The sequence below is a fragment of the Semicossyphus pulcher genome, unplaced genomic scaffold (assembly GCF_022749685.1).
Source record: "Semicossyphus pulcher isolate SPU_LCO1_2020_fin unplaced genomic scaffold, fSemPul1.0.p SCAF_5, whole genome shotgun sequence".
Classification (NCBI taxonomy): domain Eukaryota; kingdom Metazoa; phylum Chordata; class Actinopteri; order Labriformes; family Labridae; genus Semicossyphus; species Semicossyphus pulcher.
In genome coordinates this window covers 10,401,100-10,471,770 of record NW_027211726.1, presented here as the reverse complement: position 1 = coordinate 10,471,770, position 70,671 = coordinate 10,401,100, and the positions used below count along the sequence as shown (strand labels likewise).

The 70,671-nt window shown below is 41.5% G+C and overlaps 4 protein-coding genes across 5 annotated transcripts; 1 reads left to right on the top strand and 3 right to left on the bottom strand.

Moving 5' to 3' along the window:
• Positions 1-16,017: 16,017 nt before the first annotated feature.
• LOC138608780 (ras-related GTP-binding protein C-like) lies at positions 16,018-21,661 on the bottom strand. The gene is made up of 7 exons (XM_069681342.1): positions 21,164-21,661; positions 20,074-20,277; positions 19,770-19,969; positions 19,177-19,291; positions 18,648-18,790; positions 18,412-18,560; positions 16,018-16,946 (listed from the first exon to the last, which is right to left on the bottom strand). Exons 1-7 carry the CDS (start codon positions 21,344-21,346, stop codon positions 16,804-16,806), a joined length of 1,137 nt encoding a protein of 378 aa, XP_069537443.1. The 5' UTR covers positions 21,347-21,661; the 3' UTR covers positions 16,018-16,803.
• A 94-nt stretch (positions 21,662-21,755) lies between these two features.
• ppt1 (palmitoyl-protein thioesterase 1 (ceroid-lipofuscinosis, neuronal 1, infantile)) lies at positions 21,756-27,808 on the top strand. Its single transcript, XM_069680987.1, has 10 exons — positions 21,756-21,780; positions 22,429-22,551; positions 23,266-23,375; positions 23,995-24,122; positions 24,410-24,480; positions 24,997-25,099; positions 25,248-25,338; positions 26,501-26,599; positions 26,733-26,804; positions 27,325-27,808. The coding sequence occupies exons 2-10, from the start codon at positions 22,437-22,439 to the stop codon at positions 27,445-27,447; spliced, it is 912 nt and encodes a 303-aa protein (XP_069537088.1). The 5' UTR covers positions 21,756-21,780; positions 22,429-22,436; the 3' UTR covers positions 27,448-27,808.
• A 2-nt stretch (positions 27,809-27,810) lies between these two features.
• Positions 27,811-42,864, bottom strand: cap1 (CAP, adenylate cyclase-associated protein 1 (yeast)). Of its 2 annotated transcripts, none has more exons than XM_069680985.1 (13): positions 42,748-42,864; positions 37,770-37,874; positions 37,568-37,668; positions 37,405-37,482; positions 35,345-35,488; positions 34,642-34,727; positions 33,493-33,598; positions 31,747-31,933; positions 31,244-31,425; positions 30,986-31,109; positions 29,864-29,946; positions 29,436-29,579; positions 27,811-29,100 (listed from the first exon to the last, which is right to left on the bottom strand). In XM_069680985.1, the coding sequence occupies exons 2-13, from the start codon at positions 37,867-37,869 to the stop codon at positions 29,017-29,019; spliced, it is 1,419 nt and encodes a 472-aa protein (XP_069537086.1). In that variant the 5' UTR covers positions 37,870-37,874; positions 42,748-42,864; the 3' UTR covers positions 27,811-29,016. The 2 variants fall into 2 exon arrangements, with proteins under 2 accessions (XP_069537086.1, XP_069537087.1); XM_069680986.1 differs by having other exon boundaries at positions 37,770-37,871.
• A 1,362-nt stretch (positions 42,865-44,226) lies between these two features.
• On the bottom strand, positions 44,227-68,285 carry kiaa0319l (KIAA0319-like ortholog). The gene is made up of 24 exons (XM_069681314.1): positions 68,092-68,285; positions 65,869-66,061; positions 65,152-65,265; positions 61,964-62,232; positions 60,815-60,901; positions 60,294-60,537; positions 58,054-58,152; positions 57,561-57,658; positions 57,251-57,338; positions 55,408-55,500; positions 55,129-55,261; positions 54,258-54,363; positions 54,042-54,164; positions 53,827-53,950; positions 52,255-52,387; positions 51,956-52,104; positions 50,058-50,209; positions 49,816-49,954; positions 49,314-49,473; positions 49,057-49,199; positions 48,455-48,577; positions 48,237-48,327; positions 47,701-47,792; positions 44,227-47,464 (listed from the first exon to the last, which is right to left on the bottom strand). The coding sequence occupies exons 3-24, from the start codon at positions 65,243-65,245 to the stop codon at positions 47,268-47,270; spliced, it is 2,937 nt and encodes a 978-aa protein (XP_069537415.1). The 5' UTR covers positions 65,246-65,265; positions 65,869-66,061; positions 68,092-68,285; the 3' UTR covers positions 44,227-47,267.
• Positions 68,286-70,671: the final 2,386 nt, after the last annotated feature.

The following is a 70,671-nucleotide window of genomic DNA, read 5'->3' as shown; positions in this document are numbered from 1 at the left end:
ACCTTGAACAAATTCGCCATTCCATTGCAGTCATATAATGTTACAATTATGCAACACTATAAAGATTTCAAAACTCTGAACAAACCTTGTAAGGGAGTGCATCCAGGTAGCTCAATGTAGAAGTCATCCGCCCTGTGTGTCAGATGGTTCGATCCCAACCTCTGCCATGACATCAATCAAACTGTCCAGTATATTCCTTTAATATTAAATTAATTATCAGATGTCTGTTTATAGACATTAATAAGAAGCTAAATCGTCGTCAGATCACGCTGATGGGAGCTGGGATGTCATTACGTCGCATTATGTTCGGCATGCTTTTGCTCTCCTCACAGACTGTTTTTCTTGCATATGCTGCAGCCTGCTGATACGTGATTGGTCAATTATTTGGACTACAAGCGTAGTTCAAACGGAAACCAGAACACTTGCCTTCCTGGAAATCCACGTCCCTGCCTAAAGATTCTACTATGTAGAGGAGTAGTGTCGAGAATAAACTCAGTCTATCCAATAACATACTATTCCCAATTAACTCCAAAGCTCGACAAAGCACAAATACCTTGACCCTTGACCTCCATTTGCAATTTCAAAGCAGTTTAAATACCTTGTTATAAATATTACTCAAGACTTTCTGATTGATGGGCTAATTTTCCAGTTTATTAGTGGGACAAATTAATATTGTTAGAATGAATATTTTACCTACACTTTATTCTTATTTCAGAGCATTCCTATCCTCATCAATAAGGCTTTTTTAAAGAAACTAGAATCCTAAATATCTCATTTTATCTGGAATAAGAAGACCCCAAGAATTAAGAAGGCTTTTTTGCAAAGCCCTAAAGGGGGCTTGGGATTGCCTTGCTTTCATCTCTATTACTGGTCTCTTAACATTCGCTCTCAGTCATTTTGGTGTTACATGCAGGGGGCTGATTGGTCAAGGATGGAAAATCAATGTCACCAATCAGTGATTGACAATGTTGAGATGTTTGGACAATAAAAGAAAGTCATAATGAAGCTCAAGGATAACATGTAAAATCAGACCAATTGTACTGAAACACAGAGGTTTTTTAAATTTGACTGATTAAAAAAACAGCCCTTGCAAATGTTTATAACATTAGTTTTTTAGGTTTTTAAATTTAAAACTTTACTTTCAGTTTTGTCACCTTTATTCTGCATACAAACAATAGTTTAATAATAGTTGTAGGTGAGTTGACTGAATGTCCACAAAGTAAGGAAAGAATGGTCAAATGAGTGAACTCTTAAAACACCTTATGGTCACAGTGCACTTTGCTCTGTTCAATATTACAATGCATTTGAAAACTTTCCAATCAAAGTTAAAACAGTTGATACTCAACAGAGTATTCCATTCTATCATACCATAATACTTTTACTGCATTCAACACTGTGAAAAATACTTGACAACACCTTACAGAAATCCAAATATACATAAAGAAAATAGATTTTAAGAATTGATTTAAGTTTTGACGAATTTATTTTATTTCAAATTTTTTTGGATCCAATTTTTGGTGTGGGATGAAACCGGAGCGCCCGGGGGAAAACCCACAAAGGGATAGTGTGTGTGTGTGTGTGTGTGTGTGTGTGTGTGAAAAGGGGACGGGGGTAGGGGTGGGGGGTGTTTTGGGAGGCTGGGGTGTTATTCCTGGTCCAGCTTCTGCCGCTTGTATTTGCGGCGGCAGTGTGGAGTGACAAACTTCTTAAATCTCCTCCAAAGAGAGATTGTTTCCGCCTCCACTGTTGCCTGGACCACCTCAGGTGTTTCTTGGGCCATTTCCGGTGTCTCCTTGGCTATCTCAGGTGTCTCCTGGGCTATCACAGGTGTTAGATGGACCATTTCTGGAGTTGCCTGGATCATTTCAGGTGTTTCCTGAAATATTTCCGGTCTTTCCATGATGATCACAGGTGTTTCCTGGATGATCTCTGGTGCTTCCTGGACGGTCTCAGAAGATTCCTGGACCAGCTCAGGTATTTCCTGGACCAGCTCAGGTGTTTCCTGGGCCATGCTTGGAGAGTCGTTCTTGCTGGTTACCTCTGTATTGTCCTTTGGGAGGGAGGGCTCTACGATCTGCTTCCGAAGCTCCTCCACCTCCATCTGCAGCACCTGACTGACCTCCTCCTGATCCTTCAGTTTGGAGGCCAGCTCGAGGCCACTGCTCGTCTTTACTTGCAGCTGATTCCTCAAGTTCTCCAGCTGGTCAGTATTTAAAATATCTCTGTTGAAGACCTCTTCCTTGAGGACCTTCATCTCTTGCACAAGGGATTCTTTTTGTCTCTCAACGAGCTCCAGGTCACTTATGCTCTTGAGAAACAGATGCCTTCCTTTCAACAGTTCTTCTTGTAGGTTGTCAGACCTCAACATTTCAGCCTGCAGCTGTCCAGCTTGATCTTCAAGAAGATTTTGGAGCTTGATCTTGTCATTATTATTGGACTTGCATAGGTCCTCCACACTCTTCTGCAGTACCTGGCTGGTGTACTCCTGAGCTTCAAGTTGAGTGGCCAGCCAAAGGCTGCTGCTGGTCTTTTCTTGCAGCCGATTGTTGAAATTCTCCATCTGCAGGGCGGTCATCATTTCTTTGTTTAAGGCCTCTTCCTGCAGGGCCTTAATCTCCTTCTCAAGGGCTGCTTTTTCAGCTGTTAGTGTTTCATCCAGCTTTGGGCCACTTGAGGGTGTTTCATACAGCATTACATTTTGAGCTGCAATAACACCTATGAGCTCATCTTGTAATTTGTCATTATAAAGGGTCATGTCCGTTATCGGTTTGAAGGATGGATTCAGGTGCTTCAGCTGTTCTTTCAGCATCCTGATCTCCTTTTCACACTGAAGTCTCGCTTCACGCTCCACCCGACACTTTTCATGGGCCTTTCCATTCGCCCTGCTCATGATGACGGCATGGTTGTGGTCGGCCCCATTCCTCAAGCACCTCTCCTGCTGCAGACGAAAGCTTAGGTCCCTCAGCTGATTCCTGAGACCTTCTTCCACCTGCCATCGGGGAGGGGGTGGGCGTCTCTGATCAGACTGGGTGGGGGGCTTACGCTGGGTTGTGTGCTCGGAGTGGGTCGGGGGCCTACGCTGGGTGGTGCGCTCACACTGGGTCGGGGGCTTGCGCTGGACGGTGGGCTTGCGCTGCGTCGGGGGCTTACGCTGGGAGGTAGGTGGCTGCCTGTTGTGGTTTTGCTGGCGGCTGCTGCTGCTGGCCACCACATTGGCCCAGGTCTTGGGAGTTAATTCGGCGTGTTGTTCCATTAATGTTCTTAGTAGAATCTTAGAATGACTTAGAATGACTAGTCTGTTTAAGGATCTTACTAAGTCTCAGATTGTAACTGCGAACTGGTGAGTGTTTGTGGCTTGTCAGTATTTATAAACTTCTGGTGAGTGTGTAATGACATGATCTATGACATCATTGTAAATGGCTTTGAAGATTACTACATCAAAGGAATTCCAGAACCCTGGTGTGTGACCAGGGTTCTGGAATTCCTTTGATGTAATTTTTTTTAGAAACAACAATTTAAAAAAAAACAATATCAAAATGGCTGCCCCTGCATCAACATTGAACCCACAGAATTCTACCTTCAAACAACCCAACACTGATCTATAATTCCAAAAGACTACAATAACATGATTATTATAAAACTGAAGTCTGTGATGTTTTCTTCTGTGGTAGTACATCATTTTGAGGGACTAACTTTTCTGTTTTTGTTTTGTGCTACTTCTATTTCATTATTACGGTGGCCGGCAAGGGCAAACGCGCTGCAACAGCCCAAACGATTTCGATTAGAAGAAACAAGCTGCAAATTCAGAAACGATGTAAATTTAAAAACACATGCAAAAGTCCAAAACAAATGCAATGACAACCCTTACCCTGTTTTAGTTTTTAAGGTTTTTTGGAGCCAATCCCTTTAATGGATGGGGTGACGCTATGCATATCATTGAGTGCAACCTACGGCTCGCACTTTGGCGATTTGCGAGCCAGCTGTAACCGTCATCGCAATCTAGGATCCCATCGTCTATAGTGTGGGAATTTTCCAGGGATCATCAAGGGGTTAACTCTTCTAAATTGAAATTTATACGTGGGGGCAATTTAGTTTATGACGTTTACTTGGTGAACCCCGGCTTCCCGCTGGAGAGCAGAGAAGGATCATCTTATCTTGCTGACGAAGGCCAGGTGACTGATTGAAGTACCATGTGGGGATGGGGTAGGGGGTTGTTGATGTTGTATATAAGCTTGAACACTGTAACAGCAAGGCAGAGAACTGCTGTACTTCTCTCCATGCTGCATGTAAAATGTAAGTAAAGAGACTTGATTCATAACATTGAGTTTGCTTGTTCTTCACAGATTATCTTCAGGAGGAGAATTTCCCTCACAATAGTCTGAGGCAATCTAGCCTCTGGGGACACCGATGAACGTGCAGGGCAGTAAGCGATAAATGACTTCCCGTCAAGACTTCCTTTTCCGCGTGCTGCATTGTTACAGAAAGAGAAACCATTTTCTTGTGATTTACTTGTTATTAACTGGTCTTACTTTTGCCGAAATGTTAACCTATAGTATGCTGATCAGTCATTACTTTAATCTGAAGAACAAACAAAACAAAATCCTCGTCTCGTTTCTCAAATATTGTTGGCAAAGATGTTAAGTTGTTAAGTCATGACCATGTTCTGCAAACAGAGAAGCTTGTTGACACTGTGGAGTGTGCTATTCCAATGATTTTACATGGCATTGAATCACATAAAATGTGACTGTAAAACTAATAAAGAAGTACTCTGATAGGAGTAATGTGATTACTTTGGCAAAAGTAATGTGAATATGAGTAATCTGATTACTTTGGCAGGAGTATTCTGATTACTGGTAATCTGACTACAATTCTAAAAATAATATGATTACAAGTAATTTCATTACTTTGGCAGAAGTACTTTGATTACCAGTAATCTGATTACATTACATTAAATTACTAGTGATCTGATTACATTTGTTAAAGTAATGTGATTACAAGTACTCTTATTACTAGTAAGGAATGAGTTACTCTGACTGTCAACATGGGCTACTCTACCGGTCAGAATGGACTACCCTGCCCCCCAGAATGAGCTACAGCTAGTGGCTAGGGCCATTAGATAGCTCAATGGAAAGAGTAACTGACCCGTGTATCAAAGGGTACGTTCGGACCCTGGTTTGAACATTTCCAATTCCCTCACAGTCATTTAACAATATAATTATGCACAACCGTGATGATTTCAAAAATCCAAACGAACCACAGAAGAAGGGCAATCAGATAACTCTATGGAGAGAGTACCAGACCTGTGTATCAACAGACCCTGGTTCAAATCCAGCCTCTGCCAACATTTCCAGCTCCCTCACAGTCAATTAACAATACAATTATGAACAACCAGGATGATTTCAGAACTCCAAATGAGACCCTTAATGCATGGCAATCAGATAGCTCAGTGGATAGAATACCCGACCAGCGTATCAAAGGGTACGATCCGACCCTGGATCAAACTGACCTCTGCCCTAACCTTGAACAAATTCGCCATTCCATTGCAGTCATATAATGTTACAATTATGCAACACTATAAAGATTTCAAAACTCTGAACAAACCTTGTAAGGGAGTGCATCCAGGTAGCTCAATGTAGAAGTCATCCGCCCTGTGTGTCAGATGGTTCGATCCCAACCTCTGCCATGACATCAATCAAACTGTCCAGTATATTCCTTTAATATTAAATTAATTATCAGATGTCTGTTTATAGACATTAATAAGAAGCTAAATCGTCGTCAGATCACGCTGATGGGAGCTGGGATGTCATTACGTCGCATTATGTTCGGCATGCTTTTGCTCTCCTCACAGACTGTTTTTCTTGCATATGCTGCAGCCTGCTGATACGTGATTGGTCAATTATTTGGACTACAAGCGTAGTTCAAACGGAAACCAGAACACTTGCCTTCCTGGAAATCCACGTCCCTGCCTAAAGATTCTACTATGTAGAGGAGTAGTGTCGAGAATAAACTCAGTCTATCCAATAACATACTATTCCCAATTAACTCCAAAGCTCGACAAAGCACAAATACCTTGACCCTTGACCTCCATTTGCAATTTCAAAGCAGTTTAAATACCTTGTTATAAATATTACTCAAGACTTTCTGATTGATGGGCTAATTTTCCAGTTTATTAGTGGGACAAATTAATATTGTTAGAATGAATATTTTACCTACACTTTATTCTTATTTCAGAGCATTCCTATCCTCATCAATAAGGCTTTTTTAAAGAAACTAGAATCCTAAATATCTCATTTTATCTGGAATAAGAAGACCCCAAGAATTAAGAAGGCTTTTTTGCAAAGCCCTAAAGGGGGCTTGGGATTGCCTTGCTTTCATCTCTATTACTGGTCTCTTAACATTCGCTCTCAGTCATTTTGGTGTTACATGCAGGGGGCTGATTGGTCAAGGATGGAAAATCAATGTCACCAATCAGTGATTGACAATGTTGAGATGTTTGGACAATAAAAGAAAGTCATAATGAAGCTCAAGGATAACATGTAAAATCAGACCAATTGTACTGAAACACAGAGGTTTTTTAAATTTGACTGATTAAAAAAACAGCCCTTGCAAATGTTTATAACATTAGTTTTTTAGGTTTTTAAATTTAAAACTTTACTTTCAGTTTTGTCACCTTTATTCTGCATACAAACAATAGTTTAATAATAGTTGTAGGTGAGTTGACTGAATGTCCACAAAGTAAGGAAAGAATGGTCAAATGAGTGAACTCTTAAAACACCTTATGGTCACAGTGCACTTTGCTCTGTTCAATATTACAATGCATTTGAAAACTTTCCAATCAAAGTTAAAACAGTTGATACTCAACAGAGTATTCCATTCTATCATACCATAATACTTTTACTGCATTCAACACTGTGAAAAATACTTGACAACACCTTACAGAAATCCAAATATACATAAAGAAAATAGATTTTAAGAATTGATTTAAGTTTTGCCGAATTTATTTTATTTCAAATTTTTTTGGATCCAATTTTTGGTGTGGGATGAAACCGGAGCGCCCGGGGGAAAACCCACAAAGGGATAGTGTGTGTGTGTGTGTGTGTGTGAAAAGGGGACGGGGGTAGGGGTGGGGGGTGTTTTGGGAGGCTGGGGTGTTATTCCTGGTCCAGCTTCTGCCGCTTGTATTTGCGGCGGCAGTGTGGAGTGACAAACTTCTTAAATCTCCTCCAAAGAGAGATTGTTTCCGCCTCCACTGTTGCCTGGACCACCTCAGGTGTTTCTTGGGCCATTTCCGGTGTCTCCTTGGCTATCTCAGGTGTCTCCTGGGCTATCACAGGTGTTAGATGGACCATTTCCGGAGTTGCCTGGATCATTTCAGGTGTTTCCTGGACAGTCTCAGGAGTTTCCTGGATGATCTCAGGTGCTTCCTGGACGGTCTCAGGAGTTTCCTGGACCAGCTCGGGTACTTCCTGGAACAGCTCAGGTGTTTCCTGGATGATCTCAGGTGCTTCCTGGACGGTCTCAGGAGTTTCCTGGACCAGGTCAGGTACTTCCTGGATTAGCTCAGGTGTTTCCTGGACGGTCTCAGGTGCTTCCTGGACGGTCTCAGGAGTTTCCTGGATGATCTCTGGTGCTTCCTGGACGGTCTCAGGTATTTCCTGGACCAGCTCAGGTATTTCCTGGACCAGCTCAGGTGTTTCCTGGGCCATGCTTGGAGAGTTGTCCTTGCTGGTTACCTCTGTATTGTCCTTTGGGAGGGAGGGCTCTACGATCTGCTTCCGAAGCTCCTCCACCTCCATCTGCAGCACCTGACTGACCTCCTCCTGATCCTTCAGTTTGGAGGCCAGCTCGAGGCCACTGCTCGTCTTTACTTGCAGCTGATTCCTCAAGTTCTCCAGCTGGTCAGTATTTAAAATATCTCTGTTGAAGACCTCTTCCTTGAGGACCTTCATCTCCTGCACAAGGGATTCTTTTTGTCTCTCAACGAGCTCCAGGTCACTTATGCTCTTGAGAAACAGATGCCTTCCTTTCAACAGTTCTTCTTGTAGGTTGTCAGACCTCAACATTTCAGCCTGCAGCTGTCCAGCTTGATCTTCAAGAAGATTTTGGAGCTTGATCTTGTCATTATTATTGGACTTGCGTAGCTCCTCCACACTCTTCTGCAGTACCTGGCTGGTGTACTCCTGAGCTTCAAGTTGAGTGGCCAGCCAAAGGCTGCTGCTGGTCTTTTCCTGCAGCCGATTGTTGAAATTCTCCATCTGCAGGGCGGTCATCATTTCTTTGTTTAAGGCCTCTTCCTGCAGGGCCTTAATCTCCTTCTCAAGGGCTGCTTTTTCAGCTGTTAGTGTTTCATCCAGCTTTGGGCCACTTGAGGGTGTTTCATACAGCATTATATTTTGAGCTGCAATAACACCTATGAGCTCATCTTGTAATTTGTCATTATAAAAGGTCATGTCCGTTATCGGTTTGAAGGATGGATTCAGGTGCTTCAGCTGTTCTTTCAGCATCCTGATCTCCTTTTCACACTGAAGTCTCGCTTCACGCTCCACCCGACACTTTTCATGGGCCTTTCCATTCGCCCTGCTCATGATGACGGCATGGTTGTGGTCGGCCCCATTCCTCAAGCACCTCTCCTGCTGCAGACGAAAGCTTAGGTCCCTCAGCTGATTCCTGAGACCTTCTTCCACCTGCCATCGGGGAGGGGGTGGGCGTCTCTGATCAGACTGGGTGGGGGGCTTACGCTGGGTTGTGTGCTCGGAGTGGGTCGGGGGCCTACGCTGGGTGGTGCGCTCACACTGGATCGGGGGCTTGCGCTGGACGGTGGGCTTGCGCTGCGTCGGGGGCTTACGCTGGGAGGTAGGTGGCTGCCTGTTGTGGTTTTGCTGGCGGCTGCTGCTGCTGGCCACCACATTGGCCCAGGTCTTGGGAGTTAATTCGGCGTGTTGTTCCATTAATGTTCTTAGTAGAATCTTAGAATGACTTAGAATGACTAGTCTGTTTAAGGATCTTACTAACAAGTGTTGTGTCTTAGATTGTAACTGCGAACTGGTGAGTGTTTGTGGCTTGTCAGTATTTATAAACTTCTGGTGAGTGTGTAATGACATGATCTATGACATCATTGTAAATGGCTTTGAAGATTACTACATCAAAGGAATTCCAGAACCCTGGTGTGTGACCAGGGTTCTGGAATTCCTTTGATGTAATTTTTTTTAGAAACAACAATTTAAAAAAAAACAATATCAAAATGGCTGCCCCTGCATCAACATTGAACCCACAGAATTCTACCTTCAAACAACCCAACACTGATCTATAATTCCAAAAGACTACAATAACATGATTATTATAAAACTGAAGTCTGTGATGTTTTCTTCTGTGGTAGTACATCATTTTGAGGGACTAACTTTTCTGTTTTTGTTTTGTGCTACTTCTATTTCATTATTACGGTGGCCGGCAAGGGCAAACGCGCTGCAACAGCCCAAACGATTTCGATTAGAAGAAACAAGCTGCAAATTCAGAAACGATGTAAATTTAAAAACACATGCAAAAGTCCAAAACAAATGCAATGACAACCCTTACCCTGTTTTAGTTTTTAAGGTTTTTTGGAGCCAATCCCTTTAATGGATGGGGTGACGCTATGCATATCATTGAGTGCAACCTACGGCTCGCACTTTGGCGATTTGCGAGCCAGCTGTAACCGTCATCGCAATCTAGGATCCCATCGTCTATAGTGTGGGAATTTTCCAGGGATCATCAAGGGGTTAACTCTTCTAAATTGAAATTTATACGTGGGGGCAATTTAGTTTATGACGTTTACTTGGTGAACCCCGGCTTCCCGCTGGAGAGCAGAGAAGGATCATCTTATCTTGCTGACGAAGGCCAGGTGACTGATTGAAGTACCATGTGGGGATGGGGTAGGGGGTTGTTGATGTTGTATATAAGCTTGAACACTGTAACAGCAAGGCAGAGAACTGCTGTACTTCTCTCCATGCTGCATGTAAAATGTAAGTAAAGAGACTTGATTCATAACATTGAGTTTGCTTGTTCTTCACAGATTATCTTCAGGAGGAGAATTTCCCTCACAATAGTCTGAGGCAATCTAGCCTCTGGGGACACCGATGAACGTGCAGGGCAGTAAGCGATAAATGACTTCCCGTCAAGACTTCCTTTTCCGCGTGCTGCATTGTTACAGAAAGAGAAACCATTTTCTTGTGATTTACTTGTTATTAACTGGTCTTACTTTTGCCGAAATGTTAACCTATAGTATGCTGATCAGTCATTACTTTAATCTGAAGAACAAACAAAACAAAATCCTCGTCTCGTTTCTCAAATATTGTTGGCAAAGATGTTAAGTTGTTAAGTCATGACCATGTTCTGCAAACAGAGAAGCTTGTTGACACTGTGGAGTGTGCTATTCCAATGATTTTACATGGCATTGAATCACATAAAATGTGACTGTAAAACTAATAAAGAAGTACTCTGATAGGAGTAATGTGATTACTTTGGCAAAAGTAATGTGAATATGAGTAATCTGATTACTTTGGCAGGAGTATTCTGATTACTGGTAATCTGACTACAATTCTAAAAATAATATGATTACAAGTAATTTCATTACTTTGGCAGAAGTACTTTGATTACCAGTAATCTGATTACATTACATTAAATTACTAGTGATCTGATTACATTTGTTAAAGTAATGTGATTACAAGTACTCTTATTACTAGTAAGGAATGAGTTACTCTGACTGTCAACATGGGCTACTCTACCGGTCAGAATGGACTACCCTGCCCCCCAGAATGAGCTACAGCTAGTGGCTAGGGCCATTAGATAGCTCAATGGAAAGAGTAACTGACCCGTGTATCAAAGGGTACGTTCGGACCCTGGTTTGAACATTTCCAATTCCCTCACAGTCATTTAACAATATAATTATGCACAACCGTGATGATTTCAAAAATCCAAACGAACCACAGAAGAAGGGCAATCAGATAACTCTATGGAGAGAGTACCAGACCTGTGTATCAACAGACCCTGGTTCAAATCCAGCCTCTGCCAACATTTCCAGCTCCCTCACAGTCAATTAACAATACAATTATGAACAACCAGGATGATTTCAGAACTCCAAATGAGACCCTTAATGCATGGCAATCAGATAGCTCAGTGGATAGAATACCCGACCAGCGTATCAAAGGGTACGATCCGACCCTGGATCAAACTGACCTCTGCCCTAACCTTGAACAAATTCGCCATTCCATTGCAGTCATATAATGTTACAATTATGCAACACTATAAAGATTTCAAAACTCTGAACAAACCTTGTAAGGGAGTGCATCCAGGTAGCTCAATGTAGAAGTCATCCGCCCTGTGTGTCAGATGGTTCGATCCCAACCTCTGCCATGACATCAATCAAACTGTCCAGTATATTCCTTTAATATTAAATTAATTATCAGATGTCTGTTTATAGACATTAATAAGAAGCTAAATCGTCGTCAGATCACGCTGATGGGAGCTGGGATGTCATTACGTCGCATTATGTTCGGCATGCTTTTGCTCTCCTCACAGACTGTTTTTCTTGCATATGCTGCAGCCTGCTGATACGTGATTGGTCAATTATTTGGACTACAAGCGTAGTTCAAACGGAAACCAGAACACTTGCCTTCCTGGAAATCCACGTCCCTGCCTAAAGATTCTACTATGTAGAGGAGTAGTGTCGAGAATAAACTCAGTCTATCCAATAACATACTATTCCCAATTAACTCCAAAGCTCGACAAAGCACAAATACCTTGACCCTTGACCTCCATTTGCAATTTCAAAGCAGTTTAAATACCTTGTTATAAATATTACTCAAGACTTTCTGATTGATGGGCTAATTTTCCAGTTTATTAGTGGGACAAATTAATATTGTTAGAATGAATATTTTACCTACACTTTATTCTTATTTCAGAGCATTCCTATCCTCATCAATAAGGCTTTTTTAAAGAAACTAGAATCCTAAATATCTCATTTTATCTGGAATAAGAAGACCCCAAGAATTAAGAAGGCTTTTTTGCAAAGCCCTAAAGGGGGCTTGGGATTGCCTTGCTTTCATCTCTATTACTGGTCTCTTAACATTCGCTCTCAGTCATTTTGGTGTTACATGCAGGGGGCTGATTGGTCAAGGATGGAAAATCAATGTCACCAATCAGTGATTGACAATGTTGAGATGTTTGGACAATAAAAGAAAGTCATAATGAAGCTCAAGGATAACATGTAAAATCAGACCAATTGTACTGAAACACAGAGGTTTTTTAAATTTGACTGATTAAAAAAACAGCCCTTGCAAATGTTTATAACATTAGTTTTTTAGGTTTTTAAATTTAAAACTTTACTTTCAGTTTTGTCACCTTTATTCTGCATACAAACAATAGTTTAATAATAGTTGTAGGTGAGTTGACTGAATGTCCACAAAGTAAGGAAAGAATGGTCAAATGAGTGAACTCTTAAAACACCTTATGGTCACAGTGCACTTTGCTCTGTTCAATATTACAATGCATTTGAAAACTTTCCAATCAAAGTTAAAACAGTTGATACTCAACAGAGTATTCCATTCTATCATACCATAATACTTTTACTGCATTCAACACTGTGAAAAATACTTGACAACACCTTACAGAAATCCAAATATACATAAAGAAAATAGATTTTAAGAATTGATTTAAGTTTTGACGAATTTATTTTATTTCAAATTTTTTTGGATCCAATTTTTGGTGTGGGATGAAACCGGAGCGCCCGGGGGAAAACCCACAAAGGGATAGTGTGTGTGTGTGTGTGTGTGTGTGTGTGTGTGAAAAGGGGACGGGGGTAGGGGTGGGGGGTGTTTTGGGAGGCTGGGGTGTTATTCCTGGTCCAGCTTCTGCCGCTTGTATTTGCGGCGGCAGTGTGGAGTGACAAACTTCTTAAATCTCCTCCAAAGAGAGATTGTTTCCGCCTCCACTGTTGCCTGGACCACCTCAGGTGTTTCTTGGGCCATTTCCGGTGTCTCCTTGGCTATCTCAGGTGTCTCCTGGGCTATCACAGGTGTTAGATGGACCATTTCTGGAGTTGCCTGGATCATTTCAGGTGTTTCCTGAAATATTTCCGGTCTTTCCATGATGATCACAGGTGTTTCCTGGATGATCTCTGGTGCTTCCTGGACGGTCTCAGAAGATTCCTGGACCAGCTCAGGTATTTCCTGGACCAGCTCAGGTGTTTCCTGGGCCATGCTTGGAGAGTCGTTCTTGCTGGTTACCTCTGTATTGTCCTTTGGGAGGGAGGGCTCTACGATCTGCTTCCGAAGCTCCTCCACCTCCATCTGCAGCACCTGACTGACCTCCTCCTGATCCTTCAGTTTGGAGGCCAGCTCGAGGCCACTGCTCGTCTTTACTTGCAGCTGATTCCTCAAGTTCTCCAGCTGGTCAGTATTTAAAATATCTCTGTTGAAGACCTCTTCCTTGAGGACCTTCATCTCTTGCACAAGGGATTCTTTTTGTCTCTCAACGAGCTCCAGGTCACTTATGCTCTTGAGAAACAGATGCCTTCCTTTCAACAGTTCTTCTTGTAGGTTGTCAGACCTCAACATTTCAGCCTGCAGCTGTCCAGCTTGATCTTCAAGAAGATTTTGGAGCTTGATCTTGTCATTATTATTGGACTTGCATAGGTCCTCCACACTCTTCTGCAGTACCTGGCTGGTGTACTCCTGAGCTTCAAGTTGAGTGGCCAGCCAAAGGCTGCTGCTGGTCTTTTCTTGCAGCCGATTGTTGAAATTCTCCATCTGCAGGGCGGTCATCATTTCTTTGTTTAAGGCCTCTTCCTGCAGGGCCTTAATCTCCTTCTCAAGGGCTGCTTTTTCAGCTGTTAGTGTTTCATCCAGCTTTGGGCCACTTGAGGGTGTTTCATACAGCATTACATTTTGAGCTGCAATAACACCTATGAGCTCATCTTGTAATTTGTCATTATAAAGGGTCATGTCCGTTATCGGTTTGAAGGATGGATTCAGGTGCTTCAGCTGTTCTTTCAGCATCCTGATCTCCTTTTCACACTGAAGTCTCGCTTCACGCTCCACCCGACACTTTTCATGGGCCTTTCCATTCGCCCTGCTCATGATGACGGCATGGTTGTGGTCGGCCCCATTCCTCAAGCACCTCTCCTGCTGCAGACGAAAGCTTAGGTCCCTCAGCTGATTCCTGAGACCTTCTTCCACCTGCCATCGGGGAGGGGGTGGGCGTCTCTGATCAGACTGGGTGGGGGGCTTACGCTGGGTTGTGTGCTCGGAGTGGGTCGGGGGCCTACGCTGGGTGGTGCGCTCACACTGGGTCGGGGGCTTGCGCTGGACGGTGGGCTTGCGCTGCGTCGGGGGCTTACGCTGGGAGGTAGGTGGCTGCCTGTTGTGGTTTTGCTGGCGGCTGCTGCTGCTGGCCACCACATTGGCCCAGGTCTTGGGAGTTAATTCGGCGTGTTGTTCCATTAATGTTCTTAGTAGAATCTTAGAATGACTTAGAATGACTAGTCTGTTTAAGGATCTTACTAAGTCTCAGATTGTAACTGCGAACTGGTGAGTGTTTGTGGCTTGTCAGTATTTATAAACTTCTGGTGAGTGTGTAATGACGTGATCTATGACATCATTGTAAATGGCTTTGAAGATTACACAATCAAAGGAATTCCAGAACCCTGGTGTGTGACCAGGGTTCTGGAATTCCTTTGATGTAATTTTTTTTAGAAACAACAATTTAAAAAAAAACAATATCAAAATGGCTGCCCCTGCATCAACATTGAACCCACAGAATTCTACCTTCAAACAACCCAACACTGATCTATAATTCCAAAAGACTACGATAACATGATTATTATAAAATTGAAGTCTGTGATGTTTTCTTCTGTGGTAGTACATCATTTTGAGGGACTAACTTTTCTGTTTTTGTTTTGTGCTACTTCTATTTCAGTATTACGGTGGCAGGCAAGGGCAAACGCGCTGCAACAGCCCAAACGATTTCGATTAGAAGAAACAAGCTGCAAATTCAGAAACGATGTAAATTTAAAAACACATGCAAAAGTCCAAAACAAATGCAATGACAACCCTTACCCTGTTTTAGTTTTTTTGGAGCCAATCCCTTTAATGGATGGGGTGACGCTATGCATATCATTAAGTGCAACCTACGGCTCGCACTTTGGCGATTTGCGAGCCAGCTGTAACCGTCATCGCAATCTAGGATCCCATCGTCTATAGTGTGGGAATTTTCCAGGGATCATCAAGGGGTTAACTCTTCTAAATTGAAATTTATACGTGGGGGCAATTTAGTTTATGACGTTTACTTGGTGAACCCTGGCTTCCCGCTGGAGAGCAGAGAAGGATCATCTTATCTTGCTGATCAGGACCGGCAGATTTCTTTGGGTCCAGCTGTTTCAGCTCTCTAGATACATCACTAGCAGATATAGGAAGAAACTGAACTGGGGCTTCCACATTTTCTTTACAAACAGGCAAGACATTACCGTTATCAGCAAGGGAATCAGGACTGTTTGACATGTGACTAGATTCAAATAAAAAACCTGCAGAAATAAAATGCTCATTAAAACAGTTTAATATCTCTGACTTATCATTTAATTAAAAAATAATTAAAAAGAGATTCTATATCTCAATAAGCTTTTACCTGGTTAAATAAAGGTTAAAAAAAATTAAAATAAAATTTGCAAAACTATAATAATTTCAAACTCTGAACAAACCTTGTAAGGAAGTGCATCCAGGTAGCGCAGTGGATAAGGCATCTGCCCCATGGATTGAAGACAACAGGCAGACCTGGGTTTGAATCCAGCATCTGGCAAATCGAATGTGGAGTGAGGAGTGTATTCTGAAAGAAAACCTTAAAGGACAATGCTTAGCTCAGTGGATTGAAGATACAGAACAGTTAAAATAAAACAGTTTCATGTTGTAGGTATTTTTCCACATATCAAAGATGCAATTAAGCATGACACAGCAAAATATGAAACATATTTTATTAAAGATTTATGTACAATAATAAAAAGAAATCATCATGGTCTCTGAATTATTAACCAGGTCCAGCTCAGAGCTCACACCAAAGAGCTAAATAACTGCTACAAATTAAATCTCTGAGAAGTAAATTTGGTCAGACATTAACCACCTACAGAAGTAGACGGTGAGCAGGTGTGGCAGGATGTCAAGAGTGATGTCAAGTGTCATCAGTTTTTTTTACAGACTCCATTACGACCAAGATGCTGCTTCCACTGTTGATCAATTGAGGCTCTAATGTTGTCACTGGCACAGTTTTCAACTGTGTTTGAAGTTGCTGTTTTTGTGAGTCCTTAACAACAGAAAACACACTTCACAACAAACACTGTGCTTAAATCCACCTACATACCACCTACAGAACTCATATGTCATGGTCTAATGAGCTGGAACCTGAATGAAGTTTGTCCTTTTGTGGAGATCAAAGTTTTGTTCATGGAAATAGATTTTAAACAGGAGTCAAAGGATTGTTTAGACTGCGTCTGTCTGACAGCACTTAAACTGGATGACATGTATGTATATGCTGCAGAGTACGCAGAATTAACTGGCCAATAAGGTAAACACACGTGACTGAATTATTTGACATTTCAATACAGAAAAATATCCAAGAAGTACTTTTTTTTTTTGGTTTATGTTAAGTGGACAGATGCTGAGCTACATTTGTCATCATTCAGAGTTCAGTTCATCAGCTGCAGCTCAGCTTCTCTAACATTCAGTTGCACACTCTGAGGCAACACTTGTTTGACAGGATGCTTGACGTGAGTCATCTTTGCCCTTAAACAGCACTTCCGTTCACTGAGGCGTACTTTATGCCAATCAGGTTGTTGTGGGGCGCGCCGATGCTGTTCGGTGAGTTGCCAACTTCGAACACTTCATGGATGGCTTTTCGGAAGCAATGGAAGTTGTACTCGATCAGACCTGCAAAGGAGGCAAACAGGTTGTTTAAAATCATTTAAAGCAGAATTTAAAAAAAAGGCAGTGTCCAAAACTCTGGGGTTACTAAATCTTTAAAGAACACACCAATCAGGCCCTTAACAGACCTGGTATTAACATGTGGTTTTTGTGATCGGATCACAAGTGGACAGCCTACAGGCGTGAACTCTCCCATGACAGATTGAAGACGCATCAGTCAGGCCACATACGGATGGGGTCTGGGACGCATTTATCCGCATAAGTCTGGCAGTGTGTACGCACATATAAAGCATAAACTCCTCTCCTCATGCTGTCATATGTTCATATGCTGCGTAGTCTATATATTTCACTGACAAACGCAGAGCTGTGGAGGAGCATCAGGCTTCATGAGCAAACAAAGTTTCACATCACGTCATCACTTCAGTCCGTACTCGCCCGCTCCCTCCCTCCTTCCCTCGGAGCGCCTGCACAGCAGCTCTCAGCATCTTTGTGCTGCGAGTCTGCATCACAGTTTTTTGTATTATATGATGTTTTTAAAATCTTATTAAGGGGAATGAGACTCTGTGTTCATTTGCATACAGAGTGGGAAAGTGAGATCTGATCACAAGTGGTCACCGGAGACGCATTGAAATGCAAAGTGTGAACGCTAGTACTTAGAGCTGACCACTTGTGATCGGATCACCCAGGACACATGTTAATACCAGGTCTCTTAAGGGCCTCAGATGACTAAATGTGAAAATGCCTCCACATTACCACTGTCACCTTATTTTAAACGGCAGAACAATAGCAGGATAAATCCTTTGACATTTTGGGAAAAACACGGATTGATTGTACTCTCATGTCCTTATGCTAAATATGAAGCTATGGCAGGTTAGCCTAGCTTAGCATAAAGACTAGATACAGCTAGATTTGCTCCTTCAAAAATGATCAAAATCCATTTACCAACACTTCAAAAGCTCATTACAAAACACTTTACATCTTTGTTTGAACTATACTAAGAATGAGTAGTTAAAATGTGTTATGTGATGTTGTACAGGGGGTTGTGTATGAGACTATTGCTGGTTGCCTGGCAGCTTTACCGTAAGGAATTAGACTCTGGTTTGAAGTTTTCTCAAAGAACGACCGACACAGGGTTTTAAAGAAGTGACTGCACCCGGCTAAGAACTAGTCTGGCATAGAACCAGCTGTTAAAGCTCAAGGTAGGGCTGGTCGTACAGACTCACAGTTACATCTCACGGCAAATCTGGTTTGTGATGTTAATCCATTTTTGCTAAGTGTTTGCTCATGGTTGATTAATGTTGGGTCTCTGTATGTGCTCTTTATGTAAAGTGTCTTGAGATAGCATTTGTTATGAATTGGCGCTATACAAATAAAAATTGATGTTGATATTGTAATCAGAGTTTTCAGGCTGCCGATTTATTGTGCAACTAGAAATGCCATGTTTATATTTATAGTGTCTACAACTACACACCTTTCCTCTCAAAGCTCTCCTCTCTCAGGATGCAGACCAGAGCGAGGAACTTTGTGACCTCTTTCAGATAAAGCACTGTTGTGTTGTTGAGCTTGATGATGGCCAAAGACTCCTTGTCGTAGGCACAGCCGCTGCCATCCTCCATCAGCCTGCCAGGAAGAAGAGGCACTTTAATATTTGCATTACACGGACACATTAATTGCCATCACTTTACACAAATAAATAACTCTTCTCACCCATAAATGCAGGAGACATCAATCACAACGTCTATCATATCGCAGCAGATTTCGTAGGACTGCATGTCCACAGGAGAGCTGTCTGTGGCGATGTAGATCTTACTGACGACGTCAAACAGGAAGGCTTTCTCGATCCCAGAATGCTGCAAAAAGAAAAGAGAGGGTACAAACAGGACACACTTACAGGGTTGGTACAAAGTCTTAAAAAAGTAGAACGTTTCCAAGATGTCTGTGAAGGTTCTCAGTCCATGACCTGGATGACTGAGAACCTTCACCGACATGTCGCTTCGCATCTTGGGATGGATACCGTTCAACTGGTGTGAGAGTTTGAAAGGATGGCCAAGAAGATAGTTCAAAGAAAATCAAGAGTTAGAACCATGACAAAGGGAGCCAGCCGTGGACGTCTGATTAAATTGGGAAGTGTGCTCCCATAATTACCGATTATCACCAGTGGGTGGCACTCAAGAGCACTAAACTGAAACATTCGAGATTGTATCTTTAACAAATAAACAAAAATAAAAGAACATACTGATATGAAAATATTCAAAAGGTTCTCCAGCGTCGGTAGTTGAGGAATGAGCTTCTGGACGACTTTACTGAAGGCCTCAAATATGGAGTGGTCGTAGATACTAGTTAGGTAGAAGCTGTGGAGGGAAAGAAGGAAAGGAGAGTTAATGCAGTACACAACAAGATAAGAGGTGTCATATCTGCTAAAAAAAATAAACCTACCCAAATGTTTCACTCAGATACAGTCTTAGTGCTTTACTGATAATGATGTTAAAGTTAAAGCTGTGCCTGAAATGTCTGATATTATAACAATAGACCCTCATAAGAAAGGTACAAGAAACAACTCCAGAAAAGCTTCGTTTGTTAGATGTATAATTCATTAAACATATGGATACATTTTAAAGCTGCAACCCTAATTATTTGCAGTTCTTTTTAATGCTTTAAACAACTTGTGGAAACAATCGAATCCCTTGTATTTTATTGCAGAACATAACTTCCATCCTGTTAAACTACAATTATAAAAATTAACATGGTTTCAAAGAGAGACCTGCACCTCTTTTCCAAATAACTTGAAGTGAAAAGTATTTGACCTGTGCAGACATGTCAGACTCTCACCTGAGGTGAAGCTTCTCCAGTGCAGCATCTGCCAGATCATCGTTAGCCCTCTGATGAACGTCTCTTTGCGTTTCTATTTTATGATCATCCGACAGACCGTCTACTTTATGGATGAACACCTCAAAGTTGATGTCTGGATTTACTTTGTAGGCTCTAGAAACGGTGAGATGTAACCGCACAAGAGCCTCTACGTAGTCATCCTGAAAGACACATTCAGCACAGGAAAGGGTGATTAATTCATCCCAACACATGTAGCCTGTTAAACAGACAATGTAAGATTCAGTTTAATCTAAAATCCTCTTGCCTGAGCATCAATGACAAAGATCAAAGCGCCGGTTCCCTTGAAGATCATCTCACTGTCAAACGTGGGGTCGAAGAAGTCCACCTGGCCGGGAAAGTCCCAGATCTGGAAGTTTACAAAGGAGCTACTGGAGATGTCGTCCTTGTAGATTTTATTGGTGCTCTCGAGGAACAGCGTCTCATTCGGAGACATCTTGTGGAAAACAACCTGGTCAGAGGTGTAAAAGGAGGATTATTGTTGCAGCCATTAACAACCTCTTTACTACAGTTTTTTGTAACTAATTAGCCAACAAATGTGCGGATCCTGCCACATCTGTGAAAAGTTAAGCCTGGCCAATTTTATGAGCTGGATTTTAGATAAAGATGTCATGATTAAGATAGCTTTTTGGTGATAATTACAGCCTGTTTATTAAGTGCAACTGGCTAAAACTAATCCAGCAATAAATCTTACCTCCATGAAGGTTATAAAGTTTAGAGTTGCAACTAACAAATTATTTCCATTGTTGATTGATCTGTTGAATATTTACTTGATTAATCGATTTCTTGTTTGGTCCATAAAATGTCAGAAAAATTGTGAAGATTGTCTATCAGTGTTTACCAAAGTCCAACGTCCTGTTCTTCAAGCTATAAGAAGTTTACTTGTAGAGTAGTTAAGAAACAAGAAAACGTTAAAAGGCTCTTTGTTTAGAAGAAATGGCTAAAAATGATTATTCAACAATTGTTTAATTTAATAGATCAAACTAATTGATTAATAAACTAATGTTTGTTGTGGTTTAAGATGAAATTTAACGTCATAACAAATATTTTGACCTCACGATTTCTGTCAATAAATGTAGATTAAATATTAACCTCTTATTACACAATAATATTTGACCGCAACAAAACTACAGCCTCCAAAAAGTAGAAGCAACACCTCAGTTTCAACATAAGCTGAACATTATGACCTTCATTAAAGTGGGATTAATAGCAGGAATTATGAATTAGCTGCAGCCAGGTGTGCCTTACAAACTGGCAGCTATGTTGGATGAGTATTGTACTAATATCTTTCCAGTCCTGTGATTTAGGAGGTATGTTTTATTTTGGTAGTATTTTACCTTCTGAATAGATGACTTGCCACTCCGCCTCAGTCCCATCAGCAGTATTCTCGGTTTGTCAGCTGATGAGGAGATCTCCTCCATGTCTGGCACGTCGTCCACCCCATATCCAAAACTTTTGGGAAAAGACCCCACAACACCGTAGCTCCCCGTTAATGTAGGCTCGTCATACTGAATAGACATCCTGTATTACACTACCTGGCCTTCTCTCTCTTAGTTCTCAACGCCGTCAGTGTGTTAACTTTTTAGTAATCTGGCTAAATAATCCGTACAGGAATGTTGTTGTCGATGAGTTTCACAACCAGCTAGCATGGCAAGCTAATTAGCTAGCAGCTGGAGCGTGGTGATTATATGTTAAAATGCTGCGTCAGGCTGTTACGTATCTACTTGCGGTTTAAAATAAATGTTACAAGGAGGATAAATAATCATAAAATCAGCACAGAAGTCGATCAGACTTCAAAACAGAGGCAGGTTTAATAAAAAACGCCAGTCACAAGTTAGACATTTCCGCCCCCTTAGCTGTAACCCCGCCCCCTTGAATATGATTGGCTGTTCACTCCAAACATAATCATGTGACAAACAGTCCAACAAACACAAGCAGGAAGGACACAGAAACGGTGAGTAATGATTATGGAAATATCTGATTTTTGGGACATATAAAAAGGCAAATTAGATCAAACTTTACGCTTTTTAAAAATTGATAGATTTTAGCTTTACTAACAACATCAATGTCATGCAGTTTATATTTATAAGGAGATTACGTCAGTGATTTATTTGATAAATTAGTTAGCTTGTTCGGGCTAACTTCCTTCATTGGAAATATGTTTGTCTCTTATAAATAAGATTCCCGGCCCAGTTCTCTGTTTTAGCCTTGCTGTTTTGCTGATATATCGGAGACAGTCTGTGCAATAAGAATGCATTAAACGCACGTTAAAATACATAAAATGCATTCAGCTTAGTTTTCTGTTTCAGTTTCATTAATTGAATTACCCCCTGAAGTGAATTAATGAAAGTATCAGTCAGAACAGCTAAATTATTGTGCAGTTTTAATACATTAGAAAATAGATTATAAACCACACTAACAGACAGTATGTGACAATAAGTAGATTTACAATGGATCTGGTTATTCATCCAAGTTACACAGTTTAGTCTTGATTTAATGTTACAAAATGAAGAAGAGTTTGAGGTATTTTGCAACACAAAAATGAACACTGTGAACCCCTGTATGTATGTGTGTGTATGTGTGTGTATGTGTGTTTTTTCAGGGTCCAGGATGACATCAGTCCTCGTGTGTTTCCTCCTGGTCGGTCCAGTGCTGCTGGCTGCTGGCAGCCCAGTTTATAACTCTAACAATGGGACTGTACCACTGGTGATATGGCATGGGATGGGTGAGGGACTGTGCTGCCCATTTTTAAAAATTGAGATGCTAAAAAATGACATTCAGTTTTTTGGAGCGACAATTTTTATCCAAACTTATTTATTTAAGCTTTTAAAAATTCATCTTTTTTGCTCTTCAGTAACTTTAAGGCTGAACAGAAGAAACATTGTATAAGACTTGCATTATGTACCAGCTTATTCGTGAGAGTAATTTTGAAATACTGAATGGAAAAGATGCTGTTTTCAGCTTCTCAAATATGGAGACTTCCTGCTCTTTTTCTGTTTCATATCATGTTAACTACATCGGGTTTTGGATTTACAGAATTTTCACTCTTTTCTCCCAGTATTCACTGTCTCTCCTCGGCTGTCTTATAAATAAAGGAAGAAAATGGCCCAAACAATAATCTAAAAAAAAAAAGTAAAATAAAAACAAACAAACCAAGAATCAATCACATCAAACATCCTAAATGTCTTTGCATAATTGTATACATGTTTCCAAAAAATTAAGACATAGTTGGAGTTCCTTTACTGAGATTATATTTTCCACATATGTTTGAGTTTCTCCTTTGTGTTATATTTTAAGGCTATACGAAGACTTAAATAATGGCTCGGCCATCTTTGAGATACCAATCCAGGTTATATAAGTTTGCATTGTGAAGCAAGTAATTTTTAACTCGATATTTTTAAAATGAAGTGCATGTGTGTGTGTGTGTGTGTGTGTGCAGGTGACAGCTGTTGTAACCCGCTCAGCATGGGGGCCATACAGAAGATGATCGAGCAGGAGATCCCTGGCATCTACGTGCTGTCTCTGATGATTGGAGGGAATGTCTTTGAGGTAATTTGACACAGATAAACATTTCAACATTTATCTTTTTATAGACTTATTTTTGCAGTGGAGAATCAATCGATTCATTGCCTTCAATCAGCCTTTTGTTTGCTTGAGAAATCAGGGCCTTTTTCACCGTGGCACAAACATTCAATAAAAACTAAAATATGACGTGCCCAAAATGTCACATGTATACCAACCAGTCGTAAGATTCAAATACATAACATAAATAATTAGAAGTATATAAAATGAGGGAGAAATATAAATTGAAACCATATGAGACCGATTGAAGTCAAAATTACAAGGCAAACAGCTGGTCTGTATGATTTGACAAAGTGACATGATGTGGTTTGTAGCAGTACAGCAGGTGTGATTGAAACATCCACATGACTTGTAAGGATTCCTATTCTGTGACATTTGCAGAGCTAGTGGCAGAGGTTACATCAGAAAAATAGCTCCTTTACAACTCCACTATGTAATTTCTCAGTGTTAATATTCATAGCGAGCCAGCATGGACTCTGTCGTTTTCTGCTTTGATGTGTCGTAACACCGTGACGCCGCACGGTGCTCGTTTTCTTCTTTTTAATCTGTCTGTCATGCTCAACTTTTCATGTTTCTCCTCTTGCAGGACACAGAAAATGGGTTCTTCATGGACGTGAATGAGCAGGTGTCCATGGTGTGCAGCCAGCTGGCCCAGAACCCCAAGTTGAAGGGAGGATACAATGCTATGGGCTTCTCCCAGGGGGCACAGTTTCTGTACGTAACCTCTGTTCTGGACACTGTACGGTTTTGTTACGTGAATGTGGTGGAAATTGGATAAATTCTGTGTTCGTATAGTTTCCCTTCTTGCCTGATTTAAATGAAGTACCTAAAAAATATCAATATCTTTTATATTTGAGAAATGCAGGATAGTAAGGTTGAAATCCTGAGCTTCATTCTCAGGCTGCAGCCTCTGTTCGAGCTTGTTTTAAGTTCAAAGTTATTCGTCTCCTGACAAAAATGAGGAAACTGGCTTTGATTCTTCCCGGTTCCTCTCCTCACAGACGAGCGGTGGCTCAGCGCTGTCCCTCTCCACCAATGAAAACCCTGATCTCTGTCGGCGGCCAGCAACAAGGTAACCTCACAATGAAAAAGCGAAAACAACACTTCAGCTCACTTCCCTTTCCAAAGATAGTTTAGTACTTAGTAAGAGACGGGTACAGAGAATAATTGACAGCTTTAGAAGCAGTGTCCAACGTACTGCTCATGAGCTAATTTTGCCCATTTATTAACTTTTCTGGAGCTTTGATCATAGCACTAGATATTTTTTTTTAACTGCTTTGCATCTCTGGCAAATTAATATTCTCTTTTATATAACAAAGTTCCTTTGAACAATTTTATTATCTTCCTTTGGAGATAAAATTTGCTTGGTGTCACTGAACCATGTCTTTGTAGTTCTTCCTCATGTTGTGAGCTGTGAATAATACTACTTTTGTCTTAACCAGACAACTGCTGTATTGACATTTTTCTTGTCTCCTCCATCATGTTTTTTTAAATGTCTTGAAGACCTTGTGAATGTGACTCATCATTATCAAACACTCTGTCTGAACAAGTTAAAACAAACAGACTTCATCACTGTGTGAATCCTCAGGAGTGTACGGGCTGCCCAGATGTCCTGGAGAGAGCTCCCGCATCTGTGACATGATCCGCAAAGCTCTAAACGAAGGGGCGTACACTGAACTGGTTCAAAAACAGTAAGATGCAATTTACTCCTTCTCTGAATTATTGTTTATTCCGTTTGAAGCTGATGTCTTTCACAGCCTTGGTTTTATGTGGTCATCCTCACCACTGCACAGACTCTTGTTGTGAAGCACTGATGGATGTTGTGACTGTGTTTATCAGTCTGGTGCAGGCGCAGTACTGGCACGACCCCTTGAATGATGACCTGTACAAGAAGTACAGCCTGTTTCTGGCCGACATCAACCAGGAGAGGGTCAGTATGAGGGCAGAACCAGAGCCTGACTGATTAGTAGCTTTACCACAATGGAAGATAAAATAATTCATGCATTTTTCCTAAATTAGCTTATATTATCCATACGCATCCATTTTCCAGATCTTTAAAACATATTTTATAGTCTTTATCAGCAGATGGTGTTTGCTAACTAATATTTTCATTCTTCCAATCATTCAATAAATGCCTTTTAAGGCATTAATAAGAACTTTTTTGGGGTTGTAAATTTGTAAAAAATCCCTTTTAAATGATGGACCTTTTTTTTTTTTTTTACCACTTAGGGCCCGATCAGACAGAGCGCGTTTTAGAAACTGGTGGCGGCTTTTTTTTAGTGGTTTTCAATGAGAGTGACGCCTTTTGCGCGTTGCTTTTACGTTGCTGAGCGCCTCGCGTTTTTGAGGCAACGCTCTGAGCGCGTCGAGTCGAAAAAAACTTCAACTCAAAGCAGAAAAGCACCCGACGTCCATGGCGTTTTTCATCATCGTCCAATCGGATGAATGTAGAGGCGGGCCTTCTGTCAATTTACAAAATAACGGTTAGGTTAATGACAGCTGATGATTCGGTGGTTGCCTTGACAACAGGAAAAAAAGGCGCCGCGAGCTGTCCTTTCTTTAACCGTAGGCTTCATCAGAAAAGGCAGCGGTGCGTCTTGCGTCTCACAGCCTGCAAAACGCACTCTGTCTGATCAGGCCCTTGTAGAAAAAAGCTGCAACTGACCGGACTGAAACTAATTTATCAACAAATTAATACATATTTATTAACAAATTAAATTATTAGCAGAATTGTTACCAAAGAAGCCTAAACTTTGTTTTAATTAGCAGCTTGTAAATAATGCATACAGCACACATAAATTATTATGTTACACTTTTTGAACTCTTTTAATAAAGGGGGCTTATTAGAAAGTGTTTTTGTTTTTACTTTGACAAACTATTAACTGCACAGAAAAAAAATGCAAATAGAAATTTTAATTTTGTAGAATGCTACACAAAAGATAAGAGGAGTAAATGTTTGTTTTTAAGTGCTTATGTCTATGTTCTTGAGATGTACAAACTTCTGGTAAATTATGCTGCACAATCACATGTTTTTGTACTCTTAATTGCAATTCCAGCTTTCATAATCAATTTAATTTTTTCCCACTTTAAAGGCTGTGAATGAGACGTACAAGAAGAACCTTCAGCTGCTGGAGAAATTCGTCATGGTCAAATTCCTGCAGGACACTGTAGTGGATCCTGTTGATACAGAGGTAACGCAATGAAAACACACAAGTGATTAATTTGCTTTTATAATATAAAAACACAGCATCAAAGCTGTGTTGGTATTTAACTTAATATAATAAAGCTGCATCACTAACCTTCTTGTCCTGATTCCCGGTGCAGTGGTTCGGCTTCCTGAAAACCGGTCAGGCCAAAGAGACAGAAACTCTGCAGGAGAGCGTTCTCTACAAAGAGGTAACAGTGCTCGTCACCTTTTATTACCTCATGAGAAAATACAGCTGATCGTGTAAAAACGTACAATTTTAATTCTTATTAATAGTATTTTTTAGTTGAAAATGTATTGTGACATTTCGTACACTTCTAAGAATAATTTTGTTGTCTGCAGCTGCTTTTTAGTTGCAACATTTTTAATTCTTAAGTTAATACAATAGGGAATGGTCTCCTATACTAAACCAATCCTACCATTTATGGACATTTCAGTTTGTAAGGATGTAAAAACATTAAAATTGTATGTCCCGGGCGGTGGTTTAGCTCAGTTGGTAGAGCAGGCGCCCCGTGTACAGAGGCCACAGTCCTCGTCGCACTGGTCGCAGGCTCGACTGCTGCTCTGTCTGTCAGTTGGTGCATGTCATCCCCCACTCTCTACTCCCCACATTTCCTGTCTCTCTTCAGTTGTCCTATCTAATAAAAGTTTTAAAAAAAAGCCACCCCCAAAAAGAATCTAAAATTGTATGTCCCCCCCCCTCGCTTGCAGGATCGTCTGGGTCTGGCAGCGATGGACAAGGCTGGAAAGCTGGTTTTCCTGGCATCTAAGGGAGACCACCTCCAGTTCACCAGAGAGTGGTTCAACGAAAACCTGCTGCCTTTGTTGCGCTGAAACACTTCCAGTTAAATCATCCTGCAGTAAATAAAGAATCAGATCAAAGACGTGAACAAGAAATACTTCAGATTTTACAACAATACTTTTCAGACTAGCTTAATAAGCAGAGCGGGATGCAGGAAGCACATAATCCACTCCTTTTGCACTGATCATTGTCGCATGTTGAAACAATTTTTGTGATGTTAATTTTAGCTGATTCTGTATGTGCGAGTCTACTACCGTGTTACAGACACTCCGATGAGAGCTGCTCTGTTGAGGTCAAATTGTTTTCAAATGTTGGATTTAATCTTTTAACAACTTACTGTACGTAAATGTACATAATACACATTTAAACCAATAAAGACAAACATAAACAAGAGATTTTATTGCAACGTTTTTAATGATGTCTCCAGTACTAATGAGCAGAACTCTGATTTTGGACCCAGAAACGAAATAAAAAGGAGGTAAAAGAAAAGAGACGATATAAAAGAAAAGTCAGCGAGCAGCTTCACGGCATCGAGAGCTGAAGGAAACCGAAGAGTGCGGACGTGGCTACTAATATCATCAGTAATTGTTCATATCTATACAGATGATTACAGCAGATATTTCCAATGCAGAGACTGAGGCGGAGGTGACGTATTTAACAATCGGTGATTATGTCCTTCAGTCTCTTTGTACCGACATCTCTTCGCCTCTTTATCGCAAACTTTCTTACACGTCTCGTTATGTGGAATGTTTTCTTTACTCTCGGGAATGTCCTATGTGTGGGTTTAAGGGGAAAGCACATGGAATGATAATTTTCCTTGTATTTTTAATTGTTCAAACATCATCTAGATGGAGATTTTCCTGATGTGTAAAATGTGATTTTACTTACTTATGTGCTCTGACACTTATTTGTTCATATTATTATCCACTATGAATGTTAGTATAGTTACAGTCAACATCAGCGGAGGTGATATGGATGCCATTATCCTCTTTAAAAGAGCTTTGTTGGACAAGTGTTTCACCAGTGAATTGCATATAATGGAACAGAAACCGATCAGGCCACGACTTGAAAACAACACACCAGCCCCTCCGAATGAGGAAGAGGAGAGAGAGAGGAATAACAGCCTGAAGCGTCCTGATTGGCTGCAGTGCTTGTCTTGCAGGGATACCCTTGTTCCCATGTTGGCTAATCTACATGTTAAATTTAGCTTAGCATTACCCAGATAGATACAAAATATCACACAGAGCATCGCAGCTATTGGCAAAACTCAGGAATGTTTTTTTCAAAAGTGCTCGCAGGGAAAAACCAATTTGAACGACAAGCTGCTCCCTGCTGATTGGCTGGAGGATTTGCCCCAGATAATAAAAGCGAGCAGTCCTCTCATTGGCTGATGGAAGGGACAGCTTAAGCTGTGATTGGCTGATAAAATGAAGATGAAGAGGGGAGATATAAACGCATGAGGTCCAAATCTCAGTCTACAGTGTGAGAGTTAGCTGGTGGGGCGGTGGATCAGTCAGGAAGGCATTTGCAAAAAAAGGGATGTGGGGATGGTGAGGAGGAGGAGGAGGAGGGGCGGCCGTTTCACACACTGCCCCCCCCGTCTATCCGGCGATCTCTGTTGCTGTGGTGACGAGCTTCTTGCCGTCCCAGACGGTCTTGAACTGCTCGGGAACGGGGAGCTCCGTCTAAGAGAGGAAGAGAGGGAAGAAGGAAGCGGCTAAAAATATTGTCAACAAAACCAGTAAAAAGATTTGGACCCCTCCCTAAAAGCCCCGGAGTCTACTCGCATTTTATCCATCTGACTTCACTGACTCAAAATAAACTACAGTGCGCTTCAGCGTCAATGGAAATAAAGGAACATGTCAGCCAGGGCAAAAACCGTGAAGCTCTGTGGTCCAGAGAATTAAGTTTAATCGAGGTTTGGAAATACACCATATATACTCTGATATATGAATTGGTGGATTTGTTGACAATAAGCAAAATAAAGAATATTGTCAGACGATATGAAATGGTCACTCACAAACTCTCCGTCTTCTTGGGGTACCAGGATGTTCATCTCCGAGCTCTTGGCGCTGACAATCTCGCACTTAAGAGAGTCCTTACTCAGGTACACGTGGCAACCATCCGTCTTGTTGATGGAGATAGTGGGGACCTTACCCATAACCTGGACATGAAGAGACAACAAACATTTAGTTGTATGAAACCTGTGGCGGCTGATGATACACAACATGTTGGTGAGAAAGGATGGATTTATTTCTGCTGTAACTGATGGGACAGACATTTCTCCCAACGACTCTGTGGCTGCTGCGTGAAAATAGAGCAGGGTGGCTGATGTCATGAAACGCAACGAGGTCAGCAGTTTGGTTAAAGAGGATTCCTTGTGTCTGTTTAAGTACGTTTAAAAAACAACAAACAGCATTTTGTTTTTACACTTCATGCTGTACTCACCTGGATCTTCACATCCTTGCAGTTGATGACCTCTACGATGCCCACAACGTCATCAAACACCAGGCCGGTTTTCTTACAGTTGTCTGACAGAGAGACACAAACACGTTTAGGAGGACAGAACCTTTCTGACATTACCCTTTTTTGCATCTAATCTACTACTATCTACTATTATTAGTTACTTCTATAATCTTTGGTACGGTAACGTTAATTGTTGTAAAGATGGGGGCTGCACAGACGATCATGGCGGCGCATGTCCGTGATGAAGCCTTGGCAATATCGTCTAGGCAAAATACCATGACACAATAAAATACCAATACTGGTTGCACCAGTATATAGGACACAGCCCACTTTTTAAATGAAAAAAAAAGTATTAAAAGTGCGTCTTACACCGAATGTTACGGTAGTCCCAATTAGTTATGAGCAGTTTCTGTTTGCAATGTGACCATGGGGGTACAAACAACTATCGCTGGATTACTTGGCAGCATATTTTTCTATGCAGATTTAAATTTATTACAATCAGAGATAATGGTCACACTGTATTAAAAAAAAAAGTATCATCATGTGTATCAGATTTCACTGAAGCCGCTTTCCTACTGGTCAAAAAACCCACTAACACCAGGCTTATTTTGCGCAGTGGGAAAGGCTACAATCACCATTCAGACCCAGGTCAAATGACTCTGCAGTAGACCCGGGTATTTACCGCCTCGGCCATGATTGGCATTGATGGGAACACAAAACCCGTGTCAACACGCTAATCTCCGCCCCCTCTCCGGCACGATGCATCTTCACTGTTTTCTAACCCTGTTTCGGGCGCGTTTGTGACGTCAGACGGTGACGCAGCAGAAGAGAGACTGAAAGCAGTATACTCCACTGGCAATGGGAAAAGAGACAATCGGCATCTATAAGCAGGTCTTCCCGGGTCTGAAAAACCCGCGTTAACACGCTAAATTTAGGTGGGAAAGGGGTATGAGTTATACCTCTGACAAGAAGCAGTCTAAGTACCTTAATTGAGTGTTGATTAGCTTGCCTTGTCCCTTTTACCTGTATCTTTAAACTCTAATTAGAAGATTCTGAGGAGTTTGTTTAACATCCTCTAAACATCCAACACAACGTTTTTCTTACCTACAGTGATGGAGTTGATTTTGCCCTTGACCTGCAGGGTGCTCTTGTTACACTTGTAAGCATAAACCACTTGTTTCAGCTCGGTCTTCTCGATCACCAGGCCCTGAACTCCCTCTTGGTTCTCCTACAGAGGACAACAAGAATGTAAACAAAGAGAGTTCAACACAAGGACCTGTAAATATAGACAATATATAATTCTAGTTGGACTGGCTGTTATTTCTCAGATCAGTTTTTACGAAGGGTGAACCAACAACGTACCACTTTCCACTTCTTCCCGTCCAGCTCCATCACAGGGGGCTGCGTGCGGGTGGGGGTGGCAGACGCAGCAGGTTTAGGAGTCGGGGAAGCGAAAGGTTTGGGTCCGCTGCGTACCGAAGCACCCTGACCCCTCAGATTCGGATTCTTGTGGGTCTTCTGGTCGTCGCTCACGTGCTTCAGGCCTGGGGAGGTCAACAAAGGGGGACACGCTATTATTCCTGCATTATAATAACATGTTGGCAAATATTTTTTACTAATATATATTTTTTTAATATTTTACACTTCTACGTCACTTAGATTTGGCAGAGAAACATTTAGCTTTTGAGTTGTAATAGATTAAACTGTCCGACAATATGATCCATACAGTAAAAAGATACTAATATAAACATGGATCTGTGCTTATAGCTTAATAATATCATGTGTCATAATGCAGTATAACCCTTTGCCTATGGTAAAGACTATATAAAATACCAATAGTGCTTCTGTTCACTGAGACCACCTACCCTTGGTGATGTCACCTCCCTTGTTGATGGAGGCGAACAAAGCGTTGCGATTGTCAGGTCCGGAGTCTCCGCCGCCAGAGGATCCGCTGAGGTCCATGGGGGGAGGAGGAGGTCCGGGGGGAGGTGGGGGAGGACATCCACCAGCAGGAGCGCTGGGGGCACCTGCAGAGGCCGAAGCTACGGGACCCTGAAGCGGACAGAAAATGTGGTTACCGTTTGGGCGAAACAATAAGGTGACATTTCAATTAACATACAGATTTATCAGGCTGCAACAAGTGTTAAGTAGTGGACATTATTTTTTAAAGTAATACATTTCATATTTATTAATGGTTATACCATTATATGACTTTTAAGTAGCCGTTAGTGGAAGCAAGTACATAATACGATTCAGAATAGGCTTGTTTTGACCATCAATAAGATGTTACACCCTATATGTAAATCTATTTTTACGGGGTCAAACAAACAAAAGTCACTCGTTTGCAATCCCTTTATTTTTTAATGCGTTACTAAATTCCCTTTGCTCAATTATTTCTGTGCTGTAGCTTTGAGAGACCAGCTTTGGTTCTACTATTTATAGGTTTGTGTACAATGAACCTTGACATTTATCCCAACTTCTAAATAAAATATTATCATCTAGGTCTATTATTTGCAGAAAATGATGACTGGTTAAGAAAACCTTAAAAAACCTTGAATAAGACCTTCAATAATTCAAAGAAAACCAGTTCATGTTCACGTTTAAACAGAATACTAATGTTTTAACTCAGGAAGAGTTCAGAAATCAATATTTAGTGGAATAACCTGGTTTTTAATTACACCTCTCGTGCATAAATTCAAGCAGCTCGTCTTTGTCTGACGGCTTGTCACCATCCATCTTCATCTTGATCTCATTCAGGAGGTTTTATAATGGGGTTCAGATCTGGATTGGGTTGGCTATGACACGCAGAGAGAGATGCTGATTTAAGGAACATTTGGAGTGGTCTCTTAAAAGTTGCGGGTAAAATACAGCTCCAGAAAAAAATAACTAGAATAGTGTAAATATTAGATTTTTAAAGGCTGCACAATTGACTAGAACATTCTCATGTAATATCCATATGACAGAAGCTGAAATTTTGTTTTTAAAAAACAAATAAGGTTCCACCATTGCCGCATTTTAAGTAAATACAGGTTTTTAAGTTTTGCAAACTTTATTGATTTCCGTTATGTAAAGCTCGTGTTTACATGGACTTGCTCCACCAGGGCAGCTTTAAGTCGCAGTTGTAAGGAGCCATTCTGTAAAACATCTTTTGCTCGGAGCTTTTTCGGTGAAAGGAACAAAGCTTCCTGATCGCTTGAACTTTGCTGCAAACTTCACCACTTTTAAAAAAGAGCTACCAAATCCTGCTTTATTCAACAACAAACCTACGCTCATGTCTAGCTTTTAAATGTTTTTAATGTGTGCTTAATTGTGTCTTGTTGTATTTAATGTATTTTCTTTCTTACTTTTCTGTCACTAACTTCTCTTTAGTAAAACGCCCTTGAAAGCCCCTCTGGCTGTTCTCAGTGTGTCTATGTATATTGTATTTGTCCCCATCAAATAAAACCTAAATAAATAAATGTATAACAAAAGGAGTGATTCTAGAAATTGTGGTGCAAAAAAGATCATTCCTTAATTGTTAATTAATAAAAAAAAATCCTCATTTGTCTATAATGGGGTGTTTTTAGCTTGTAAATGGATTATTATTGAGTTTTAGTTTTTAGCAGACTCACACTCTTGCTCCAGGTCAGCCCGGTGGTGTGGTGCTGTTTGATGTAGTTTTGCAGGTCAGTCCAGATGAGGAGATAAGCCTTAACCCAGTCCACATGTTTCTTGTCCCTGTGAGGAGGAGATGGAAAGGAGGATGGTACTCTGAGTCTTACAGGAAAGCAGATAAAGCATGGAGCCTCCACGCACACAGAACCAGAGAATTACTGCTTAAAATAGATTTACTACTTAAAAAAACAGCACTATGTCCAGATCTGTATGACTGTTTGATCCAATGGCTTTTAGGCTGCTTGCAGTCTGAATAACTTCCACTGCAGGTCTAGTCGGCTCGTAAACACAGAACTCTGGTTACAGGTCTGAAATACAGGAAGTCTAGCACCATCATGCGTCACAGTGTCATGTATCAGTGCTGACTCAGTGAAACTAGACTTAAAAGAACCTAGAGGGGGAAAGATGGAGGACAGATGGGCTGAGCAAACTGCTTGGCTGCATATGAGAGGTTGTGCTTCTTTTAGTTATCAGACATTAAAACTAGGGATGGGGACGAATACTCGAGTTGTTGACGTCATTATTCGAGTAACACCACACACAAATTAGCTTGCTAATAACGAACATGGTGACTGGAGATATGCTCCCATTAAGTGTTGTGGAAGGAGAAGGCTTCCATGAGCTGATGGTGTTGGTTGAGTCCAGGTACAAGCCACCATGACGCCAGACAACAGCTACGAGAGTGGAAAACATGCGAGTTACGTGTTAAGCAACACAGAACAGAAGTCCATACAGTCCGCTACCACTGTGACGTTTGACAATGGAATGTTAGGTCAATTGAAGGGCCTGTTAAGGCTGCTAAATGCATTTGAAATTACACCTGCTTTCCATTGTTGGCAATCTATTTACATTAATGTAAAAGTGTCTGACGCCTGACACGGACCGCAAAGTTTATTTAATGGTAAAAAAAAAAAAGATAGTTTGCGAGTACTCCTTCATAAGGTAATTAGATTACTCAAATATTGAGATTACTGGAAATGCCCATCCTTAATTAAAACATTTAAAAACAACGTATCTGTTAAAAGGGAAGTCCACCAGATTGTTAGATTTGATCTGAAGTAAGTGTGTCGACAAAGAAGCGACGTTATATACAAAGCTGAACTTACTTATCCTTGTATTCCTTGAGCACACGGTTGGTGTAGAACATGGAGGCATCCTGCATCTCTTTAACATAGGGGCATGGTTTAGGAGCCTGGGACACAAAGAGAAAAGGTTAGCACAATGCACTCATGTCCAGTTGTTTAACAGATCTTCTTTCTTGCCTAGAGTCAGAGAAGTACGGGGCTAGAGTCTGGAGACGATCAGCTCAGCTTACAATGATGACTGAGAGGATTTTCTGCCAGAAATCATCATAAAAGTTGGCCATTTTTCTTCTCATTCCACTTATTGATCATTGAGTGATTGCAGATTTAAAGATCGCATCCAACTCCAAGCAAGAAAGGACATTTGAAAGCCAGTTACTTCTCAAAAAGGAGGAACTACTTCTTGTGATCGTTTGAAAAATGTGGTGAAAGTAATGAATTCAGCACACAAGCCAAGTTTATAATGAGATCTTCAAGAAACTTGAGGAGGCGAACAAATAATGAATGCATCCATTATGTCCATTTAGAAAAAAAAACTGATGTATTATTCATAAGAATCAAAACAACACGTTAATCGTTCAAACCTTAACAGTGAAGCTCTGTTGCAGTTTGCCATGTGTCAGCCAAGAAACTGTTGTTGTGATGACAGAATCTCAGCGGCTCGTTTCCGGCAATTACACACTCATTTATCTGCCCGCACAAACTACAGTCATAAACAGCTTCTCACCATGGCGATCCATCCCAGCGCACCCACGCTCTCGCTCACGGCGGAGAGGTGGTTGAAGAGCGGCGAGGTGCGGTTCTGCTCCCGAAACGCCTGCACCTGGTCGACCACTTTGCCCACCGGCTGTATGATGGTCGCCAAAACTGCCTGAACGGGAGAGATAGGACACGAGAGTTAGGAGGAATAAAAACACACATATGGTAGCTTTTCTAGCAAGTTCATGATTTAGACTTTTATATTCAGGAGACGTTTTGTCCTGAAATCTGGTGACTTTTTGTTCAAAGTTCTAGACATCTAAAATCCTTCCTTTTTGTTCAGTGTATTTAAAGTCATGTCAGGCTGTAACTTTGGCTTGTTTTGCTGCTGTTGTCTTGACCAGGTCTCTCTTGAAATTCAGACCCTGTGTGTCAGTGAGATTATCAGTCAAAATGATAAATTGCATATTCAGCATGGCATGTTTTAGACTAAAGCTGGATTTATAGCTGTAATGTAGAGCCAGCGAGTTGTAAAACTACGTGTCACACTAAAGCAGCTTTCATGATACAAAAAGGGGACTGTAGGAACTGTTATCGTTCAACTTGGGCTGCTTGTATTTATGTTTTTGATGTTAAAAAAAAAAAAAAAGACTAGAAGCAAGGAACGCGAGTATATATTGACCAGAATCTACACTCTAAGGCTAACCCGGATAAACAGAAAGAGAAATCAGGCCAGAGACGTACTTGCTTTTTAACCTTTGCGTTCGCGAACACAACCAGCTGCGTCACGAACGTAACTGTTCACATACTTGTATTTGCACTGCGTGTGTTACTGGAGAACACCTCTAGAGGGCACACCTGTGAGCTGAGGCTGTGTGCAACCACCTTATGTGGGGGATGAAAACAACAGACATGGCGACACTCAAGGAGGTTGCAATGGCTGTGTTCAAAATGCCGTACTATAAACTACATGCTACATACTACATACTACATACTATATACTACATGCTATACCCTGCATACTGCGTTCGGCGGTAGTATGTAGTATGGAGGAGCTTTTCAAATTCATTTTGCAGCATGCTACGCCAGGCAGGTAAACAATAACCGCCGCTTCTTTAGCTATAGCGCCCCCTTCTGCTGGAATGCTGCTGCTGTCCGTCATTTAAACTGCCGCTGTGACGTTCCAGTGCTTTGCATTGTGGGATACAGTAGGCGAGGTAGACTGGTCCGATGCATACTGGAGATTTTCTCCGAATCAGTACGACATCCGGTATTTTTGGCATACTGCACATTTTACTTTTGTCTGCATACTGCATACTACCTTTTGGCCAAATCAGTACGTACTGCGAGTATAGTACGGCATTTTGAACACAGCGACAGCTTTTGTGTGTTCGGTGGACAGAACACTCCGTCGGCACCGTTCCCACCTGGTTTCTCCAACATTTTCCTCCGCACACGGTCGCAACGGTCCCGAACTTGTTTCCATTTAGTTTTGCAGGTTTAGACGTCGACTTCTAAAATGGAACTTATCCGTCTCCAGCTGCTTCGACGGGCAAGACTGTTGCTGTGCAGTGGTAATGACACATCATACAGATGTGGATATTTGCAGACTTTGCTTATCAGCTCGTCTTCAAAGCTTTCTGCCATTGTTGTCCCTGCTTCTGTGTTGACACGGTCAAATCCCCTCTGCCGCTACACGGCCCCTGGCGGTCATGTGCATACGGCATTTTGCATAGCGTTAATGTTTGAGGACTTGCACAGCTGACGCTCCGAGCAGACGCAGGGAGCGCATGGCAGCATGCGCACACATAGTTAAAAGCAAGTAAATCTCCAGCCTAAGGGCCTATCAATAGCTACTTAAAATGATATAACGCCTAATCATTTAAAATACATCTTGTAGGGCTGGTATCAATGAAAAATCAAATGGGTACATTGATAATATCTACAGCAGGACTCCTCTTACTCCTAGCATGAACTATAAATACAGCTAGGAAGAGGTAACTAATGAATTATGCAAATGTATTGACCAGCCTGTTGAGTTAACGGAGACATTAACTGACTGAATAATTACAAGTGTGTTTAACTCACATCAGAGGGCTTCTGACAGGAGGAGGCTGTCATGAGGATTTTTCTCTCGTTGGTGAACGCCTGCTTCATCATTTCTGCCTGAAAGAGGAGAGAGGGGAATAAGACAGGAGACAGGACGAGCCCCTTTAACGGGTTCATTATCAGCACTTAAACTGCAACTCACATGTTTCTGGACGTCGCCCCCTATCTGCTGGCTGAGGGAAAAGTACTGGGCAACTGGACCACTGATGATCTGGTCAAAGGCCTCGACGTACGCAGACACAGCTACACCGAAGATAAACAAAAGGCATGATTAAATGCTGTAGTGTTATCAGGCATCTTATTCATAAAAAAGTGGTGTTGTTTCATTGATGTTTTATCCTCACCTCCCCCGGCAGAATCTCCCCCAGCGCTGCCTCCTGACATGGACTCCAGGCGACCCACCGCAAACTCCAGCCGCTGCACCAGACCCGCCAACTCAGCCATACCTGCTAGATAGAGGAAGACATGAAGGACGGTGCAAACAACAGTTCAGTTTCCATACGGTCGAACAGACGAAGCAGCAAAAACAAATCTGTTTTCCAATTCCTCCGTTTGTCAAATGTTCTTAGCCATCGAGGCGCAGTGGTGCTTTCTATTTTAGTTGTCTTCTAATTGGGGAGTGACTAACTCCTGGGACACAAGGTGAAGGATATCACCGTCTTTGCTAGAATAACAAACAGCAGAGCTCTTGATGAGTCCAAGTGGGTAAGCGCCCTCGATTTATTCCTGAGAGGTTTGGTAGGAGTGGAAGTGTGAAGCTGCGTGCATTCAGATGTCAACACCTGTGTTTCTGCATCAGTCGGACGTCGAAACATTTGGAGTTCATATCTTAATATTAATGGAACATCAGCTCACGTATTAGATTTTAATCTTGAGCCTGCCCCCAATATATGGAACCAGTGAAATATCAGTCACATATCAAACAGTGCGGCATGACAAATTAACCTGCAAGGTCAAAGTTAGCGCATGAAGGAGATAAAATATGTTGTAAAAGTCCCTGAATTCTGCCTTTAGGGTGCTTGAGTAACAAATAAGAAGAAGAATGGGTCTGTTAAGCAGGTCAGGACTTGCTGAGTAAAAGTGTGTTGATCACAACGTGTTCTTGCTGACGCTCTGCAGAGTGCAGACCTGCCCTGTTATCCCAAATATGTCCTTTACAGATTCTTGTTTCACAGCACTAGAGGGTGTTAACTCAAGTCACCAACACATTTCTTCTCTTTAGTCTGTAGGCAGGTAAACATGTCAATTGATTCGTCTTACCTCCCCCATTAAGTACACGATTAACTCGCATAATCCAAGTCTAGCATAGTCTTACACACACATACACACACCTAATGTGATAGGCTAACATTACATAAGACAGCTGTAACCCGACACCGCCTTCGTCTGCGTGTCTGCAGTCTCAGGTACTTACACCTGGCTGACAGTGAAAGGAGACAAACAGGCCACTCTCACTAATGAAGACCATGCAAGATACACCGGCCGCCGCCGTCTCACTTTCACTAAACTGAATCTGTAGAGATCTAATGACTGAGGGAGTTTCTGGCTGTGAAAGATGAAGCTAGAGGAACATTTAAAGACACTTTCCTGGTTAAAATAACAGAGATAAAAGGTGATTTAGTGCTGGTTATCAAATGTGAAAACATTAGTTTTTTTCTTAACTTTTTGAGCTGATAAATCCTTATTTAATCTAAAACAAAATTGCCAATTTTTGTGTTGTGTATCATTTTTACATTTCAGTAAATTAAAGGAGCAGTTCGCCCCTGGAAAAAGCCTCTGTCAGTCAAAGCTGGTGTTCTCTTTAATCGATTGAAGCAATGCTATTTGAAATTGGCGCCTAAGCTGTGGAGAAAGTTGTACAAACAGCTCGTGGTTTCGCCCATTCTATGGTCCTACAACAACCAGCATGCATTGCGCCCCTCCCTCTGAAAGGGACGGCCCAGCGAGAGACCGGGAGTGAAATACTACCGTTTCGCTAAAGGCAACGGCTCAGAGCGGTACAGAATCTGAAATACGGCGAGGAATATATCGGTGGATCGTCTAAAAATCTTCAGGTCGGCAGTCTACATTTCAAACCTGACGATTTTGAACGAGACATGACATCGGAGGCGGGCGTCCTAGATTGAGGAAGTGTAGTTTAACGAGTTCCCTGGGCCCATTGGAGAAGTGGATAGCTTCCTCCAAAGGCACAGAGCGAAATTGCATTTTTTCCTGCCATAATGACATTAGCTCCCCATAATAACATGATAGCACTGAGGTTGAAAATCGGCAAACTGGCCCTTTAAGTTGTGAAAGAAAACAGGCTTCAGTTGACATACATGCTCATATTTTATAACTGTATTAAATCTCTTTAACAGAAGTAAAGATTAGCTGGACATCTACTTAAGAGACTTCAGTAGTTTTTTTGGCAATATTATAAATGAACCAAACACAGACAGAAATTCAAGTCCAGCTTTTGGTAGAAAAATGTCTGGTGATTCATAATCTTGTTTACTTATTGTTGGACACAAGCAAAAGTGTCTTATTATAGTGGCACTAGTATAAACTAAACAGTGATAAAGGGATTGATTGGACTAATTATAACTCAACTTATTGATATGTGCTATTTTCCAACCAAGAAAAGTTGCTAGAAAAGCCGATATTCATCATGTTGTTAGCAGGATAACAGCACCTTAGAAAAGGGTGAGGCAGATTGTATATGATGTCAGCCCTCAGGCCAAGTTTTAGTCATATCAATAGGGTAGGGTATCCCCTGCATTATATAACTATAAGAGTTAGCAATACCTTGTGCCAATTAAAAACATTTTAAACACTCATAATGGCCAACAAAAAGTACTAATTTTACAGCAGATAAAATAGACTCTTTTAAAAGCGCCTCAAGTTCCCTTTTTTCTGCCTCACTCTGTCAGACAGAGTTGTGCGTGTTGCTGCAACTTGTTCTCTTCCCAAGTCGTCAAATACCAACGCTTTGTCACGTCCCTCGGCGTCTCTTACAGACACACAAGGTAGCGTTTGTTTCCTTTCTTCCCAACACTGGTTAACCAAAACAGTCAGCGATTTTGCTACATGGAGGAAAAACAGCATGAGGTGGGTTAAAATAATTACCCGATGATCTGAGCGACTAACAGTAGGTCTCATGCAGATGCTAAAGGCTACCCTGTGCATTCGTATAAGACAAGCATCTTAATTTCTTTACAAGACACAGAGATAAAATTAGATAAAAGCAGGACACACACCCTACTACCCTTGACCTAAATACTTCAATGTTCGGGGCCACAGCAGCAACTTCAGTTTACCTGCACACACCAGAGTTCAACTGTTACATTTCCTGATCTCAGCTGAAATGACTCACCAGCAACACAGGAAGGGAGTGGTCCCTTAAGGTGTATAGACACCAAAAAAACAAGCACCTTAATGCTTAAAAAAATCTGTTGATTAGTAGACCAGTACAAGCTTCCTCCAGTTTCTCCCTTCTGTTTCAATGAGATGCATTTGATCCTCACTGCTACATCAGAACATTTCCTAAAGTGCACTTTGAATGAAGTGACCACAACGTATGTTCAAGCTAAAGGGAAACTTCTCCACCAAGGAAGTAGAAACAACTTTCCAGAGACTGGAGGGCAGATATAGCAATGACTCACACCAGGGAATTAAGCCTCTCATAACATTTTCCTTAGATTATCCTGAAAGCACTAAAAAGGCAAGCGGCCAAATACGGGAGGAGGAACCTGGGCCTAGAGCAAGAATGGTTAGATTGACCATAGTGTGATATTTCTTCTTGTCAATAAATAATCAACAAATTGACCCTAATGACCAGTAGTGTCTGCTTAATGTGTAATGTCAATTTCTGAGCCTTTTTAAAAAAATGAAACTATATATCTGGAACCTGCTTTTTTGCAACAGACAAGCTGGATTTTAGTCCTTTTGGGAAATTTTTTTTTGACATGAGAAAAGAGGGTTAATATCACAGGGCTTTTCTTTAAAACTACATTTATACCAGTCTATTAATGTTTACACCACTGTGCATTATCTACAAAGCAAATGCATGAATAATACACTTTAAAGAAGGCAGCAATAATTACTGAATGTAAAGTTTTTGTATAGAAGAAGGATGAGCTACTCCTTTGCCTTTTTAGTTTGAATTTGCATAAACAATATCCTCCTAACATCTAGATTTAACGAGGCATTTACACCAGGATTATCTCTTTACTGCATTATGCAAAGCCATAACCAAAGCCAACTGCATTGTAAAACCCACTTTCTGTAGACTTGAGGCAAAAATCTCTGCATGAAGCACCATCAGCATGCAGGGCAGCGAAGTGGGTTAGGCCTGGGGCTAGGCGTTCAGACATAAAGAAGGGAGCGTCCAACTCGCCTCTTCTTTATGATTTACTAGCATTTACTAAAACATTTATTGTTTGTTTTAGAAGCAGAAGTAGGCCACAGCAATGGCGGTGAGCTCTAACCTTCGTTCCTGTCTTACTTCGGTGGGCTCAAGGAAGGATACACCAAATCAAGTTCAAGCCGCTGATGTTAATGCGATCACTGGGGTTCCGATCAGACGGCCAAGGCAGGATGCTAGCTAGCCAGCTAGCTAGGCTAAAGCTACTGCAGCTAGCAGAGCCGGTAGGTGTGTGGAATTTTGTGCCCCGGGCAATTTTTTCCCCCTTCTTGCCCCCAAACCGTTACCTACAAGTCAAACATTGATACAATATAATGCGTGAATGATACATTTTGCAAGCGTAAGTTGTTTCTAGGTTTACACGTCTCCTTAAGTAGCGTTTACTTGTTCTAGACGGCTTTTTCATCAATGAGTACACATACAGAATGTGTCAAAGCTGCATCTGCGACAAAGACAGGGCGAGCCTATTTAAAGACATTAAGCTAAGGTAGTAGAACTAGTTAGCCCTACGTGTGTTATATGTCCTCCCTGCTGTTGAGTGTCTGCTGTGTGTTTCGGCATTTCCTGGATTTTTTTTCTCTTACACACCCCTCCCAGTGTGAGCTAATGTTGCCTTGTCTGCAGAAAGAACTGAAGTTTCCACATTTCGGCGGAAGAAAGAAGAAGTATAAAACTAACGGATGATTAAACATTTTCAGATGTGTCTCAGTAAACAGCTAAGCATCAGATTTTGCGGCTAACAGTGTAGCTTCCTCGGATAGCCGGGTGTGTTTGTTAGCATCACACCGATTTAATAAATAATTTATGAATGATTCGAAGCCGCGGTAAAGAGGAAGCGGCGACGCGCTGAATCTTTCCACTTCAGCGGAAACGTTAAAGGCGCTATTCATTTCAAATCGCATCCACTGCTCGCCACTTACCTGCTAAACTGGTCAAGCAGTGATTTGATGGATAAAATCGCTGTCAATTTCGCCGTGGGAGTGTGCACTGTGCAGGCTCGCAGGGCAGACTGAGCTTCGTCTTGCTCTTCCTGTATGTCGGTGAATTTACCCAGCTGTCACCGCGCCGCGTTTCCGCCCTTGTTCGCGCAACTAATTCCTTTCCCATATAAGGAGTGTAAGAGGCAGAGGGCAGCAATATAAGGGGACAAAATGAAGAAAGAACTGCTTTCCTTCCTTTTATGATATATCTGAATGACATGCAGCAGATATGTCATCGTGCCATTTAAGGAATACTCAATTTAATGCAGAGAAAAGTCAAAAATGCAAAAAATATGTTGGCCTGCAGAACAGGCAAGCAAAATGAATGGTTCTTTCCATTCTTCACAATTTTTTTGCACTCACACTTTTGGGGATGTAATTAATAATATTTCATTTAATTGACTTAACTCTCAATTATCTATAAATCAATTAATTCCATAAAATGTCAGTAAATAGTGCCAATCACAACCTCCTGGACCCTCACCCAACATGTTTAAAAGACTCCAGCTGATCTAAAAACCCAAATATATTGATGCCAGAGAAAAGCTGCACTTTGTTTAGCATGTTTTATTAATCAACTATTTGAGTTGTTGAAAATATGTTTCGTTGTTCAGCTAATCAATCAATTGATTGTTTTAGTCCTGCTTTAAGTATTTCAAACGTCAAATATACAGCTATTTAGAAAGGTTAAAAAAAATCTATAGTTTCTTACATTTTAGTAGTTCTTCTTTACCAGCCATAGAAATGATCACTGACCCCTGCTTCTATCATGAATCGTGAAATGACATAACCTTTATCATCACCCTTTGTTATGGACGCTTCTAACATTGTGTTAATGGAGCAGCAAGAGGCAACCATCAAGCTTAATGAGATAATAAAAGTCAATGAGGAATATAACTATGATGATGAAGTGAGAATGTGATGGTGGCTTATATCAGGGTCAGTGCAGCCATGCCGAAGTCGGCCTATTAATAGTTGATGTATGATGTGCCTCTGAAGTGTTGTAAGGCACACTTCCTGCAAATTAGAAATTTTCACCTAAGATGTTAAATAATACATTGACAGTAGAAGAAGGATGACTTTGTCATGCACAGGCTTTAATGCACAATAATGCATCATACTATCAATGGAGAAAGAAATATTCTGCCATTGTCAACACTTTTGTCCCTTAACTTTCTTGATGCTGTTCCTAAAAATGAACTTGAAATAATCTCCTTAGCTCATCTTGCAAGTGCGTCTACAGGATAACCCTAACCCTAAAATACAAAGGACACACATTCTAATCTTCTGCGTTACAAAACATGCATCGAACAGTGCACGTTGGGAGGAAATGGAGAGGAAAAGCAATGGGGAAGTAGGAATAAATGGATGAAGAAAAGTTCAGTTTTTGCGCAACAAATAATGAAACAAACACATCTCTTTCAAAGAAAAGTCAAGAACAAACTGAAACATTTTATTATAATTTACAGATTATCCAGTTGCATCAGGTGTGCTCACACAGAAGGGAAGGGGGCAATCCTTCACTAACACCTCATCTAAAAACATATTAAATTAAACTCTCTTCATTTAACTGTTTCTCCCCGTTCTCTCGGTCAGCCTTCACAGTGGACTCCGGCAGAGTCAAGGTCAATTCACATCTTTAAATCCCAAAAGTGACGGCAAATGTTGCACGTGTAACAGAAGAAATGCAGAATTTTGAGCTGTCAATTAGGTACAGAAGAATCCTTGAAATAGTTTTAACTGTGAGAAAAAGGTGTCCAGATAACCAAGAAATGAGAGCGATTCAACTTCAAATATTGGGAAATTATTCCAAAAGACCTTTGATGTGCAAAAAACAGGGAAGAATGTGACATAATTAGGAAGCGTTTAGAAGAGGACATTTCAAAAAGAGTTGGCACTTTGGTGTGCTTGATTTTATGGCCGGATAAATTCTGCAAATCTGACTGAAATATATTTTAGAAATCTCTGCCCTGGCTGGATGTGCGCTGGCTGCTTTGACTGACATCAGCATGAGATGACTTAAGAGTGAGAAAGAGACTCTTTTTTTTGCAGGAATGTTTTGAGTGATTGCTTATTTCACACAAGGTACAGGTTGAACTGTGTCCATGGCGTATCCTTTCAACATTCAACAACCAAAGAAAAAAAGTGACTTACAGGCCAGTTTCACATAAAAAGCAATGACACACTAAAATGTTGCAGGGAAAAAAGTCATTTGGTTCAAGTTTTCCCCTCAGTGCAGACCAGGCAGGAAACACCCATCACTACCACTGACAGAGGAAAGAAAACAGATGCAACTTTTTCTCTCTTCTGTGGTCTCACAGCCTTCCTTTGTGTGTTGTTGCATTTATGGCAAACATCCCTCAGATTGATGGTCTTCTTCTAAATGTGGTTGGAAAGAATGATAGTTTAGTGACACCTGTTTTGATGTCTTTTTATCCTCTTAATCATGTCACTCAAACTGATTTTTTTGTGACTTTTGAAGTTGAATTTGCCAAATGGAACCAAACAGATTCTAATCGGTTGCTGAAAGGTATAATAAGTAGGATTTACTTAAGAAAAATAAAATATAGACTGTTAAAAATATATAACATAAATCATCACTTATGGGCCTCTATACATGTGTGTGGGTGAGTAAGTGTGCCCTTCCCTCTGCATCTAGTCTGTTGTTTTGCTGTACACGGGACGTTTTCAGAAGGGGTACTGTTGCGGTTCCCTGGGCCAATCACAGCGTACAGGTGAGTTCAAATTAGAAACTGGGCCCCATTTAGACCATCGAACATAGCGGAAGAGCGATGCAGAGTTGGCCTTCTTTCTGTTAGACAGATAGGTGCCTCAAAGGTGCCTGTGTAGGACAAGCAAACCAGCGGTTAACATGCTAGCGCAAAGCTAACCGGCGGTTAGTATGCTAGCGCAAAGGTAACCGGCGGTTAGTATGCTAGCGTCAAGGTAACCGTGATGCTGTCGGTGTTAGCTCGGCGGGGTGGCCGTGTTCTCGCACGAGAGTGAGAGTGAGCTTCTGGTGACGAAGAGCCCAGGAGCAGGGGCCCAGTTTGAATGTGTTGTTGACAAAATGCAAGTTAAAATCCTACTTATTATACCTTTAAATAGCACGTTTCTATAAATTAAGCTTACACTATGCTTTTCATTCAAGCCTACAGGTTTGTAACAATTACTGAGGTGCTTCTGGACTTCAACTGCATTCATGTTCACTCAAATACTTTCTTTCCTTTCATGTTTAAAGTCAAGGAAATTAAATACGTCGCACATTTTGAATGCAGTAAAGAAGTCCTGTGTTTATGGCTGAACTTTCCAACCTCCGACAAATAAGAGACAAAATGAGCCTGAAGCTGACAGACGTGAAATCAAAGTGCATGATACATCTAATCACAGCCTAAAAGTTGTTTGTGAAGAACAAAAAAACATACAGTGGTCTTCATGGTTCAAGCAGTTAATGCATATCGAGGTGAGTGAGCAAACATCGTCCAGTCCATCCAATTTGTTGCGTTGTGAACTCCTCATTATCTCCATCAAGACAAACTCATTATCTGTGTTTATTCCAGTGTGTGTTTCCAGGAACTTAATCCAGAGAGATCCCTTCAGAATAAAAGCGTGGTGCTTTTTAAATAACATTCTGCCTGTGACCGCCAAAACTGCGACTCTTCCATGGGTTTATAACAGACATAAAACATACAAACTGCTCTGAAGAAACATCTTTTGGCTCAGCAGCCAGAAAAAAATCCACATACACCCAACATACAAACATGCAGGCGATCATTCCAGTATCAAATTGCACCAGAACTGCAATCTGTAACTCTTCATGCACATGTTTTTTTGTTTTTGGAGGAGGGTCCAATGCTGTTGTTAGCTCTGTTTTGGTTCAAGTCTCCATGTATAGCAGGTTTGTAGCAGAGTTAACCATTGGTTTCAACATGGCAGTGTTTGGTAGCATCACGTTGACCTGAAACAGTGTGAAAACGACGTCTTTGTGTGCGTACATGCGTGTCTACAAAGAGGCAAGGTGTGAGCGTGTCGAGTGGCTGGTTTTTCGTGTCACAGAAGTCGAGCGTGCCTTCAGGAAGAGGGGCGACAGTACATTCTTCATGTCTCTGTGTTAAATAAAAGGGGTTATATTTTTCTTATCATTCAAAACACAGTGCTCACCCCCTAATTCTCAGGAAAACCGTGTTTTTTCCCTCCATGTTGGCTCAGTGTGGGAGCAGGGACGTGTCAGTACAGTGGTGTTTTTCTGTGACAGTGGGACAACATGTTTCCAGCATGTTTTTTCCTCTCCTTCTCTTCCTAAATCTAACAATCACACAGTCTGTCTTCAATGATGAGAGGTGTGAGGTTTTTCGTGTCGAAGAGCAACAAAAGAAAAAGAAAACAGGAAGAGTTAGGAGCAGTGAGGAGGTGTTTATCTGTGTGTGAGGGCAGCAGCGAGCTCCCCTCCTGCTCCCTTGCTATAGCAGCTCTTCTCTCTGCTTCTTTCCCCTCGTCGGCCCCTGGCCGTTCCTCAGGGAGCCGTTCTGGGGCCGCAAGAGATGACCTCGCTCCTGCTCTGTCCACGGGACACCGCCTTGCCCGTCATCACTGTCCAGGTCAGAGTCCGAGTGCATGAGGGCGGAGGAGGTGGGAGCGGGCACTGGCTTCAAGCGGACTGGAGGGCAGGTAGTCAGAGGAGGAGAGAAAGGAAAGAATAATGTCAAAAGACAGGTCGGCCATTTATTTATAATACTAAATACAAACCAGCCTTTAGCATCATGTAAAATGAAGCTTCACTTACATGCTTTTTTCTGAATTTCAGTTTAAATGTCTGTGATTTGCACCTGCTAAAGGGCAAAAGTGCCTCGTATATTAAAAAATAGTAATATACAATGTATGCGTGTGTCTTACCAGCTCTAGGTGGCTGCAGCTCCAGACTGTCTTGCTCTTCAGCTTCTAATATTTTGTACCGGCTTTTGCTTCTGCGTACTTTGCTCTTTCGCCTATTAGGGGGAAAGAAACACACAAAGTAAATGGTTTGTTAGTGTAGAGTGTTTAAGGTTCACAGACAAAACACATAAGAGTAACATTTTCTTTTCATTCTTTCGTAAGACTCAACATCCATCAGCCCCAAAGAGAGATCAGCTGTATGTCAGGAAAAGTTACTTTGTTATGTGTAAGTTGGAGCCTTATATAAAGTTAAATAAGTGTTTGATGGGTCAATTCCAGAGACTTGTCTCCTCTTCTGTATGTATTTTGTTACTGAATAGTTGTGGTGTCGTGTCAATCAGGAGTAATTCTGGTTCTAGTTTTCATTTTAGTTATTGCTCTTAGTGTGAAGTGCCCTTTAAATTAATGATGCCCCATCTATACACGTACAAATAAATGTGGTTAAAAATGTGGTAATTATCAGAACAACGACTGACATTTTAGGAAATTGTGCTTACCTGTTACAGCAACACACCATCCCCCAGACAACTGTTGCTATAGCAACCACAATCATAAAGGATGCTATGGTCACGTAGAGGACGCTCCACTCTGAAAACAAAATATATGTTAAAAACTAAAGCAATTACAGTGTAATAGACTATACCAGGCATGTTGGCTTTAAGGCATGAGTATGTGAGGAGAGTTTCTATTTATAAAAAGATTCATCTCATCTCACCACAGTTGCTCTCTGCATCTCCAAGCTGAGCTCTGATGAAGTTCTCCATCCAGAAAGGGTGACAGACGCAGCGCCGCGTGAACGAGTCACACTCGCCGTGACTCGAGCAGTTGAGCTGACAGACTGAGGAAGGAACAGCGGCACAGAGAGCGTGCAGCAGATTAAACAAGAGCTTAAATATCCCGGAGTGGCAAATTATCTTGCAGGAAGCAGACTGAGAGAACTGAGAAGCAACATAGTACAATTATGGAACACATACTGTCTGTAGAATAGGTGCATTTAATTAGAAACCATTGTGCAGGTTTCAGACAGAGAGTAAAGAACTATGAGGTACAACTTGTATTATTATTATAGTACTGTCATTATCCAGCCTTTATAATGGACAACAAAGGTCAAGAGGTCAAAGCAGCTATGTTTCTATGACATGTCTTTGGCTTTTGGCTGAAAGCGAACATCAAGAAATAATCCAAGAATACCAATTCATTCTGAAAAGGGAATGATGGGAAACATGGGGTTAACTGTAAATCATGTGTTACAATACTTGCAGACTAATATCAAAACAACATATTCATTCAAACAAACCATATTCATCTGATACTCACTGACTGTATCCACCCGTCGGGCCTTGTAGATGAGAAAGTCATTCTTCTGTTTGCGTAGTTTGTTGCGTAAGCTGAGTGCAACGCTGTGGCCCGACAGAGGGGGGCGCCCTGGACCGCCTGACACCAGGAAGACCAAACGAGTACTGAGGAGGAAAAATGCATAGAGCTTCAAAGTTAGGGTTATAATAAAGGCCTTGATGATTTTGGGGATAATATTAGAAAACTTGCAGACACACATAACCAAAGATTTTAATTACCTGTGCTCGTTAAACGCACTGATTTCGCGCACGATGATGTCGCTTTCGAGCACGCCCAGCAAGACCCCAACCTGGCGCAGCAGCATGTCGCGCTGACGGTGGGAGACCTGAGATACAGAGACCTCCAGCACCAGCTCCACAAGGTCACGCTCCCATACGTCTGATACACGGAGGGAGAGAGGGGTGAGAGAAAAGATTAAAAAGGAGATTAAAACACGGAGGAGATGAGACCTGGACAGGGAGGGAGAGGGGTGTGAAATCTGGGAAAGAGGCCAGAGCACCAAGTGACGGATTAGTTTCTGGCTGCGTTCGTGTCTGTTCACCGTATGCTGCACACTGGCCTGCTCGACCTTCTGCTGTTTGTCTCTTGCTGTTTGGAAACCATTTGTATGCATGGACTTGTTAGAAGGAACAGATACACTCCTACATGGTTTTAGAGGTCTAATGATATAATGTTCTGATATGTGTGTATATACAATGGGGTTGTGTCTGTTCCCTCTACCTGGTTTGACCTCCACTGTGCCTCGGTCAGTGCTGGTCTGTCCTTTACTGTCAGTTACAGTCAGGGTGAAGCTGTACTTCCCCTCCACCAGGTTTCCCAGAAACAGCACAGCCTGGTGGTCAGAGTTGTTCAGCACATCCTATTGAAACCGAAAAACACAAAGAAGTGGTTTACGTTCTTGCAAAATAAAATAAGAGTCAAACAACATTGACTTGTAATATTCATTCAAAGGGCGGACTCACCCCAGCTGCAGGGCTGCTGTCATCTCTGGTCCACAGGAAGCTGACTCCAGCTTTGTCATCAGTGGAGTGAGATCCGTCCAGAGCTGCGGTCCTGACAGGTCGAGCGATGGGTGGACTCCATGTGACGTGAGCCACTGGTGGCTGGTCCAGTTCTGGTGACAAACATTTTGAAAGACAGTCAGAAACTTGACAACTTGTCTTGGATAACTGTTTCATAGTAATATGTGTTTATTCACTTGGGTAGATCTAGGTAGAGTAATATACAGTAAAAGACATTGGAGAAAATCTCCTCAAATGTGTTGTACACAGTTTATACTGTATTACAGTAACACCTTATCACTGTTGCAACTACAGATCGTTCAGCATAAAAAGTACCTGTTAAACATGTTAAAAAGGCACAGGGGACATTATATCCTCTTTAGTAAATATTCAGTTATCCAAGAAAGCAGCAACCGCGGCACAACTTAAAGACCAGCTCCAGTCATGTTTTAAGACAGAAATTGAAATAATAAATTGTGTCTGAAATTTCTTTTCTGCAAAACATATTGTAAATATCCTCCCAAGGCACCTCCTCTTTTTCCCTCATTATAAATTCACGAATCTGCATAGGCCCCGCCCACTATGAACATTTCAAACTGCCCCCTCTGTCGCGAAAACAAAACATGTCTCTGTCATCGTTTAGTGGCAACTTGTTAGCTAGCTTAGCTAGCTTGAAATTTAGTGAGTTTGCAATAATTGCGATGACGGTTACAGCTGGCTCATGCATTGCTGAAGTGGTTGCCATAGGTTGCACATAACGATATGCATAGCGTCACCCCGTCTATTTACGGGTTTAGCTCCTTAGGTTTGTGACGTCTCAAACCTGCCAATCTTTAAGCGTGTTGTTCAGCCTGTCCTTGGTACACTGCAGTTTAAAAGCAGACAGGCCCAGCCATGGAGATGACTGCTGATGTTGTCCCTGATATGTCTTGTAGCACATGAAGAACACCACATGGAGATGTTTACAAGGTTAAACACTGGATTTTCACTGGAGGGGGGCTTTAATCTTATATACTTGATCTCTTACTGATATATGTTTATTTGTAATGTAAACTTGTTGCCCTTTTTTAGATTACAATACATGCTTTGTTCTTGTAGGGCAGCCAAACCAACAAGACAGTGGGAGGTTGACTGGATTTTGTATTTTAGTTGCATTAACATGCCATTGCCAAGGTTTCATGATCAACAGGATAATGTATTATCTAAACTCCCTGTACAGATTAAAAGAGGTTGAATGTAACTGTAACTATGAAGCTTCAGAAGATTAAGGATTTCGAACAAAAATCCTGTTTTTCCTTTGTTTCATTTAGATAGAAAACAGCCCACTACAAGTCTTTCGCTTGACTTGAGTACATCACACAGCAGGAACATTTCAAACACTTAAAATACTATAAACACTTCAGAACAAACTGATGTTAAAGCGACTCAGCTGTAAAAGTTATATTAAGTATTAAAAAAATATATTACGCATCACTAAGAGTGTTGGTGCTGGTTCTTATTGTGACTGTAACCCTACTTTGTATAATGACACATGGATTCAAATATGTGTGTGTGTATATGTAGTGTTAGCATATACTGTGTATTTCATATGATTATGTAGGTATATCTGATTGAGACTGAGTTTAATTGCATTCATGCTCACATAAATACTGAATAGAAACACTATTAAGCCCTCAGATAAAAAAGATGTATAAACAATTAAGTACTTTAATTTTGCATAAAAGAAATTCAAAGTTAAAAAAAGAATACAAATACACTATTGTTTTAAAATAAATGCTGAGATAATGAGGCTCTTTCTGTGGTTAAACACACATAGAAATGCACTTATGACACAAACACACACACAAACAAGTTCTGACCTTCTCTCACAATGACTGTTACAGCGTCGCTACTCTGCAGCTTCCTCTCATCAGTTACGGTCAGGGTGAACTCGTACGTGCCGACCTCAAGACCCGTCACCGTGGCAACAGCGCCGTCTGCATTTTCGATCTTCACACCGTCAGGACCCCTGGTGGGGGAACAGACGGGCAGAAACAGAAACGCAGAGTGTGAAGCAGACTTTACTGTGGGAGAAAACAGCAACAACCTTCATGACACCAGACAACATAGTGTCAGCCTGGTGGAGCCTGCAGTCAATGCAAACTTAAGTATGACTGACTTTGTTTGTTTCCAGTGGTAGGTGGCTATCTTCTGGTCATCGCTGCTCTTGCTGCCATCCAGTGTGGTCCGATCAACCGGCAGCGTGAGCTCTTTCTCCGGTCCTGCGTCTGCTACAGGTGGCTTATTGTTTTCTGGAGGACAGAGAGAATGAGAGGGAAACGAGGATGAGGAAAATACAGATCCAGCTGTTAAAAGAAGAACCATACCAACATGGGACTTTGATGCCCATACAATAGCTGTTTCATAGGAGATAACTGATTACCAATTTGGCAGCCAATTTGGTGATTTTTCTTCAGAGTGAAAATATTTCGGTGTTGATTTAGAACTAGTGCTGCACAATAAATTGAATTCGTGTGCAACAGTCACATCACAGGACTTGCAATTGTGCGGCAAATTAACTGAAACACGTAGAGCTGCCACTTTATTGTTGTTTAGTGCAAAAGGAGTACTCGCCATTTCCTCGTTTTCCATCACTAACCTACAACAAAAGTCCGTCTGACACAAAAGTCTCTTCACCAGAGCACAGAGTGAACTGACGTTGAGCTGCAGCGTCTGCGTGTCACCTGCCTGTACGCTGTAAACAAGCATGCGACGCTGCTGCCGTCACAGTCTGTTGGATGATCCGATAACGCTTATTAAACATACATTTGAACAGAGTTAGAAATGGTATGATGACATATGTATTCATTCATACTTTTAAACCCATTTTGCCACAATATAAAACAAATGCATCATCCTGTAACTACCATCATCATTGAATTAACAGATCAGCCTTTCAAACTATAAAATTTCGCACTTAAAAGACAACTACTGCAGGTCAATATTTATAATTTCTCCATTTTTTTTATTTGAAAGATTCAAAGGTTTGACAGATGGACCAATATTTCAGTCAGCGGTGAGAAAGAAAAGTAATACTTTGACATAAAAGAGGCCTATTGCCTTCAGATCAGAAGATCTACGACAGCTTCTACTGTCAAAGTCAAAGTGTATTATCATATAACAGCAGTACTGCTCTGAAAAAAATAGCAGACTAAAAGACTCTTCTTTCAGATATTATTACTCAAATGGTTGACATAGTCTGACCTTGCAGGTGGGTGTGTGTTAACATACCAGGTCCTGTTCAAACACCGAAAGATCGTCATACCAGGGTGTGTGTTTGCTGACTGCAGTCCACACTAGCTGCTTATAAGGTGGAATGAACACGTGTGGCCACACTTACCTCCATGACCTGGGTCATTAAGTCTGAACCAAATGATGTTAAGCAAATATAACTTGATATCAGCAGTTTGGATACCGACAGCTTCGCACGTTTTAAAGGTCACTTGTAATGACAGATAGGCAATGGATTGTTTCTAAGAATGCTCTTCAGACTTCATGTGATCATTTGAATACAGTCTGAGGAACAGATTAAGAGCAAATAGGAAGTGCAAACAGCTGAGTCAATGACTAGTTTATGACAAGAAAAAAATAAGGACATATTGATAGCTGTAAGGGGGTGTAGTTTATGCCGTCAGCAGCTGATTCAACAAAATATTCCTCTCAAAGTTTTAGAGCTCAGAAGTGAACATACCTGGTTGCACGATGACGGTGACCTGGGCGGTGTCCTGCTGTCCAGATGAGTCTGTCACCGTTAGCTGGAAGGTGTAGTCTCCCTCCTGCATAGCCGACAGCTGCAAGATCGGTGTGCGGACGCCCTAAGAGACGCAGTAAAGACATCTCTCTTATCGTTTTATTCTGAAAAATAAACTGAAACATGGTAACTGATTATATGCATAAATATCTCACCTGCATCTCCACCACCTTGTCTTTGCTCTCGGGGCTCAGGGACCACTCGTAGGACAGGGAATTATGGTCGTCGGTGCTTTGGTTGCCGTACAGAGAGATGGAGTTGCGTGGCAGCTGGATGACCTGGATGAAGTGAGAGGAAAGATCAGATATTGGTTCCCAGGAGTGCGCTGGTTTGGTTAACAAAATGCCATGAGGACAGAAGATACTTCAGACCTGGTTCGGGCCGGCGTTGGCCACAGGCCGGTAGTCCTTGGCTTTGTTGACTGAGAGGGTGGCCTGTGTCGAGCTTTTGGCTCCGTCTGAGTCTGTCACTGTCAAACTGAGAAAGAACATTCATCATGAAAATCTGTGAGGCAAACAGAAATCTTCTGTTAATTTTACCACTGACTTAAATAAAAACACTATCCATTGAAGTTTTATAAGAATTTAAGTCACTATAAACTAGACACTTCTCTTCTTTTAATGTTTTTTTCAGACATCTATGAGATGCCTTTTAAAGGAGCAATTCACCCCTGGAAAATGCTGGTGTTCTCTGTGATCGAGAAGCAGTCATATTTGAAATTGGCGCCATAGCTGTGGAGGAAGTTGTACGAACAGCTCGTGGTTTCGCTCATTCTACATTCCTACAACACCCAGCGTGCATTGCACCCCTCCCTCTGAAAGGAACAGCCCAGCGAGAGACACTGGAGGGAAATACGACCGTTTTCGCAGCAGGCAACGGCTCAGAGCGGTACAGAATCCAAAATATGACGAGAACATACCGGTGGATCGTCTAAAAAAATCTTCACTTCGCAGACTACTTTTTAAACCTGACGATTTTGAACGAGCTCCCTGGCCTCTGCCAGATGGTGCGTTTTACGTAGTCTGGTGGAGGTTTTCCAGGACCCATTGGAGAAGCGGAATGCAGAGCCAAATTTCATTTTTTCCCACCATACTGGCATTAGCTCCCTATAATAGCATAATAGGACTGAGGTTGAAAATATAAAAAGAAACATCTATCTGAAAACCACATCTGAGACCTGCCGACCTTCCCAATTAAAACAATATCCTCTTTAATTACAGGTCGATTCGGGTCCGCCTTTACCTGAACGTGTAGTTCCCAGGCACCAGGCTGGTGAGGGTGAGGACAGGGGTGTCAGCAGAGACCTTCTCCTCCCTCAGGGGACCTTTAACCTCCTCCCAGTGCCACGCCACCACCTTGTCATCATCTGTGCTCTCTGTAAAGAGGAAGTGGGGAGATAAGTAGTTAAACATATTTAATATTTACATGACAGGAAATGCTCACATATTTATCTGTAAGGCGTCTTTCTTAAGCTGGTGTTAAAAGGTTTATGAATGTGTGTTAGTCATGTGGGAAACTCACGGCTGCCGTCTATGACTGTAGAGCTGGTTGGCAAGGAGATCTCCTGGAACTTTGGGGAAACTACAGCAACGGGAGGCTTGTTTACCCGCGGCTCTGTCAGGTGGAAAACAAGAAATTAACTCGCCTACTGAGCTGAAAATGAGCCCAGGCAGCAGCTACTCAGCTCCTCAGCAGAAGTCACAAACACAACTGTGTGTGGGAGGAAAGCAGCCTCGTCTTCCAGAAATGAGATCCTAGTTTATTCTGTCAAAAGGAGGCAAAACTGTGAACTGATTCCTGATGATTTCATGTTATTCACACCGACAGCTAGGACGGATAATACCATCAACGATTAGTCATTCCCTTCTGAAGACTTACTGTAGCAGTAGAGCCTCATAATATAACTGCTAAGCTGTGTTAGAATTAGCATGTGGACTATCAGACACTGTTAATATGAAGCTAAAATTTCCATTAAAAATGTACATAGCATACAGATAATTACATAAATAACAATAGTCCTGCAATAACGTTCAGTTAAAGATATAATCTAATAAATGTCTGTTAAGTCACTATCTATCGCCGAATGAGGTAACACAATGGTGATTGAGCCTATGGCCCACTGATGAAAGCCTTTGCATTTGCAGTATTACAGACTGGGTGTCTGTGGCGACATTTGTAGTAAAAAATCCCAAGCGGCGCCCAGTTAGTGACGTGTTTTCCGTCACCCAGCAGTGGTTGGTCTGCCAGAGAGGGTAGGCGGAGCTAAGGGTCTCTGCAAGTGTTGCGAGTAAACAGTAATCTACTATGGCTGAACAAACAAAGAAAAGACCGATGACTACAGATACAACTTCAACAATAAGTGAAAATCCAAAGAAAAAGAAACAAACTCGACGCTCAGATGAAGGCAAACAGTCTAAAAAGGAAAGCGACCGTCAGCGAGGAAAATCAAGAGTTACAACCAGAGCCAACCGTGGACGTCTGGTCATCTTGGACGTATGCGTCCGCAATTGCCTTTTATCGCCATTAGGTGCCGCCAAATTAAAACGAAACTGAGAACTTTGAGATTATATCTTCAAGTTATTTTTTTAAAATATTTCTATAATAACCTTTTCCTTTTTTTAAAAATATAGGCAGAAACTATTAAAACCTGACTGCACATATCAGTAACAATGATAACAACAAGAACTTGATCATTTTTGAGGCTGTAGCCTGAACTCTAATTCCAAAAATGTCCCATATGTTTCTGAGAATCAGGCGTGGCTGTTGCTCTTTACATATGCTGTGTGTCCTGTGTTTGCAACGGTGTTAATTTCGTTAAAGAAAATAATGACGAAAATGTTCATCAACAATCTATTTTTCCACGACGAAAACAGAGCTGATGAGCTAAAAATAGATCATTGATAGTAAAAACTCTGACGTATGTTTTGTTTTTTGTTAACAAGACAAATTAAAAATGTATATTTTCCCCCACTGTGTGTCTAATCTGTCAAAATACAAGCAATTCATTCCTGTAACTGGGTGCCCTGGTTGGAGATAACAGGTATCACGAAGTTGGTTTTGAACTTTCTCTATTAACGCCAGGCTTTCTGCTTCAGGCTGTGAGCGCGCTCTGCACCAAAAGGAGTGATCATCGGCTGTCTGCTTCAGTCAGACTGTTTAAATGAGAAGTGACGATGAAAAGTCATCTTTAGATGCTGTGCCCTTATTAGATGTGACTAAAACTTATAAGCATTTTCGTCTTAAGACTTAGACTTAATTTAAAACAGCTGCCAAAATTAACACTGGTCTGCAAGATGTTAGCATACGATAGTCACACCCTCCACTATAAATGAGACTTAACATGGTGCTGAATGTTCGACCTCACCTGGTTTTACTGTGACATTGACGTATCCTTCTCCATGTGCCCCCTCCCCGTCCACTGTCACCTCAAACTCATACAGGCCCACAGTCAGCTGAGAGAGAGAGAGAGAGAGAGAGAGAGAGAGAGAGAGAGAGAGAGAGAGAGAGAGAGAGAGAGAGAGTGAGCAAATCAAGCATCGGAAAGAGGAAGTGATCTTTTTTAAGACAATCTGTGTCGTTCACACGCCACTGAAACTGTCAGTTTTATATTCAACACAGCCCCAGCTGCGTGTTTATATTTAGCAGAGTGTGATTGTGATGGCAGCGGTTTGTACCTGGCTGAGTTTAAGCGTGGTGCTGTGCTTCCCTTCCATCTCCCCGCTGTAATCTTTGGGATGAGTTTTCAGACGCCAGTCAAATGCATAGTTTGTCCCTATAAAAGGAGCAACACAAAAAAACAAAGCACATCAATCAAAACTGCTCATGCATTTAATTTAAATCTGACAGATAGGAATCATTTCCGGTTGAGAGAGTTAAGTATTATAGGAACAAGTCGAGGGATCAGGGGATTAACAAAGTTATGACGTGCATCCCTCTTTTTCCAGTCTGGATTTAAATTTCCCTGATGTTCAGCATGACGTACAGAAAGCTGAATGTGACTCATGGATATGCAACTGTCAAGCACTTCATCACTTCACTCCAACACTGAAATATCACAACATATGTGCTAAATGATTCCATAAGACACAGCGGACAAGCGCTCCAAAATCCACCTCTATGTTTAATTAAATTCTGCTACACACAACTCAATGACAAACATGGTTTTACCTTGTGGGGGTGTTGGGACGACAAAGGCGTTGAGTTCCACGGTGTTGCGGGGCAGCGTGACCTCCACACTCTCTCCTGCTGACACCACCAGCTCCCTCACTGTCAGGGGAAACAGCACGGGAGCAGAGATGATGCCAAAAGTACAGCATGAAGGAACCAAAAGACTGGTCATTCAACAGGAGAGGAAGTAATTGTAAAGTGCCAAATAAAATGATTAAAAGTATGTATTTCATGATAACCATTCTGGTAAATAAACTAAAACAAGTCTGACAGATAAAAACATCAGCACACATCATTTTTTAGTAGCTTTAAGACATTAAAAACAATGTTAACTAGGTGTATTCATTATTTGTTACAATGGTCTACAGCTATTCTCAAAGTTCCACACATGCACTTACTTGAATAAATGTGGGAACATTAAACTGTTTTTTATTGTTCATTTAGTTACTGCAGGTTCATCTCAGCACAGGTGTTCTCTGTTACTTGTTTATTCAGATAGATCTTTAGATGCCAGTAATTATGTACGTCTGTAAATTAAGTTAATGAGTCTCATTTTCCTTGAGGCAAGGTGTTTGTGTAAGTGGGAGAGTTTTAGAGATTTGAATGACAGGTAATGGGGATGGTCTGGAGGTGAGTTAGTACAACTAATGAGCGACTGCATTTAAAGCAAATCCTTTTGGCATATTTTATGTGGTATTTTTACATCAAAGCTCAGCTGCAGTCATGTTTTAAGACATGAAGATGTAAAATGCTCTTTTTGAAATAATAATTGTTTCTGTTTTTTCTGGTAGATTACCGTGTAAAAATCTTCCTAAGGCATCTCCTCCTTCTCCCTGCATCTGCATAGGCCCCGCCCACTATGCAAATTTCCAGCCGCCCCCTCCGTCACAAAAGCAAAAAAGGTCTCTGCCATCGTTTAGTTGCACCTTGTTGAAACTTAGCTAGCTTGAAATTTAGTAATTAGCAGTAGTAACGTTAACGTTAGTAGTCAGTAGTGAGTTTGCAAACATTACGATGGCGGTTACAGCTGGCTCTCGCATCGCTGAAGTGGTTGCCATAGGTTACACATAATGATATGCATAGCGTCAACCCGTCCATTAACGGGATTGGCTCCTTAGGTTTGTGACATCTCAAACCTGCCAATCTGAAAACGTGTTGTTCAGCCCGTCCTTGGTACACTGCAGTTTAAAAGCAGACAGGCCCAGCCATGGAGATGACTGCTTATGTTGTCTCTGATATGTCTTGTAGCACATGAAGAACACCACATGGAGATGTTTACAAGGTTAAACACTTGGTTTTCACTGGAGGGGGCTCTCTGGTATTATACTCTTTGATGCAAGAATATTTTGAAAGAAGTCCTGGATTTTACACATTCCATAATGCAGCTAAAAAACTTCTATTCCTCAGACACCCATAGCACAACCTAATTCACAACACAGGCTTTCCATTGTAGATGTCTCCAAATCCTATCTGAGATTAATTAATCGTCAGGGTTATTTTCTAAGACTTCACAACGCCCCCCACAAAACCACAGGAAGAGAGATTATGCAACTCTGCTTCTCACAGACTGGATACTCCACACGACCAGTAAACTCATCTAGATATGTAAAATTGGTTTCCCTTTGAATCAAACTGTGAATTGCGTAAAGGTGGCAACTGCAAAGTGAGACATCCTCTTTAAGAATCCACAGTTCTTGTTGTGTAAGCAAGTCTAAGCGGCTCGTAAAATGCAGCCGACCTTCGTACAGCTTCTGTGTTTTCATAAACACCAGCTCAGCCTGTTACTGTGGGTTCTAGTTCATCTATTGTTGGTTAAAAAAAATGCATCATTATAATGACATACAGATGATGCACTTGAGGGAGGAGAAAGTGATCATTCGAGCTTTTCCTGTTTGCAGAAGCCCTGTATGTCTCAGCACATTCCAGTAGATTACAATTACACATTTGACTTCACACCCACAGCGCATGATGCTCCCATCTGGAAAAATAGCATCTGAGCAGTCTGCCAGAAAATATGGGAGTATTTGTGGGACGGATCTGTTGCAGATTTTTTAGGAAGTTTAACGGATAAAGATGTAATTTAGGCAGCTTTAACAAAGACAGGACCCGAGAGTCATTTGAATTCTCCCTCCAAGGCTGCATTATAGATTAGTTCATAATTAATAAATGAAGACATATTACTGTACGAGCTAGAAATAGGTGATGGCTCTCTGGGTACCAGCCGCAGCAGACTTCCTTACCAGCCTTGGTTGTAGTTGTGATGATGGCGGCTGCAGTCGGTGCCGGTGTTACGACATCACTGCTATTGGAAGACGCAGCGTTATTAGCGGTGTTGTCCACCGCCGATTCCTGCTTTGATGGAGCCGAAGCGATGTCTGCGCTCCCATTGGCTGACCTGCTCTGGTTCTTTTCGGCTGTTTGAAGAAGTGCGAGGTTGCTGGGGGCTGTCGGTGTTGGGTTAGCCGCTTCTGGTTTGGGACTTTCCTGTAACAGAAACAGTTAAGACTTGAAGGTTGTGACAAACTCAGAACAACGAAGAGCAGATTTGAGGCAGACTTTGTGAAACCTGAATATTTGCATAACCCTAAAAGCTGTTAATACACAAAGAATGAAGGTGGGAAGGATTTTAGAGAGAACAAAGAAAAGATATTGGCTGCCGTATTTTAATTCTGATACACGAGACTAACTAATTAGCAGAATCAGCAACAAACAAAATGCAAAGATCAATATACATTTAAAAACAAACCAATAGTTTTGTTACCGTGCGTGTAGGTTGTCCCTTTTGCAGTCCTTGGCTTCCTTCATTCTGCACCTGAAGAGCTCGCCTGCGTCTTCCTAAGACGGGACCCTTAAAGTTCAAATATAGAGAACAAAGAATTTTAGATACACACATACAGAATATCTGCTGACGTACCGTAAAATCCAGAATATAACACGCAGTCAGTTTTGGGAGTATCCCAGAGGGAAAAAGGTTTTCTATAGCTATTCATTAATAAATACTATTTCAACTAATGTTCATTTAAAACACATTCAAAACACACACAAACTACAGTCTACCATCTGTTTTCGCCATGTTGAGTTTGCAATCCTGCTAGCTACTGGTGCTAGCGGTAGTAGTAGCGGTTGTTGTGAGGGTTGTGGTTGCAATGGCGATGATGACGGTGCATGTCCGTGACGCAAAACAGCACAGCCGCATATTGTAAGTAGGAGACGTTGTAGCGGCTCGGACCCGGAAACAGCATGTTTTCCCCAAATCCAAACTCTGTGTACGTTACTGAGTTAACCTCATCTTTAAATCTGACTAGCAGCTCTACAGCTCGTTCTCTTAGATGTTATAAAAAAAACCCACACCATTTGGTTCCCACAGTTTTGCCCTAGGAGGCTGAAAGTTGTACATGAACATAGCCCCCTTTTTAGAAACTATAGAAACCATCCCTGAAAGTATAGTCTGGCCCCAGAATTATTTTCCATACACTCTTGAGGTTGAGCAAGCTGTGCCTACCCTATAGCAACTGCAACTTTATATCTGAGGCTATAATTTGCCACTGAGGCTGGTGAGAGGTTGTTTGTGTGTGCGTGAATGTGTGTATACATTCAGACGACTTAGTAGTAGTGCAAAAGCTGAGCCAGTAGCCCGCAGTGATCAATAACGAGGGTAACTGAGAGCAAAAGCAACCAAATCAGGCCGATTCCTGCTCGCTAAGTAAGCATCACCCTGTGATCCTTAGCTTTAATTGTGGAACAAAATGTTCGGCTCAAAACTTCTAAACTGACAAACAACCGTTTACATGACATAGAGCCAAAAGAGCTTTCTTATCATGTCTGCGTTACCCAAAACACTCTTGCAACTAAAAAATATTTAGCAACTGAAAATCTGGTGAGCTAAATATGTGAAGAGTTTGCAACATACCTTTGCGAGCATCTGAAAGAGGCCAAGAGACTCCTGATGGGGCTGGGGCAGGGAGGCGATGGGGCATCCCCTATCCCGCGTGCAGTAGAGAAGCACACATCGCCCGCCGAGGCTCCACACGGCGTTGCAGTTCGGATCCAAGCAGCACGACTCCCAACATGTGGCTCCGGCTCTCCCCGTTGCCAGAGGGCTCCAACCCAGGGTGATGACGCCGCCCCAGTGGATCCCCAGCACCCCGCCGGTCACCCGGCAGAGATTTGCTGACACACCTGGATGGGGACAGAAAGTAGCACAAACCAATGATCAGAGCCGTTTGTCTGAGTGGCTAAAAGAAAACATGGCTACAAGGAAAGGATGGAAGGTGGTTGTGAAATATGTGTGAGAGGGAGGTTATCAAAAGTTTCCCCTGCAGAGAAGTTTTACAAACAGTTAGGTTTAGCCTGTATTAGATCAAAAGAAAGAACTGGGCAGCACTGCCCAGGCTTTTCAAGATTCCCCTTGTTTCTATCAATCAGGGCATTGTTGGGTACTCTTGGCATTGTAAAAGGCAAAGGGGCAAAGTGAAACCCGCAGCTAATTCCGGTTCAAAACTTGTGAGGCTTTTCACAGATTAGATTCTCAGCAAAAGCCGACATGCAGCCGCAGTTTGAGCAGTCAGCCAAGTCAGCAGCTGAGAGAGGAAGTGAGGCTTTTCCCTGACAAAACAAGACACTGATTAAAACCCAAAGCACAGTATGCAGTACAGACAAACCCCCCCCATCCTGTGAGCAAGGCCATATCAGACTCATATCAGCAGTGCGGCGAGCTGGTACAGTTCACAAGAACATTTGCTCTGGGTGGTAAAATTATTCTTACTCAAGCTGTTGCAGTATTAAATGAGCTCAGTTCAATCCATCCATTGTCCATGAAGAGAAATTCATTGTGTAACCAATAAAACAGCAGAGACTATAAAATACTACACACTATTAAAGTAAAACTATTACAAATGGCTGGTTTTATTTCACCACTAAAGAAACATTTACACAAAAACACAGAAGCCAAACTAGCAGTCCAGGACAAAAGTCAGCAGCTGAGTCACTCTGTCAAGAAGACTGCAGCTGCAGCAACAAAGGAATTACCGGTTTTACTTTTGTCAAGGATGTCTTGCATAACAGCAAGTCGTATATATCGGCCTATCACAGATATATCGGTATCATCCATCCCCCTAAGACATCATCCCGCATGTTATGTGTGTTTCTGTGATATTGACCAGCTATCAGCTATATTACACCTTTTTTGACAGTTTTAATGTCTCTATCTATAGAAGATGTCACAGATAAATGCATCCGTATTTTTTGCTCAACGCTTCCTGTATCCGTTTCAGATCAGATTGCTATCAAACTCAACATAAATTAAATTTATAACGACATGAAACACTCGTTGGCTATTACAAATGCATGTAGAAATGTAGGGATGGCAACAGCAGCTCCATGCAAAGCTTTCTGTGTACCACCTGTCATGCTGCATTGTTCTACATATAACACTGCAGCTATAAAATATAACAGCGTAATGTTACATGGGCGGCATTACATAGCATTTCTTTACCTTAAAGGCCCCCTCCAGTGAAAATCAAGTGTTAAACCTTGTAAACATCTCCATGTGGTGTTCTTCATGTGCTACAAGACATATCAGGGACAACATCAGCAGTCATCTCCATGGCTGCTTTTAAACTGCAGTGTACCAAGGACAGGCTGAACAACACGTTTTCAGATTGGCAGGGTTTGTGATGTCACAAACCTAAGGAGCCAATCCTGTTAATGGACGGGGTGACGCTATGCATGTCATTATGTGTAACCTATGGCAACCACTTCGGCGATGTGTGAGCCAGCTGTAACGTTACTGCTACTAATTACTACATTTCAAGCTAGCTAAGTTTCAACGAGTTGCCACTAAAAGATGGCAGAGACGTGTTTTGTTTTCTCGACGGAGGGGGCAGTTGGAAATTTGAATAGTGGGCGGGGCCTATGCCGATTTGTGAATTTGTAATGAGGGAGAAGGAGGAGATGCCTTAGGAGGATTTTTACGAGGTAATTAAACTTCTTTTGCAGAAAAAACATATTAGACACAATTTATTATTTCAAGCAGAGCATTTTATATGTCTTAAAACATGACTGCAGCTGCTCTTTAATGTACAAAGGGCTGTACCAGTTCGCCTCTTATTTAGTCCAGTTTGATACTCAAGGACACCTTAATACATTAAGGGGGAGCTGGGGATCAAACTGCCCAACCCTGGGATAAATGGAATCCACACTCCTCCTGAGCAACAGCTGCGCTTCCCCACTAAGAAAGGTAATTATAGAATGAAAATGAATGGCTATTGCTGAAGAAATGCAGACCATAACTAGTATCAAAAATGCAAATCTTTAGAATTACACATTTAAATACGAGTACTTTTGAACCCAGTGTTCTGTGAAGAAGCAACAATATGTCTTTATATCTTTAGGATAAGACTCAGCTGAGTGTAAAGTCAGTCAGTAGAGAGCTTGTCCTGCTAATGGCAAGGCCGTCAACAGTTATGTTGGCTTCAAAGAAAAAGGAAAAACAAACCAAACAAAAACACATTTCATCTGATCCTCTGAGACAGTGTTATACCCATAACTGTTGCTACCATGGCAACACGAGACTTTATTGGACGTTAGTGCAACTCCAGTCTGGGAAAACGCAGGTCGTGCCACATACAAAAACACACAAAAGCACTACAGTTTGTTTGAGAAAGGACCCTTTGGCTTCTGTTTGGTCGGCCCACCCCTTGTCCACTCTTTTCCCCACCCCTCAACACACACACACATACACAATGTCTACGCACAGAGCCTCTATTGTCCCGTTTCACATTGTAACCCACTGAGCAGAGTGGCATCAGAGAGAAGGCACACATACACACACACACACAGCAGGAGAGCCATTAGTCTTCCGTCTCTGTGCCTCAGATTAGAGGGACAGTAAACAACAATTAGCGACGAAAAACCAGCCAAGTATCATAATAAGATCCTGAGAAGGATGAAGACCCACCCTGAGTAATCAAGGGCGTGTGAATCTACTGTGCTGTGTCTGTATTGTTAACAGACACAGATGTGAATGTCCTTATCAGCTCTCAGTGAACACATGTGGTTTGGGCAGTTGAGTTCAGGGTCACTGTTGGTTTATTTTACCTGTGGGAGGAGCCAGGAGGAGGAGGTAGGTCAGCGGTAGGAGGAGGACTTGAGGTAAGCTCCAGGTAAGCAGCTTGTGGTGTGCATAGGACATTTTATACAGGGACCAAGGACCTAGAAAGAGGAAAGAAAACTATATTAGAGTGCTTTCTACAGAAGCCGCCAACTCAAAGTAAACAACCTAAACAACAGAGCTTTAAATGGAATAATAACATACTTATGGGCATCGATTATTGGCATGGCTCGACTTACATTTGGTACCAAGCACTTGTCACAAATATTGTTTTCTACTGATCATTCTACACAGGAAGCTTAGCTGAAAGTCATAGTGACGCAGCGTGCCTACTGTCCTTATATTTACAGTACAAACAAGGAGCAGTGTCAATCTTCTTATCTATCTACAGTATAAGCATGAAAGCAAATAAGTGTACTTCCTAAAAGGTGGATTTGTCCTTTAACACTGGAAGGGATTCTGAAAGAAGCACTTTTAACTTTAATCAATTCCAAAAATGTTGGAAAACTAGGAAAAAAAAGGAAGATTCTCATTTTATTATCCTAAGATTACATTTAGTTTTCAGACCTCTCTAATCAACCTACAAATGCTAATTGAAAACAGTTACCAACCCACTGACTCTACAGATTGTTTATTCAAATACCTGCCTAACCAAGCCAGCCTACAATGAAAGAAATGGAACATGCAAAACGCTCCATGTTTACCTGTCTCCCGGCCAGGCAGTGGAAGAAAGAGATGCAGGAAGAGTGAGAGAGAGAGAGATGGAGCGAGGAGTTAGGTTGGCAGCAGAGTGCTGTGAGGTGACGGGTGAAGACAGGTCAACACCGGCACGCTGAGGAAGAGATCCAACATGGCCGCCTCCGGGGTCTTCACAGGCTCGGCCGCTCAAACACTAAACTTCAAAGTGCGAGAAAAAGAGACAAAATGACTTGTGGTTCGTTCATATCAGGATGAATAAACATGTGGTCACACAGGGCTAAGCGATGGTTCAGCAAGATAGAAATGTGGTCATGGCCTGTTACTGTCTGATAACAGGCGCCCAGTTCAGGGTGTACCCTGCCTCTCGCCCAATGACAGCGGGGATAGGCTTCAGCCGCCCTGCTACCCTGAACTGAATAAGCGGTATAGATCATGTTTGTATGGATGGATGGAGTCTGAAACTCATAACAGTTGGACAGGGAAATATTCTAATTCATATACTGCAGCTATTTCACTCATACTCGCTCCTTGTAAGACTGAGTCCTCCTTCTCTACCTCTATTACTGCCAGACAAAGAGGCTTAAGCTCTTCAGACAAGCATTCCCTATAATATTAACAACCTACAAAACGTCGACTTGATAAGAATAGTTAATGCAAATAAGATTCAAACGTTCACTCTGAGATACTCTGCAGAGAGAGCCATGAATGGGAATGTTATTTAAATTAATTTCCCTTTGCAACAACGTGTGTGTGGCATATTGGATCTGGATCCTTGCACAGTAAAACCCAAATCTTCCCCTTGCATAAGACTTCGGGCCGTCTGTCGTGCTCATTACAAAGGGAGAAACATCTTCTGATTAAGCGTAGCGGAACAAATTGAACAAGTCTGCTTTGTTATGCAACAATTCTGTTAATATCCTGGTGACAGTAACATGACTCACGATCCTGTGAGCTGGCTCCTTTGAACTTTCGGTTGAAGCAACAAAATTCAAACAACAGTTAAAGCAACAAAGATGTATGACAGGTATCTAGTCACTCCGTCTTAGCCAAAGGCAAAGTTCAGCATATTATGCAATATACACAATCTTAACTATGCAATCCATCCATTCATGTCTACTCTCGTAGCTTTACAACCCATTACACAGCCTGTAGGCTTCTAATGAATGTGACAGTGAGAAATGGTGATGATCTGGACGCTTTGGAGGATCGCTGTATGCAGCAAATGAATATCTCTACCTCTCCAAGTTCTTTTCTTTCCTTGACAGCAATCACTCACTACAGAGCAGTTGTATCACAAGACTCTCAAAAGGTCCTCCATACTGCTGTTTGAGTTCTTTCTAACACTTGTAGGTCTCTCTAACTAAAAAGTATCAGACATGAGTCAGCTCAATGTTTGATAGTTATGCTATAATGCTCGAGCTACAGTCACAGGCCATCCTGACCACAAAGTTTGCAACTTCATGCTAAATATCCTGTCTTTCAGGAAGTGTGATCAGGAGGTTGTTACAGAAATGGGGTTTGACAATTAAACTATGCTCACATGCTGAATGGGACAAGAAAAGCAGCAACATGCAGACTCTCTTACTGTATGGAGGAAGAAAGTTAACATGTTTTTACTAAAAACCTGTTGTCTTGTGGTGCAGAGTCACACTGCCGTAAAGCTAACCACGGATTTGATAAGGAATGCTTGAAGTTAGCGTGAGTAAAAGAGCCACACTGCACTTTTCCCCTCTTAAACTCTGGTGCAACTTCTTACAGCAGAAAGGGATCAAAAAAAAATCAAAAGTGGTTTGGGGGGCGTGAACAGTACTGGTCCTGGGACACTGTGTTCAAGATGTTAGGAGGCCTCTTATACACGTTTCACCAGGAGGCTTCTATGGGGCACTATAGCAATAAATCAAGCAACGTTCACAAGCATGTGCTGAGCACACAGAGTGAAAATGCTATCCACATGTTAAATATCCATATGGTTTGAAAGTAACTTTATCAACATTGGTCAGCACATGCGGATGATGAAACCCACGCAGAACTAGTACTTCAGTTGTCGTCAAAGGCAAAGTAAAAAGGTACACCTAAGAAAGTCTACAGCAATAATTGAGACAATTAGGAATTCAAATACAAACAGAGGAGTTATTACACGATTAAACACTTAATATAAATACTGAACTCTTTGGAAATAAAGTAATTCATATAATTACACTCAGGAAACAAGAATTGTTGACACAAACCTGAAGGATCAGCCTCCATATGTGAATCTGCACTCCTGCATATGGACGCTTGAGCCCCAGCAGCCTCCGCCTGTGCTGTAATCAGCAGCTCAGTGACAACCAAATCCACAAACAGTCATTTGTCCTCCTGTACTTGTTTTTCTCTCACAGGTAAAAAAAAAATATTCCAGGTAAAAGTGATCCAGACCAAAAACAAAAAAGGGATTCAGTTTTTGATGAAGTCACAACACTGTAGATGTGTTTTTTAAACACGTAGAAAATGCCCACAGGCTGGTGGTGACTTGGAGTGGGCACAGCAGCAGTTATTCTCAGGTGCACTCGGTCACCTGGGCTGATGACAGCTCGGCCATTATGGACATTTCAATGGCTACTTTCCCCTTGAGAAGCTTCCACAAAACAAAGATGTCTGTGACTAAAAACCCCTCTTATATCCGAGGAAAAAAAGGACAAGTTCTCTTTCTCTCTTTGGCGGCTTTCTTCCTCCTCTTCCTCTCTCTCTCACAGTTGCTGCAATCAATAGCCCACTTGTCAGCTCTGTATTGGCTTCTAGGCAGACAGGTTGGTGGAGCTTTCTCTGCAATGACACCGAGTCCCACGCACAGTTTCTTCTGGCTGCAACAGGAGAGGAAAGTTAGGATTTCTTCTTTCTCTTCAAGGCAGAGTCCTTGAATAAACAAAATAATAATAACCCTCTTATTAGATTGTGACAACTACATTACAGCAACAACTATTCAAATCATAGGCTTATATTGAATGGATGCAACAAAAGCAACAAAGCAATACTATAAAACCTCTGTGTAAAGGGATATCATAGAAGAATAAAAAATGTAAATAACAAGGCCATTATAGGCTCACCTTAAAACTGATTACAGCCTCTGTCTGTATATTAACACACACTATTAGTCTCCAACTCCATAACAGTTTTTGCATAATGATGATAATCTTAATAGCTACTTGTTTTATCTTATTTTACTTACTTAGTGTTTCAAGAACTGAATAAACAGGATGCTCTTTGGACAAAAGGCGTTAACGTTTGTATGCCTTTTCTCGCTATCGCTGTTGCGTACTATTATAAGTCATATTGCTATCAGATGACAATTGGTCTCGTGGGTTTCATTCTGTTTGCTGATGGATGAGTTTTTTTTATGTGGCAAGTCAAATATCAGCTAACATTTAACTGAACTGTCAACAATGTGATTAGTAGACCAATCAAAATTATAAAAGACATTTATTACTCTACAATTTTCCTACCGAGAGTAAACCCAGACTGATATGCGAATTCCAGGGAGCAAATAAATTCACATATTACTGAATTTCTGAGCTGGAGTGGAAATATACTTCCATGCTGATTGTTTACCAATTTGACTTTTTAACATTTCATAAGCATACATTGTCAACCATTTTTAATGCAGATCACTGTCTGCTCAGCTGTGATGGTCTGCTACATATGCTGCACACAGTGCTGAGAGCATTGCAAACTATGGAGTTGGAGCATGGTCTACAGTAGGGATGCAACAATACCCCTTTTTTTTAGACCAAGTAAAAGTACAAGTACTTACATTTGGGTACTTGCCGGTACTGAGTACCAATATGAGTACTTACTAATATCATTACAGTTCTCATAATGACTTTAAAAACATGTTTTAATTTTCTGACTGTAACAAAGTAAATCGACAGAATGATGCAACTGCATCTGTTGCTGACATTTTAACACTCAACTGTGATTCTCTGCCTACCTGCTTAATTTACAGGAGGCTAAGGTTAAGCCGTGAAGTGGTATTCGGGTACTCATCGTAGTTTCACGAGTAGGAGTACCGATACCGCCCAATATCTATTACTAGTATCGGTATAGGTGCATCCCTGTTCTGCAGTAAAAACAATGTGATGACATAATTTCCAAGTTACCCCAAACATTGTTTTCTCTAGTATGGGCTCTCCAAAAAAGTTTTCATATGTGCACAGAGAAAACATATATCGTTATATATTTCAGCTGTCAGATATATTGCTCAGGCTCTAATTAAGAGTCATTTTTTAAGCTCCTGTTTTGACTAAAGGAGGAACATCATTTCAGGTTCTGGGGGTTGGGTGCTATTTCAATTTTAAGTAAAACTCATTCATTAAATAATTATTCATCAAGCACTAAGCACTATTCTTACATAATGGGGATTAACTGACTGATTAAAGTGCAAATAAGTGCATGATGGATTGAATGAATGAAGGTCTGCCAATCAAACGAGGAGGGTATGCATAAGTAAACGCACTGTAATAATATATCTGAGATATTTTATCCAAAATGGTGGGCTCGTGCATTATGTATCTTACCAGCCTGAAAATATCAGTCAAGGTTTAATAATCGACTGCATGTTTTTTACGGGCAGATCATTTAATATAGGCCGATAGTTACAGCCTGCGTAGTTAACTGCACTACAACAAAATTACTAACGAGAGCAGGTTAAATCAATAATATAACACTTCGTACCTAGTAACTGTTCTTCGTATCGGTTTTACAATGCATACCGACGTGCCAATATTGCAACATGAAGGTTGAGGTTGAAAACCATGTGGCAATTTACCTGTATA

What these genes read in the sequence shown, in the direction of transcription:
- ppt1 (XM_069680987.1), top strand. Translation starts at nt 22,437, where the DNA reads ATGACATCAGTCCTCGTGTGTTTCCTCCTGGTCGGTCCAGTGCTGCTG. An exon ending in TGTCGGCGGCCAGCAACAAG is followed by an intron (nt 24,481 to 24,996) that starts GTAACCTCACAA and finishes GTGAATCCTCAG; the next exon opens with GAGTGTACGGGCTGCCCAGA. An exon ending in ACTGAACTGGTTCAAAAACA is followed by an intron (nt 25,100 to 25,247) that starts GTAAGATGCAAT and finishes TGTGTTTATCAG; the next exon opens with TCTGGTGCAGGCGCAGTACT.
- LOC138608780 (XM_069681342.1), bottom strand. Translation starts at nt 21,346, where the DNA reads ATGTCTATTCAGTATGACGAGCCTACATTAACGGGGAGCTACGGTGTT. An exon ending in TCTTTGTCATTGATGCTCAG is followed by an intron (nt 19,970 to 20,073) that starts GCAAGAGGATTT and finishes TGTGTCTTTCAG; the next exon opens with GATGACTACGTAGAGGCTCT. An exon ending in GGAGAGCTTTGAGAGGAAAG is followed by an intron (nt 16,947 to 18,411) that starts GTGTGTAGTTGT and finishes CCTCCTTTGCAG; the next exon opens with GTCTGATCGAGTACAACTTC.
- cap1 (XM_069680985.1), bottom strand. Translation starts at nt 37,869, where the DNA reads ATGGCTGAGTTGGCGGGTCTGGTGCAGCGGCTGGAGTTTGCGGTGGGT. An exon ending in CCTGTCAGAAGCCCTCTGAT is followed by an intron (nt 35,489 to 37,404) that starts GTGAGTTAAACA and finishes TCTCCCGTTCAG; the next exon opens with GCAGTTTTGGCGACCATCAT. An exon ending in GGCTGACCTGGAGCAAGAGT is followed by an intron (nt 31,934 to 33,492) that starts GTGAGTCTGCTA and finishes TGTCCGCTTCAG; the next exon opens with GGTCCCGTAGCTTCGGCCTC.
- kiaa0319l (XM_069681314.1), bottom strand. Translation starts at nt 65,245, where the DNA reads ATGTCCTATGCACACCACAAGCTGCTTACCTGGAGCTTACCTCAAGTC. An exon ending in CCTCCTGGCTCCTCCCACAG is followed by an intron (nt 62,233 to 65,151) that starts GTAAAATAAACC and finishes GTCCCCATCCAG; the next exon opens with GTGTGTCAGCAAATCTCTGC. An exon ending in ACAGCAGCCCTGCAGCTGGG is followed by an intron (nt 49,955 to 50,057) that starts GTGAGTCCGCCC and finishes CGGTTTCAATAG; the next exon opens with GATGTGCTGAACAACTCTGA.